A 72,089-nucleotide genomic window follows, 5' to 3' on the forward strand; every position below is an offset into this window, starting at 1 on the left:
CTCCATCGCTGTTGACAACTCGACAATCTACCCTACACCACAAGCTCGTTGCCTAGGGGTCATCCTTGATTCTGAACTGTCCTTTCTTCCCCACATTCAATCTGTCACCAAATCATGCATCTAATAAACATATCCAAAATACGACCCTATCTCACACAAGACACTACTAAATCTTTATCCATGCACTCAATATATCCCGCATTGATTATTGCAATAGTCTCCCAAGAACAGACTCTCGCCACTGAAATCCATTCTAAATGCTGCTGATCTTCCTAGCAAGGTGCTCATCGTCTGCTGATCCGCTATGCCTGTCCCTCTATTGGTTACCTGTGTTTTACCGAATTCAATATAAAACTTATCTCAAAATATCTCCCATCTCGACCACTCCGCTCTGCACAAGATTTGCGCCTCTCTTCTGCACAGATCACCAGCTCCCATTCACTATTACAGGACTTTCATTGGGCTGCTCCCACCCTATCGAATGCCCTTCCACGCACAATAAGACTCTCCACTAGCTTTCAAACTTTCAAGCGTTCCCTGAAAACTCAACTCTTCAGGCAAGCCTATCATATTTAAGTTCCATACACATAACCCTCTGAGGCACTTATGTATCATATAGCTTCCCTTCTGGACCTACAAGCTATGCTATTACTGGTGCCTGTTCTTGTGTTTCCCTCCTATGTCCCTATAGATTGTAAGTTTGTAGCAGGGACCTCTTACCTCCAAGTCTGTCTGTTGTTACCCAGTTTTTTTTATCTCTGTTTACAATTGTAAAGCGCAACAGAATCTGCTGCGCTATATAAGAAACTGTAAATAAATAAATAAATAATAGGTCACCTGGAACCATTAATCAGGCCCTGCGCACTTCTATTGGCTAAACTAGTACACCCTGGGGGAGATTCTCTAAGAATCTCCGCCCCCCTTCGCCTCTCTTCGCAATTATAATTATCGCATATGTTCTAACATATGCGATAATTATGGCAAAGGACAGCTCTTGCGTTAAGAGCTGTCCTTTGCGGTGAGAGTCGCCGGTTCCCAGCAGCTCCCCCCTCCCTCCCACACTCAGTGCTGCTGCTGCTGCTGCGCCGGGCTCTCATCCTCCCTGCACCCGGAAGAGGATCAGTGCAGGGAGGAGGTCACAGGTCCGGGCAGCACAGCTCTGTGCTGCTTGGACACAGGTGAGGGGGCGATGCGGGGCGGCGGGGGTCCGTGCGGGGCGGTGGGGGGTCATTGCGGGGCGGCGGTGGGATGCGGTAGAAGCCCATTGGCTTCTATGGGGCATCACCAGATTTTTCTGGTGATGCCCCCCGCCGCGGTAACCCGGCGGTAACCCGGCAGGGGATGCTTACAGCATCCCAAAATGCGGTAAAAACCTGATAACGGGGTTTTTACCGTATTTTTAGCTTAGAGAATCTCCCCCCTATGAGGTATTATGTCCAATAAGAAATAAACTGACAATGGGGGGGAGGAATTAAGTCTGGTGAAGAGAATAAAGTGGAAAGTGATAACGCACCAGTCAATCAACTCCTACCTGTAATTTTTTCAAACATAGCTGGGGAGTGTAGGGAGGGTAGCGAGACCACAAATTTTACTAATTTGGTTTACATATAGTTACATTTACAAACGACACAGAAAACTTGTGATAACTATTTTTGAGTAAACCTTTTCCATGTCTACCCTTTGACATTGTCAACCTATTGCATGTAGACCACAGGGTGTCAAACTATTGACTGTCAACCAATATTGGACAGTCAGTAGTAGGGAGAAGAGGAGCCGTGCAGGCAGATAAATGTGTGTGCGGTTGGGCTGACGTCATGACTTCTGCTGCATCATGACATCATATGCCAGACCCATCCAGCATCATGACATCACATATCAGACCCACCCTAAGTTAGGGTGTCACATGCTGCCCCCCCCCCCCCCCGGTGGGCCCCTTCCCTCCCAGTCCGACACTGTCCAATAGTGTCCAAAATAGGAGTTTTACTAGGATGCTTATATCTAGTGCAGCTTGGGGAGCAATGTTTTGACTCTGCGGATGCGCGTTTCTGTGCACGTGCTGGGTGCGAGCAGAACTCTGAGTTCGCCATCCCGTTCACACCTACCAGTGCGGGTGGGGGGCATAAGGGGGCCCCTGGGAATGCACAGCGGGGCGTTCCGATGGAAATTAGGCAGTGACGTGGCTGCCTTGGGGGTGTCACCGGAAGTCAGCTGCCCGCCCTCTTCCCGTATAGGGAACACACAAAGCTAAGACACCAGAGAGTGTCTTAGTTTTACGTGCACCTTCCAAATCATTCAATGGTCATTCAATGGTGAGCGGCGTTTAATCCACATGCAACGCTCCAAAATTCGCAGCATTACAGGTGAACCAGAATAAGGGCCTTTGTTTCCTCTTCTCCATACAGGAGCAGTGTTTAGAAGTTAGAACTTAGAGGAGGGAAGGACCCAGTTGTGGGTCCTTTGACTTCTTCTTGAAGCATGCATGGAGAGTTGGCTGTCTTATCTTTAGTTACTGCTCATGAACCATGTCCCAGCAGTAGGAAACTACAGTATGTAGAGAACACCTCTCTGTGCCTCATTGCCTTGCTTCCAGTCATGGTCATTATTAATGAATTGCTCTATGATTTGTGTAATCATTGTGATGCTGTTTTCCATCCGTGTCCTTAGACTGTGTTCTGTAATGGCGGAAACGCTTAATAACTTTTATGTGTAGCGCATAATTTATTTTTTGTCATTAATTAAAAATGAATCAATGCCACGCTTGACAGCCTTATGTGGAATATCAGTGTACATATTGATATGTCTTCAGGAAAAACCTGATATTTTTAGATTACAGTAAATAACAACATGTTTGATCTGTATCCTGCAAAACTCAATTTGCATATAACACAATTTAATTAATCATGGATTTTGGTAGGCATATATTTAGAATACGTCGCTGCCAGATTAGCTACTTTAAGATGTATAAAAATGGATGTGCTGTGATTGGTTCAAAATCAATGAGAGAGGTTGGAATGAAATTAAGTTTTTAAAAGGAAGAGGAATGTTCCATTAATGGCAAGCAGCAGATGTCTGTACCTCTCCATTAGCTGGTAATTGCCATGGTCTGGCCTGGAAGCTCCCCAAGGAGGATGTAATGCATTTATCCTGGCCACAGTTTAGCTGTCGCCCTCTCTCTCCCTCCCATCCCTCCCTCCCATCCCTCCCTTCCTCCCTCCCTCCCTCTCTCTCTTTTTTTTTCTATCCCTTTCCAGACATAGCTGTCAGTTTCCACTCTGCTAATATCTGCCTCTTCTCTGAATTTATATCACACTCTTCTGTGTATGATCTCATGAGAGGTCAACAGCTAATACCTTTCTAAAACCCACTTAAAAGATGCACACCGCTGAGGCTTTTCTGCCACACAAAGCCTCATGTGACTTCCAGATTCACATTAATCCTGATAAAAGCAGCAGACAACTTGCCAAAAATAGAATTATCAATGTATTGGTGCTTTATGGGATGAAACAGACAATTGCAAGGGGCTACTGCAATCCCAGCATCCATCCCACCGAAACAGATCTGAATTACAAAATATAATTAATTACCGTAAACCAAGGAGAGCAAATAAGGGATAAGGGGGTTTAAGTAATAGGTTGGTATACACTGCTTGACACAGATTTGCTAGTATGTGTAGTGTACAGCCCCATACACATTAGGACAATCTCGTTGGTGCAGATATTGGCGGCAGGGTGGGACCGGCATCGGCAAGTGCATACACACACGGAGCCGATAGCGGGGGAGGGGGGGCAGTGGGGGGGAATGACGGCCATGCTGCAGAAGCAACAACGTCCTCCCTCATCCGCACATGCTTGCGCGAGGGAGAGGGGCGTTAATGATGCGCAGCGTACACACTGGACAATATTGTTCACAATATTCAGAAAGTCCTAATTGGATACCACCCTAAAGGCCCATAGTGATAAAGTCAAACAATATGCAAGATAATATTGTTAAATATGTTATTGTGCATTTCATTCAGTGTGTATTCACTATATAAGGCATTCCCAACCTTGGTCCTCAAGGCACACTAAGGACCATCTAATGATTCCTTTCCCCTTCGGCCTCCCGTGAGAGGATGTGTTCTCATCTACATCCCCTTGCATGCTGGCGAGGGGATGCAGGCGGCACGGATGGCTGGGGGAAGTGAGCGTTCGATGGGGCGGCGCTGACTAGGTTCGCTAGGTTGCAAGTATATGCAGCCTAGCGAACAGGTCTGAATCAGACCCAAAATCGCAAGCACCGATTTCACCATGTGTCTATTTCCTTTTGACTTATGCTGGGTACACACCAGAATGATTTGGGCTCAATTCCCCCAATTTTGACGCGTCTAACAACCGATTGTATGTAAAAAGAGCAAAATTGTGCACATTTCCAATGCGATTCTGATCCGATGCGTGTCCCTGCCGGTCGTTTTGTCACTTTGGAGATTTTACCTGCTGCACTAAAGAATCAACACCTGCATTAGATTGGGTACTGATTGTGTGCAGATCATGTGCAGATCATGTGCAGATCGTGTACTCCAATCCAATCGTCCGATCATCGTACGATTTCAGGAAACCGTTCCATGTTTGTCGCACGATCATGGTTGTTCTCGTGTGTACCCTACATTAGCCTAACATACATAATTGTTTTTCTCATTTTCCCTGTGTTTTTGTATAATATTATTTTCTCAGCTTTTGGAATGTGTCTTAGCTCTCACTGTAGTCCCCTTTTATCATACAGTACCTACTCAATGGTAAGCACAGATGTCTATACATATCCAGAGCATGCATATATTTCTTTCTTTGTATAATAAAAGAACAACGTAGTGGCTGCATAGACAGGGAGTAGTTTAAACATGATAGGCTGTGTGTGGCACCTTGGGTCATGTGACACGGGGACCCTATTAGATCTGTGGGTTGGCCAGTTAGCTGGGAATATCAAATCTGGAAAGGGAGGAGTCAGCCTCTCTTTCCAGAAAATTCTGAGTGAGTAGACGTGTTCCCTTGAGCTGATTAGATTAGTGGGATTAGACTATTCTGTTTAGTTAATCGATTGGAATTCTGAGGGTTTTAGAACATGCCTAGGTCCAAGCAGCCCCCAGCATCTCGTCCCAGGCATGTTACCCGCCCCCCCTGCCCGTTTCAGTCAGGGATCTGGCTCGGGCCTACCCGCGGACGCCTCACCGGGCCCCGAGGTCGACGCTCCAGTCCCCTCTACAGGCTCCGGCGGTAGGCGCGGTGTTGCTGCTGGTCCTGTCAGGGCCGCAGCTTCAGTGCCCCCTGCTGTGACGCAGGAGGCTGGGTGCGGGCGGTCGGCGACGCGCGGCGGACGAGTCGCGTCAGGCCGCGGCAATCAGGCTGGGGAGGCGGTGCCCGTGCTGAGGGCGGGGAGGGGTGGACGGATTTCGGCTGCGGTGCGCGCGGCGTCCGAGCCCCTCCAGGTAATGTAATGGCGTCGCCGCCTGGGGGGTGGGGCAGCCCGCGTCCTGACAGTTATTTGCCGAGGGTGTGCGGGAGAAGGGATGAGGCTTGGACTGCAGGCCCTATGAGGATGTGTGGCGCCCGCAGAGCAGACAGTGCTCCAAGGGCTAATTACAGGCCATCCTGGGACCGTGCAGTGTCACCAGCCAGGCAGGGGCAGGGTCCGGATAGCGAGAGAGGCAGTGGGAGAGACAGGGGTTGGTCCGCTGGGCGCAGTGGCCATGGTGCCGAGGAGGCGCACGGGCACAGCAGCCGTAGGGGACTGGCGAACCCTGCCTTTGACCCGGCCTTCCTTTCTGCGGCCCTGTCTTCTGTTGCTGGGGCACTGGCTCCTTTAGTAGATGGGGTACCTAGTGATGTGGGAGCTGCGGGCTCCAGCCGGCGCAGGTCCTCTGGGAGGGAGACCATACCAGGCTGTGCTGCATTTGTGCAGGCTTTTAGAAGCCTCAGTTCCAATCCTGTGGGAAGGGATAGGGGACAGTCCAGAGGGTCTGGTGATAAAGTAACGCATAGCAGACATAGAAGTGGCCGCAAAGGGCGTAGGCGTTCCCCTGGGTCCCCTTCTTTTTTCCCTGCAGATGATGGTGAGGAAGGCGTCAGTACAACTGATGACACCAATGAAGAGCAGGTTTATGAGGATGATGACGATGACACGTGGGCGGCTCAGCCCGAGTTATCAGGTAAGGGTGGTTCTGATGACGAGGATACGGATGGGTCTGGCATTACATCTGGGGGATCACATTCAACACACTATTCTTCCTCTTCCTCTTCTTCTTCGCCTGCTGGTTCAGATGTTGGTAGTACTGCTAGAGCGCGTATGCGAGCAGCCAAATACGCCAAGAAAGAGGCTAGTCGTCAGGTCCGGCAGGACAAGCGCAAGAGAAAGGAACGTATTTCACGCAGAGAGAGGAAGCGTAGGAATTTGCCTCCTGTAGTGCACTGTGATTATACCGCAGTGCTTCGCGGTCTTAGGGACAGTTGCAGAAAGAAAATTGAGAAAGGGGACTTCGTTGACTTGTTCAGTTTAACTGACGAGTCAAAGAAGGCTTACAAAGCTGCTAAGTCCAAGGGCGGAAAAGGTGCTGAAGCCTATCGCTTGTACAATAACTGGCTAGCCGGCTTCTGCGTTTTCGCAGCCTGCTACCTAGAAGATCGTCCTGAGGAGCATATGAATGTTATAAGATACATTCATATGGTCCATGATATGCACATGCGTTATGGCGGGGTGGCTTGGAGGACGTACGATGAGCGTTTTAGGCGCAAGCAGGACTGCCTACATGTTATGGACTTTGGCTGCAAGGACGTAGAGGTATGGATGGAGATAGCCAGAGTCCATGCAGAGGTCGGCGTGGAGGTTCATCCTCAGCCAGCCGCGCAGGCGCAACCATATGGGCAGCAACGGCAAACGGGGGAGCCCCCCGCGGCAAAGCGTTTCACACCAGGGGGTAGGACATTCACCCCAGGTTCTGCTAAAGGGAAATGCTACGCCTTCAATAATTCATTTTGCCAGCTTGGGCAACGTTGCAAGTACAAACACGTGTGCATCAATTGCTCGGGCAATCATCCGGCCTCCACCTGCTTTCGGGGTGCCCAGGCTGCAGGTGCCCAGGCTGCAGGTGCCCAGGCTGCACCCAAGCCTTCAGCTGCAGGACCATCTCGTTACAGCGCCTACGCCGGTACTGGTCGGGGCGCATGTCCCCTTGGCTGCGACAGTACCCTGACAAGGATCTAGCAAAATTTTTGTTTAATGGTTTTTCAGATGGTTTCACGTTACCCATACAAGGCGAGGTTCGAGGTGGCTCATTTAGAAACATGCAATCTGCGCTATCACTATCCGCTATCCTCAGGGAGAAAGTTGACAAGGAGCTGCATCTGGGGTGCATGGCCGGGCCTTTTTTGGATCCCCCATTGGAAAACTTGATCATATCACCAGTGGGTGTGGTTCCAAAAAAGGTTCCCGGCAAATACAGGCTGATACAACACCTATCATATCCTGATGGTTTCTCCGTCAACGACGCCATTCCACAGGATTGCTGTTCGGTTTTCTATCAGTCTTTCGAGGATGCTCTTGAGATGGTTAGATCCTACGGGCAGGGGGCGCTTATGGCCAAGATCGACATTGAGTCGGCATTCCGGCTACTTCCGCTACACCCAACGGCATTCAGGTACATGGGCTTCCGCATAGGACGTGAGTACTTCATCGACAAATGTTTGCCGATGGGATGCTCAGTGTCTTGTGCTTATTTTGAGAAGTTCAGTACCTTCCTGCATTGGTGTGTGGAGAAGTCAGCGGGAGTGAGCGGGATCGCTCACTGCCTGGACGACTTCCTATGTGTGGGGCCGCCGCATTCTGACCAATGCATGCGCCTCTTGTCTGCTATCCGTTCTCTCTTCTGCGAATTTGGCGTTCCAATTGCCGAGGAGAAGACGGAGGGTCCGGTGACTTGTCTGTCATTTTTGGGGATCCAAATTGACACAGACCTTGGCCTTTGCCTCCTGCCTCGGGACAAAATAGACAAGCTCAAGAGCACGATCGAGCTGTGCAAGTCATCGCGCAAGGTGACACTGAGGCAAGCTCAATCCCTGCTAGACCAGCTCAATTTTGCGTGTCAGGTTATCCCGATGGGTAGGCTTTTCTGCCGCAAGATGGAGCGGGCCACTGCTGGGGTAGCCAGACAGCATCATTTAGTACGCCTGTCCGCCGAGATTAGGCGTGATCTCGCTGTTTGGTCCTCTTTCTTGGAGGAGTTTAATGGCGTTCGCATTTGGCTGTCCCCTGTTATGCACAATGCTATGCTTCAACTCTATACAGATGCTGCTGGCTCCTCCGGTTTTGGTTGTTTCTTAGGCGGAAGCTGTTGTGCTCAAGCCTGGTCGTTTTCCTGGACAGAGTGCGGTCTCGTCAGGGACATGTTACTTCTTGAGCTTTTTCCCATCATGGTTGCAATGGAGATTTGGTCCTCTCGGCTGGCCAATCGCAGTGTCCTGTTCTGGTGCGACAACTTTAGTGCGGTCCATGTGATCAATAACCAGAAGGCAAAGTCACTCCTGGTTTTGAGGGTCTTGGCGCAGCTGTCTTTGCAATGCTTACGTTTCAACATCCTGTTCAGGGCCAAGCATGTCCCTGGCGTTTGTAACGAGGTGGCTGACGCCCTGTCGTGCTTTCAATGGGAGCGTTTTAGGCAGCTGGCTCCAGGTGCTGATGCTGTTGGGGTCTCGTGCCCACTTTATGTTTGGCAGGTCATCGAGCCGGACTGGAAGGGCTAGTGGAGATGTCGGTGGTGCCTGCTACTCTTAGAACGTATCGCTGGGCTTGGTCTGAATGGGAAAATTTTGCTGGAGGGTCTGCGGGGCCAGGTAGGCGCGGGCAAATGCTCCTGCTTTCTTTAATTTGGAAATTGTACAACGCAGGCAAGTCCAGGGCAGCAGTGTCTCGTCACCTAGTGGGTATATCCTTCTTCGCGCAGCTGAAGGGCTTCACTGATTTTACTAAATGCTTTTTAGTTAGGAGAGCGATGAAGGGTTGGTCTCGTGTGGCTCCAGTTGCACCGGACAAGAGGCATCCCATTCACTTCACCATGCTCATTTTACTATCTGAGAAAGTGAGCACAGTTGCAGATTCAGCGTTTGAAACCTTACTGTTTCGTTTAGCCTTCTCTATGGCTTTTCATGGGGCTTTGCGAGTTATGGAGCTAGTTGCCCCTTCTAAAATTAGGGAGTCCACACTACTGTTGTCGGACATACGCATAGACAAACGGGCCCTTTGGTGTAGGATTAGGCGCTCGAAAACCGATCAGGCAGCAAGGGGGGCGTGGGTGCCAATGTACCCCGTGTTGCCGGTCTTAGTTTGTCCAGTGGCCTTAGCGAACCAATATGCTACGGTCCGACCGGAAGCTGCAGGGTCTTGGCTACTGCATTATGATGGGTCCCCTCTGACGAGGTATCAGTTCAGCTGGATGCTGCGTCGCTGTTTGGGCGAGCTGGGTTTTGCCCCGGGAGAATTCGGCACCCATTCCTTCCACATAGGGGCGGCTACTTCCGCAGCTAGGGCCGGCTGGCAGGTAAGCGACATCAAAAGTTTAGGTAGATGGCGCTCAGCGACCTATAGGAAATACATACGTCCACACCTCCTGCCCTGATGGTCTGTGCGTGTCTGGTTTCCGTTTTGAGTGGATGAACTCCTGTGTTACCCCTTCCTTTAGGCCTTCCTACTCGGGGATTAGCTATGCTCTGTTGTTGGGCCAGCGTCCGGAGTTTTCACGCTTTTTTGCCTGACTGACGGACTGAATTTGACTATATCAATTTGGCTAATTCGGCACCAATTAAGAGTCCCTCAGCAGGTCCAGACGTTTTTTCTCCGGCCTAGTACCTCCAACCTATCAATTACCTTTACCCTCCCTTGTTCGTTTTTTCCCTTCTGTGTCTGGGAGTGGCTTCAATTAGCATTGAAGCAGTTCTATCGCACCAAATTTGTGCACAACCAAATTTTTCTTTTGGCAGATCCTCCTAATAAATTACCTGTCCTTGAACAAATAATTCTAACTCCTATTTACACATTTCTCTCCATATAGGTGTGGGCTACGATAACCTTAAGGTGTGGGTAGTGGGCCATTCTTACGTGCACTGGGCATCTAGGCTAATGGCTTCAGATGAAGGACCTGATTTGGAGTGTTGTCATCTGGTGCGTTGGTTGGGAGTGAGGGGAATGTCCTGGCGCAAGCTAAGGGCTTTCCTTCTGGCTAAAGTGAAGATGTTTGGCTTACCCGAGGTGTTGGTGATTCATCTCGGTGGAAATGACCTTGGGAAAATGTCCCAGTTGAAGCTGCGGTCCATGATCTTGGACGATCTGGACGCAATCAGGAATGCATGGCCTAGATGCACACTGATTTGGTCATTTGTGGTGCCCCGCCTGAGTTGGAGAGGGGCGTTGGATTGTCGAGCTATTGATGAGGCCAGGAAGAAGTTAAATTCATCAGTGGCTCGTTGGGTGCTGGAGTCGGGTGGTGCCGTGGTTCGGCATGAGAGAATTAGATTGGGTTTATATGTGATTCTTAAGGTCAGTTATGTGGTAAAGGGCAGGATTTTCTTCTGTTTGTACACCATTTATGATTGGCAGCCACCAGCACTGGTTTTGCTCATAAATAATGAACCATTAATAATCCTGGACCACCAACCCAGGGCACCCCTGCATGTGTCCCGAGGCACCCCAGGGAGCCACGGCACACAGTTTGGGAACCACTGGGCTAGTTGATAGATTGTAAGATTTTTCACCAAGTTTTGTTTGCTGCGTATTTGGTTTGTTTTGGTGCGCTCGCCTCTCATTGGCTTAGGCCTTCGCTGGATTACCCGCTCGGGGACAGCGTCCCCACCCGGATGGGTGGGGTAGTCAATGTGTAGGAGGAGTGGATACCGCTTTTGAGTTAGCCCAACTTACGTATGCTAGTTTGGGGTGGAGTTTAGTTAAATAGCCGTTCTTTCTGGGCCACCATTAATTCAATTACAATTTATTAATTAATAAACAAACAACAAAATTAGCTTAAAGATTTATAAATAAATTCAGCTAACAGTTTCTGCCAACCCACGTCTCCGAGTCTTTATTTCATTTAGAGTATGTTAAGTATTGTGGTAATCAAGGTACACATGCAAAGGTCACACATCTGCCATTACAATGTTTAGTGTATATTTACAGTGAAACAGAATAAAAAAGAACAAAGATGAGCAGCGCTACAGTGGTTAAGGAACAAAAATAATAACATGATTGGCTGGAGCACAATTTATCATACACAACAAGTTTTATCACTGATAACTGGGTCCCTAAAATGGATCTTAATATGTTAGTTTGGAGCAGAGCAAGGAAATTGGAGACATGATAGAAACTTTTAAATATGTCAAGGGTTATAAAAATGGGTTGGGATCATTTAGTCTACAGCATGATGGTCGACAGTCATTAGGTCGACACCATTAGGTCAACATGGGAAAAGCTCGAAAGGTCATTAGTTGGACAGTGTCTAGGTCGACAGACTTTTTCTATGTCGACATAGACCCATGTCGACTTTTTCGTATGTCGACCGAATGGTGTTGACCTAATGACTGTCGACCATCATGCTGTAGACCAAATGTCCGCATCCCATAACAATGTACAGGAGGGAAACATTTTTCAAATGAAGAGAAGGCTGAAGTACTATAACGCAAAGTTATGAACTGAAAATGTGAGAAAAATTACTTCACAGAAAGGGTAGTGGACAAGTGGAATAGCCTCCTATCAGAGGTGGGTTTAAAAAATGACATATAGGAGCTGATTAGCTGGTAGTTTATCACTCTCCACTTTTTGAAGCTGGATGCATCTGGCCTTTTGTCTATTGTGTTTGCCATACTGTATTTCAGCTCCACTCACTGTCCCTGAGTTCAGCCACCAAGGCATGCTCAGTGAGGACCTAGCTTCGCCTCCATGCTTCTCACACTGAACCACACCTTAAGAGAAGAGCGCTGGAGCTCTGGATACCTGCCGGAGGTTAAGTATACATTAATTGCTACTTAACAAAGCTATATATCGCCTTGATCATATGAATAGACATCAATATCTTCATCATTGCTGTACTAGTATCTAATTCTGCCTCACAGATTGTTATTTGTTTGGTATTGACTCCTATTCTTATGGTCCTGGACTTTTCTGAGGTGTTGCCTATATACTATGAATATTATCAAATTTAGTAAATGGGTAATTGAGTTAGGAGTCCTTGAAGATGAAGACTGGGATGATATTGTTAGCTCACCCAGACGTGCCAATGCATATGCCAGGTTCCAACAGATTCAATTGTACATCCTACATAGAGTCTATTGGCCCCGAGTCGGTTACATCGTATTGGAGTCTTATCAACTGCCCCCAATGTTCAGCTACCGAGGCTGGTTTCTGGCATCTGTTGTGGCAGTGCCCTCGGGTGGCCTCCTTCTGGGAAGAGGTGACCACTAGTATTGCGCATACGTATATCTCTACATAAGTAAAAGTACAGGTTAGGAACTTAGGATATAAGGCGCTCAGCTGGAGAGAAAATTTGTAGGTAAAAAATAAACAAGAACTACAGAACTACTGCATGTGTGTATCACATCCATAAAAGTACAAAGGATTAGTACATAAAAAAGTCTACACTTTAACCCATTGCTCATAAGTTTTTACAGAGTTTTTAAGGAGAACGGGGTAGGAATAATAGATATTAAAAGTACCTATACTCCTGTCTCCTGTACTCAATTTTCTATTTCACCTTCAGCAGTCCGTCTTCAGCGGGCCCTGGGTTCGTGCCGTCCTGTATCTCTGCAGCTGTGGAACCAGCTTTCAGTGGACACTATGCGTTCTGCCCCTCGGGATTGTTCGCTGTATGAGGAGGTGAGATAGGATTGCAGTGGGTCCGGGTAGAGTTATATTGAATTAAAAGAGCTGCTCCATACGATAAAAAAACTTTGGTGACCACGTCCACCTGCTACCACCAACGCGTTTCAATATCCTTGGAGATCTTTGTCAAGGCTCTCTAGGTATCTCAAGGTATTTCTCTACATACCCTAGCAGAATTTGTGATTTTCTGGCCATTTGTCAGAGAATATGAATGATAACTCACAAACTTTTCTTTCACTCATGGTTAGTGGTTGGGTGAAGTCAGTTATTGACAAACAACTGTGTTTACTCTTTTTAAAACATAATGACAACAGAAACTACCCAAATGACCCGGATCAAAAGTTTACATACCCTGTCAAACTAATGACCTTTTGACCTAGAATCATGTCGACCTAGACCCATGTCGACCTTTTCCCATGACGAACTAATGGTGTCGACCTAATGACTGTCGACCATCATGCTGTAGACCAAACGACCGCACCCCCCCCTAGCTCACACATCCCAAAAACATCAGCGATCCACCTCCGTGTTTCACAGTAGGAATGGTGTACCTTTCATCATAGACCTTGTTGACTCCTCTCCAAATGTAACGTTTATGGTTGTGACCAAAAAGTTCAATTTTGGTCTCATCACTCCAAATGACTTTGTTCCAGAAGTTTTGAGGCTTGTCTCTGTGGTCTTTGGAGTATTGTAAGCCGGATGCTTTGTGGCATTTGCGTAGTAATGGCTTTCTTCTGGCGGCTGGATCATGCAGCCCATTTTTCTTCAAATGCCTCTTTATTGTGCATTTTGAAACAACCACACCGCTTTTTTTCAGAGAGTCCTGTATTTCAGCTGAAATTATTTGTGGATTTTTCTTTGCATCCCAAACTATTTTCCTGGCAGTTGTGGCTGAAATTTTGTTGGTCTACCTGACCGTGATTTTGTTTCCACAGAAAACCTAATTTTCCACTTCTTAATTAGAATACATGTATTCAAGCACAAAGAGGTCTGGCGACCTCTTTTCAGATAATTATCTAGGTAGCTGCTCTAATCGCAGTTGTATTCTGTCATTTTTTCTGTTCACTTCATGAGTTTGAACACTGCTAATTGGCATTCTCAATTGCTTGGATATCTTTTCATATCCCTTTCCTGTTTTATACAGTTCAATTACCTTTTCCCACAGATCCTTTGACAATTCTTTTGTTTCCCCCAGCCATGACTCAGAATCCAGGCATGTCACTGGATGAAAGATGCAAGGGTCTTTCAGGAGTCCAGAAACTCACTGACCTTTTATACATGCACACACACTGATTACAAGCAAACAGATCACAGGTGAGGATGGTTACCTTTAGTAGACAGTCAACTTTTGTGCATGTTATGAGGCCAAAATCTCCAGGGTATGTAAACTTTTGATCAGGGTCATTTGAGTAGTTTCTGTTCTTATTATGATTTAAAAAGAGTAAACACAGTTGTTTGACAATAAATGGCTTTACCCAACCACTATCCATGAGTGAAATAAAAGTTTGTGAGTTATCATTCATATTCTCTGACAAATGGCCAGAAAATCAAAAATTCTGCTAGGGTATGTAAACTTATGAGAACAACTGTATATACAGTTATATGTAAATAAACTACTTCCCTTAGCCCGTGCGTATTGCAAGTTCATGGATGCTCCACCCTCCCATTTCTTATGGGTTGCTCTATTTAATGCCACTAATGCCCACAAAGTTTTTTGTATAACAAACATAAATGCGCTAAAAAATATGACAAAGTCTGGGGCTCTGGCTAAACTCACACTTTGACCAAATGACCTAATATGTCCTTTTGTTAACTGGTTTCAGAACCTCTCCTTGTATGTCTCCGTGGTGCAGGAAAGGCCACCTACATGCTCACCTAATGATTATTAACTTTACTATATCCGACTTTATTGTATATGACATAAGCTCATTTATAATTTATGTGTTGAGTTGAAATACAAATTATTTTCAGTTGTCTATCTTCTGAAGATGACTTTCATTAAACTTATATTTAAATGTATCTTGAATTGAACTGTGATTTGTTCGACGTTAACCCCTAAATATAGAGTATGTGATTTTTGTCTACTTGAACACACCGCTGTTTATCTTAACAATTTTAATGGAAATGCAAATATTGTTTTTTATTTTGTGTATTATATTTTATTTTGTTTCTTTGTTTTTCTCTCTTCTTTTTGTGTTGAAGTTATAAAACTTAATACCTAATAAAAACAAAATAATATAAATTTTAGTACACGTCTTATAATTTATTTAGCATTTTAGTATTGTCGATGCAACATTTTATACATATATAAGTAGCATTACACCCTTTTGTTTTCAAAACTGTTCAGGAAATGGGAAAATGTAATACTCCAGTAAGTTATTGGTGAGGTGGGCTATCTTTTAGAGTATGTACCGAACATGGGCGCCATCTTGAAATTGGCCATCTTGAATCTAAGTCAGTTTTTTCAAATGGAAAGGGGGTCATGTAACATGTTAAACAGCATCAGCATTGACTGAAAACAGATTTGGAATAGCAGTTATGGTTCAACAGTTAACACATTTTTTTTTTGTTGCAGGTAACTGAAGATGGCTTCACCAAAAGAGGAGCGAATTTAGGTAATTTTGATGTCTGGAGAACGACATTTCTGTGTCATTGCTGCAGATTTTAACAACCGGCATTCCAATGTTATATAACACTGGCAGGTGCCTAATTTCCAAATTCCAAAAACTGGGACTGTGGCTGACAAGTCAGGGAGTGGTCGTCCAAAAAGTGCTACTGAAAAAACCAACCACAACAATGACATCAAAATGATTCCAATTCTCTCTTTTGTCAAAGCCATCTTCAGTTACCTGCAACAAAAAAGTGTAACTTTTTGCGTGGGAAATGCTTGCGTGGCCTATTTGTGGCAATGGACATGCAAGCGTGTGATGAACAGCGCGCCGAGACGTATCACTCTGACGTACTGCGGGCTGGATAAGCACGGCTCCATCTGTAAAAAGAAACGGGATTAAATCGCAAGGCAATTGCTCTGTGTGTACACACCTATAGAGAATCTGTATGATAAACACTTAATAAAAGTAATAACATTACATAGCTCAAAGATATTTCGGTACTTTTGTATTAGCACGGCGCCCACTATGCGTGCGATGCAATATCACTAGTAAATTTATTCACTGCACCCTGACCGCCGATCGCATCACACGCAAAATCGAATGCGATTTTTTTTGTGCTTTGCGATATAGCACAACACCCCCAGTGTACATATGTATGTGATGCAATTGGGATTTAGCACACCCCCACTATCCACGTCACCCCGAAGCGTGGCCAGCGGACGGTGAACGCGTCCTCCCTACCTTTTCATACCCCCACTTTTCAATACATGTAAAGTAATCCACGTCCCCTCGCGGTGCTCGCTGCGCTGGCCACGGTTCGGACTCGGTGGCTCGCTGTGCTCGCCACACTTTATAAAATGAACTCCCCGCCGACGTGGATAGTGGGGGTATGAAAAGGTTGGGAGGACGCGTTCCGCGTCCCCTCATGGGGCTCACTGCGCTCACCACGCTTCAGGGTGACATGGATAGTGGGGGTGTGCTAAATCCCATTGCATCACATACACATGTACACTGGGGGTGTTGTGCTTAATTCGCAATGCACCAAAAAATTGCATGTGATCGAATTCGACTTTGCGTGTGATGAGATGCGATCGGCGGTCAGGATGCAGTGAATAAATTAACTAGTGAGATCGCATCGCACGGTAAAAAAACGGGCCATGCGATGCGATTTCACTACGCTAGCGTACGTATGCTAATTGGGCGCCGTGCTAATACACAAGTACCGATATATAGTCATATACTTTATAAGGCACAATGCTAGAAGTATTTTTCTTGCTGTGTTACTTGGGGATGCGGTCATTTGGTCTACTGCATTATGGTAGAAAGTCATTAGGTCGAATCCATTAGATCGACATGCTAAAAGGTCGACATGACTCTAGGTCGACATGGGAAAAGGTCGACATGATTCTAGTTCGAAAGGTCATTAGTTCGACAGGTCATTAGTTCGACAAGGTCATTAGTTCGACATTGTCTATGTCGACATTCACAAGGTCGACATGGAGTTTTTCACTGTTTTTTGAGCCAACATGTGCCGACAGGCGGTATTTCATGCCCTACCATCCACTAGGGCGTGGTGGGAGAATAAAATAGTGTGCCGAGCGTAGCGAGGCACCGTGCCCGACGCATAGCGAGCGCAGCGAGCGATGCGAGGGGATGCAGTGCACTTTAAACTGTGTCCATGTCGACTGTGTTGACATTCAGGTAAAAAAACAGTGAAAAACCCCATGTCTACCTTGTGAATGTCGACATAGACAATGTCGAACTAATGACCTTGTCGAACTAATGACCTGTCGAACTAATGACCTTTCGACCTAGAATCATGTCGACCTTTTCCCATGTCGACCTAGAATCATGTCGACCTTTTAGCATGTCGACCTAATGGATTCGACCTAATGACTTTCTACCATAATGCAATAGACCAAATGATCCCAACCCGTTACTTGTATGTACAGTATCATGCTTCAAAGGTTGTTGCCAGTTGATTAGAAACATTGATCCTAGAAATCTGCAAAATAATTTGGGGACCAGCTGGGACTGTTCTGTTGTTGTCTGTGAGACTGGCTAATAGGGCTTTTTCTGGTAAACAGAGACAAGGGTCTCCTGATGAAAGTCAATCAATGAGCAAGGATTTGTCTGCTGCCCTATATTCCTCCTGTTGTGTTCGTCTTTCAGATATATACCTTTAATAATGGGCATACAATTATACCAGGCAACTGGAGGCGAAATAGAAGATGATCCTTCCCTGTGGCTCCACCTTGCCCAGGTACTGATGTCCATCAGCACATGTGCCATAGCACAACTGAGAGGGCAAAGGAAGAAGTAATGATCGCACTGTGATTGTCACGGATCTGCTTATTCAAGCTTACATGACTTGTGATTCTGCTGTTTCTCAGTCTCAGTCTGAATCAGTTCTGTCTGCATTCATGCTGCCAGTCAGTCTATGCATTGCTGGCTCCTTGATTGTGCAGCTGAGTAGAATCCAGTCTAAAACTGAAATCACCTGTAACCCTTTGCTGTCCTGTTCCCTGTTGCTCACCTGTTGAATTCACACTGAAGTCTCCTGGATTCCTGCCTGTTTGCAGAATGCCCTCTGTCCTTTCCTCCAATCAATGCAAGGCGGGGGGGTTAAATATCCTGCTCACAGACCCAGAAACTGCCTTCAGCAACTTGTCTTCCTGCTGCATGTGCTGGATGCCCTGTGCTGTTCAAGCTTGCTTCCTGGCTGGAATCCCTGCGTGAGTCTTCAGCGTTCAGCTCCCAGAGGCTCTGCTTGTCTGGCTGGTCCAGCGCTCCTAGTCTGGTCCACAAATTGTCCTGTTCCTGCTCATCTAGTTCCTGTGTTTATCCTCGGTTTTCTTCAGTTATTTGTTATATGCCAAGTCGGCCATTTCAGTTCTGTTATCTCCGTCACCTGTTCCTGTGTCAACGTCAAGTCGGTCATTTCAGTTATTCCCATCACCTGTTCCTGTGTCAACGCCAAGTCGGCCATTTCTGTTCAGTTGTTCCCGTGACCTGTTCCTGTGTTAAAGCCAAGTCGGCCTTTGGTTTCTATTATACAGTCGGAGTGTCAACACCAAGTCGGCAAGTTCAGTTCCTTTATTTCCTGTGTTCATTCTACGGAGGTCTACCCGGTCATCCCAGTTATACTCCAGCCTGTCGCAACCAGTCAGCCTTTCATTTGTCCCACTTGCCTTCCGACCAGAAACTCCTACATCAAGTCCTCAACTGCGCAACCTCTCACCGTCAGTGAACACTTCTAGGGAGGGGCCGCGACCTGCTGTCCAGACGCAGGGAAATCCAAACCTCCTTGCGGGGGTCCCTGGCGAAGATCGCTGGGCAGATCGCTGGGCAGTTAGACTCCACGCCCTCGTCAAGAAGTTCAGCCAAGTCTCACATCCAGGGGGTTTATGCGCAGGTCCTATATCCAACCCGCTACGCTTCCAGCTCCCCAAACACAGCCCGTCCCGGTACCGCAGCCCGTGACTGATCCACAATAACCATCCGGTGTGACAGTTTGCACCAGCCACCAGACCACCAAGGTCACGACTGCGTCCACAAACAGTGACAGTGATCACCTAACTGTACTTCTCCGTGGTCCCTGGTGGGCTCCTATTAGAGCTCCTGTCCCTGTTACTCACCAGTGGTATCTGGGAAAAGAAAGATTCCTTATTGCAGATACTTGTGGCGATAAGGATCTTTATTGCTGGCTGCAAATATTAATAAATAGAGTCTTAACCATTTTATTGTAAGAAATTCATGCAATTCCTTAAAACAACATCTTCTCTATTTTGTGTTATTATATAAGACACAACCGCAAAGCTGTAGCTCACAATGGGTGGTATGTAATACTGCCCGAGTTCGGAGGCCATATGGGATGACGGCTGAACTTGGGCATTTTTTTTTTTAAGAGGCAATCACTTACAAGGCAAAACAATGCCTTGTAAGTGATTGCCCCTTTAAACTAACATCTAAGTTTGGCCGGCATCCCGCAAAGCCGTCTAACTTGGGGTAATTACATCCCACATATATGCGCACTTTGATTAGCCCTCCTGCTGCTACCACACATTCCGAGACTATTCCACAGTAGAGGGCTACATGTAGGTCTCATAAGGAGTGGCTGCTCCAGTGGTGGGGCTGCAGCATAGTTCATAATTCAAATAAGGGAGCCAGACCAACTGCCAGTAAGTTTGGAATGGCAGTTGGTGACAGTTGGTGTGGCCAACTTATGGTCAACAGTGATTGGGTGGACACCTATAAATGGTAGACCTATCCTAGATCCACACTGACAGAAGGTAAACACAAGCAAAAGATCAACATTGGCATGGTTGACACACGTTTGTCACTTTTTTTGGTGTCTATTTTGACATACGTCGACACTATAAAAGGCTACCGCATGGCTTGCAGTGATCGCCATGCTCTGGGCACTATTATCTAAAGGAATGGATGGTAAAGTATGAACCAAGTCAGTCTAAACAAAAAGACATGAAAAATGCATGTCGACCTTTTCAGTGTCAACCATGTCAATGTCAACATGTTGCCTGTACCGACCTATCAATTTCGACCTAGGGTATGTCGACCATTTATAGGTGTCGACCTAGTCACTGGGATACTTATCAAAGCTCAGACATAACTACTATATCTCCCTTTACTTTATCTCTCTCCAACTGGGCCTAAACACGTAGTGATATACAGGCATTTTCTCAGCAATTTTACTTAATTTAACTAAATTTCTCAGAAAATGCTCCTACATCGCTGTGTCATAGCGATGTAGATGTGCGGCCTCTGCCGCCGATTAATAACCCGCATGCAGGCTATAAATTGGTCAGGGCCAGTGTTGTCACTGGAGAATGCTGCCCCTGACATATAGCTCTGCAGCGCTGTGTGCTGAGCGATCTAGCATTGCTCAGAACGCTCTCGTACCGAGGTCGCTACGTGTGTCGGGCCCATGTAGTGAGTAGACTGCCATGTCATCAGAACACTTAGGAAAGTAAAACAACTTATTTAAAAACATAAAGATGAAAAATTGGTACATGCTCTAATACGTTATAAAAAGTATAGAAATGAACCTAGACTGAATGAAATGATCTGGGAACAACTTTAAAGTAATGTAGTTATTTCAGCTGGCCATTCTTTTATCACTCCCTGCAATATGTATAACTGTGCCACAAACATCTACTGTATACTTTGCATGTGTTTTATTACTGCGGCAAAACTTAATCTCTGCATAGTGAATTTCTATAAAATAATGCTGAATAGGTTGTGCATAGCCCTGTATGACTTTGCTATATCATCAGACTGCTTGCTGTAAGATGGCACAATGTTGAGAGCCATAATCCTGCATCTTAGCACCAGCAGTGACGGCATGAGATGCAGGCTGGACAGCAGCAGCTTAGGGTGGGGTGTGGTAGCAGGATGGGGATGCAGCCCCCTCCTCCCTGAGCTCTGGGTAATGAATACAAGTGGTCAGAGAGGGAGGGGCAGCAGAGCACAATGACAGTCCATGCTGCTTTAAAAAGCAGGCTGCTGGAGGCACAGACTTTCCTCGCAGCATCCCAGGACTAACAGTACCCAGCATCTCCTTCTAGTACCAGCTCGCAGCATCTCCCTCACCATGAGTCACTCTGGGCTAAGAACCTCCTCAACCTCCTACCGGCGCACTTTTGGGCCTCCTCTCCTGTCGCCCATGTCCTACTCCTCATCCAGGTATCAGACCTCCAGGCACGTGGGCAGCCCCTCTCCTGGTCCCTCCAGTCGCTCCTCATCCTCTGCCTTCAGGGTAAGGTCCAGTACCCCAGTCCGCGTCTCGCTGGACAGAGTGGACTTCTCTGTGGCTGAGGCTCTAAACCAGGAGTTCCTGACCACTCGCAGCAATGAGAAGATGGAGATGCAGGAGCTCAATGACCGTTTTGCCAGCTTCATAGAGAAGGTGCGCTACTTGGAGCAACAGAATGCCGTGCTGGTGACCGAAATCAACCAAGCCAGGTCCAAGGAGCCCACCCGGGCAGCGGACCTCTGCCAGCAAGAGCTAAGGGAACTGAGACGACAGCTGGATGCCCTGGGAAAGGATAGGGACCACATACTGGTGGAGAGGGACAACATGGCAGAAGACCTCAATTATCTTAAGCAAAGGTAAGAGTCTGGGGTGGGGTCAGTGCCTCAGATCCATGGATGGATTCATCAATGAGCATTCTTCAAAAGACATATGCAACCACCAATATGTTTTTCTCTATAAGGGCCAGATGTACTAAGCTTGAAAAGTGATAAAATGGATAAACAGCCAGCCAATCAGACCCTACCTGCCTCACAGGCTGGGTTTGAAAAATGACAGGTTGGAGCTGATTGGCTGGTTGTTTATCACTCTCCATTTCATCACTAAGAATGATGCTGCCACTGATTAAATGGTTTGAGTGTTATTATAAAAGTACTTTCCTATAAGAGTTCAGCTGTGTCAGATATGCATTACAACAGTGTTAGCCCCCTCTCTCAGGCTTATACAGTATATAAAGCTACAATACCCAACTAGCTGCACCAACCTACTAACAGTATACTAGCTGGAGGGACACTTGTTGCCTGCCTCAGGAGTACAGTAGGATGTCTAACTGCTTGCTGTCTGTGAGTGAACCTTGCAATGCATTGTTCAGTATTATCCTGAGACTAATTTACTTTCCCACTGTCTACATATTATACTATCATTATAATAGATAAATAGGAAACTGAGTTTTGTAAAATACTACATTTAATTAATGTATTTGGATGGGTTAATAGAATGGTATATCGCGCATCCAGCAGCCAGTAGTCTAATATTCCAAAATAAGGTCCCTCTAAACCTTCACCAACACCACAAAAAAAATATGGAAATCAGACTTATCCGGCGCCGGATAAGTCTGATTTCCATATTTTTTTTGTGGTACATTTAATTAATGATCACAACATTAATAGAGTACACAATGGGTGAAATGTAATAGAGATTCTGAAAGTGAGATTTGGTAAGAAATCTCCAGTTTTTTTAAAGTTAATCCATTAAACCAGTTTGATTTTGCAGTGTTAATGATTTGGCAGTGTAAATGATTTGGCAGTGTAAATGATTGCCGCTTTAAAAAAAACCTGGAGATTTCTCACCAAATCTCTGACTTCCTGATTTTCTCACCCTATTATAATTCACCCATTAGTCTTCAAAAACTGTTCAGTAACAAACCCATGCTTGGGGTCCAGGCCACGAATGATCATTTTAATCTGAATTACTGCCTTCGTATGATAACCCTTATAACATAGAAACTAGCATTCAGCAATCATGTGGCAGCTTAATCCTACTAATCCGTCCTAGCCAGTGTCACATAATGCATGAAGAGAATGAGCGCCCCCAATAGGTAAGCCATCAACAATACAGAAGTGTCCTTCACCCAGGGTGTGGTTGTCCAAACAAGTGGAAATTGTGTCCCTTTGTATAGTAAGTCACCTATCATCACCCAGGAGTAATCACTGTCCTATAGAAGGAACAGATATTGAAAAAAGAATTGGGATTAATTAATAACATCTGTATGGAAAGTGTGTAGTAAATGTGTCACAGGCATTATATACATATATATACATTATAATAAAGCTTTACCATTTGTTTTGTGGTGTATATATAGACTGTGGGCTACATAGGGATACATGCCAGTCACTTACCATAAGATACAGACAGCCATCACCCTGTTCTCTCAGTTTTCTCTGAACAACTCATAATGTTCACAAAGGAAATAGACAGTTACATGTGTACTTCAGTTATAGGACCTAAAGTTAGGATGTCTTTGGGTTAAATTTACTAGGATGGGAGTTCTAGTGAGTTCTACTGGGATGTAGCTATGGGCAACCAATCAGATTATATCTATTATCGTCGAAGGTATAAATAAAAAAGTAGAATCGGATTATTTGCTATGGACAACATCCCATCTTCAATAGATCTTCCAGTTTAGCAGATTTACCACTTTGTCTGTTCCCTTATTATTGGGATACCTTTATTTGAAAATTAAGATTCCTCCCCAAACAGAATTACTTCATGCAATAGTCAGAGAGGTGCAACAGCACCATGTCTAAGTGGGTGTGTGTGTGGGTGTGACATCACATGGCCAGGAACACCCAATGCTGCCAAGTCTAGCATGGAATTACAGGGGACATCCATCATTACAGTACAAGACAGAAGAACCAAGAACAAAGGCAGGTTACACGTAGCAGGGATGTGCGGCTGAGAAGTCTCTGGCAAGTACCAGATTTGCACACAATATATGAGCCCAGAGGAACATGCTGGCATTATACACATGTGCAGCAGTATACACTGCAGGAGATTCGCTGAGTTTTGATAAGAGATGTGCAGAAAAGGTAGGGAGGTGAGCCATAGACGTTTTACTCCAGAGTTTTGACTATAAAAATGATTAAAATAATAAAAAAGAATTTTTAATACATGTATTTTAGACATACTTTATAAACTCAAAACTCTGCCTCACCCCACCGCACCCCACTGACACGTAGCGTGACATTTAATGAGATGCAAAAATGTGATTTTTGTGATTTTTTTTTCAGCAAAAACGGCCGAAATCGCACTTTTTCACGAATTCGCGCATTTAATGAGAAAAACCGCAAAAACGCTGATTTTGCCGTAAAATCGCACATTCTGAAAGTGCGATTTTTAGTCGCGCTGGAACTCGCATCCAGATGTTTTCCCATTGAAAAGTATACAATTTGCATATTTAATGAGATGCGGAATCGGGAAAATGTGTCTAAAATTCGCCACATATGTAGACAAGGTGCTGACAGGCGAATTGGCCAGAACCCCGCACAGATCATTGAGATCTGTGCATGGTCCTGTCTTAAAAAATTTGTAAAAGTTTTTATTTATTTATTTATTTTTAACACAAATTCGCACATTTTCATGCCTAAATATCGCACATTTTCATGACTAAAATTCGCAAATTATCGCACTTGTGCGATAATGGGCGAATTTAAAAATGACTAAAAATCGCATTCTATTAAATGTCACCCGTAGTAACAGTGACAACGTGATAATTTGCTGCTAATAAGTCTGATTCCAGATCACAGTATAAACCTCCATTTTGTACAGTACAGATTAACACTACACATTTACATTACACTAACGATCACCTATTGTATTCAGTCTGTTTTTAAAGAACAGATTCCCCCATGTGAGGATATTACTGTAGTGAAAGCTATATGAGTATACTCTTATCCCCTTTCACACCGCACCTGAGACCCAGTAATTGCCAGGTTGCTGGGTCCATGAAGGGTTAAACCCAGGTCGCGCTCTGTATAATGGGTGACCAGGGTTTTCTGAGACAGATTGAGATACCAGGCCAGACCCAGCATGGCAATAACAGGGCTTAGGTCGACACCTGAAATAGGTTGAAATGGCTAAGGTCGACAGGGTTGGAAGGCCGACACAAGCATTACGTAGACAATGAGAAGGTCGACATGAGTTTTCCACGTTTTTTTTAGCTGGCGTGCTGACAGGTGGTACTTCATGCTCTATCATCCACCGCAACGTGATAGGAGTATAAAATAGTGTGCCGAGCGCAGCGGGCCAAGAGAGCCATGCAAGGGGACGCAGTACACTTTGATGGTGTCCATGTCGACAAAAAAAAGTGAAAACTCATGTCGATCTTTTGACTGTCGAAATTGAAATTGTCTACCTAATGCTTGGGCTTGGGATACATTTATCCAATTTGGGCTGATTTCCCCAGATTCTAATGGATCAGGCAGAGAAATCAGCCCAAATCTTATGTGTTTGACATCCCCTCCGACACGATGCGTGATCGCGTGCACATTTCATTTATTGGATAAGACCCATCACTGACACATCGCGGGTGCTTTTTAGCACCCACAATGTTTTGGGTCTGATCCTAGGCATGTGCCAGGGGGGTCCTTGTGGCGGCTGGGAACTAAGTAGCGCAATTTGCCGATGGGTGGCAGGACAGGAAGCATCTGCTGAATATGAAAACATATTTTGAAAAGATGGACGCTGATTGGCTGAGAGAATTCTCTCAGCCATTATTCGGCTGGCCAGTCTTTTCAAAAATATGTTTTCACATTCAGCAGCCGCTTCCCACCACGCCGCCCCTCTGCAAATAGCGCTACTTAGTTCCCATCCGCCGCACGGACCCCGCTGACTGCCCAGGGCAGCAGGGACAGTCACTAGGTCGACCACTTATGGTCAACAGTGACTAGGTCAACACCTAAGAATGGTTGACATACCCTAGGTCGACATTGACAGAAAGTCAACACAAGCTTTAGGTTGACATGGACATGGTCAACTTGAATAAGGTGGACATGAGTTTTTCAAGGTTTTTGGTGTCTATATCGACTTACGCCAAAATGGACACCATATAAATGTATTTGCTGTGCTCGCCATGCTTCGGGCACACTACTATGTTCTGCTTGGATAGAAAAGTATGAAAAACAACCTTTAAAAAAAAACATTGTGAAAAACTCATGTCGACCATGTCTATGTTGACCTTACGATTGTGTCGACCGTCTGTCAATATCTACCTAGGGTATGTTGACCATTCTTAGGTGCCGACCTAGTCACTGTTGAACATTAGTGGTCAACCTAGACATTGTCGACCCATACCCTTCTGGAAGCAGGCTGTAACACATAGAATTGTGTCCCATTAAAAGCTTGGAGAGAGAGGAAGTGGAGATAGATAAAGGGGCCGATTCATACCCGCTCATAGCCAGCCGAATTCTGCCCCTTCCTCGATGTTTGGGGTTTGTGCATGTGCGTTTATGGGTGTCCACATAAAAATGCTGGGCATTCCCCTGGGAACGCATGTGTGGCACTGCCTGCTCGGGCCGGGCGGCTGAAGTCACATGACATCAGCGTCCACCCCCTATATGGCAATCAGCGGCGGAAATAAAAGTCAGTTTAGACTGACTTGTATTTCCTAAAGGGAGGAAAATAATTTGATGGTCAGCAACCTGCGAATGATTTCTCCCCTTTGGCTGCATGAGAGGGGATGTATTAAAGTGCACATCCCCTCGCATGCTAGATTGGACAGGGGAAGGGGCGGGCAGCACTTGTCTGTTCGCTAGGCTAGGAGCAACCTAGTGAACAGGTCTGTACTGCCACTGCAACGCCAAGATTCTTTGTGTGGTTATAGGCTCCTGTCAAGGTACACCCACCTCTATCTAGGCAGGGAAACAAATGTGCACAGACTGTCACTATGTCATCTTTAAATACTGACACTAATAGTTGCCAGGATGTCACATTATCAATGGCTGTACCACACACACCATTGATGATGGGTAAACCACACACAGCCATACATGGTAATCATCATCATCACCATCAATTGCTGCCAGGCTGTGTACCATACTAGCAGGATATATCATACATTTCTGGGGGTACAGTGTGTATTACAATTAGATGATTTCCTTCCTTTAAAACCAAGGGGGTAACGTTGGTGTATCTAAAAATATTTTGGGGTCAAATGTAAAAATGATCCCTGACCCTTGGTTTAAATTGATATATCCCAACATGAAACTTGCTGTATGCCTGCCGTTTGCACTTCTCTCCAGTGGAACAGTCTTCATGTAAAATAGACCTGATGGCCATGTGACCGGCTGGAAAGTTTAGGGCGTCTTTTCATAGTTCTTTAGTTGCGGATGTACCAAACACATCATTCAGCAAGTGAATCTCATTATATCAAATTCCAGAACCAGTCACGGAACCTTGCATTCTGGTGGAATCGATGCAATAAAGAATACAGTATCTATCCATATGTATCAATACCTATTTCCCTATAGATTGTAAGCATGAGAGCAGGGCCCTCCCACATTTTGAGTGTCTGTAAATACTCAGTTTGTTGTATCACTTCTCCTTTTGTAAAGCGCAACGGAATATGCTGTATAATACCCCTTTCACATCGCACTTTTAAAACGGTAAATTGCCGTTTTTTTCCCTTTTTAAAACGTTTAAGCCTGCACTATGAATGCACCACAGCCGATTTACCGTTTAAAGTTAACTGGCATTTCGAACCGTGTAAAAAGCAGAGTCCTACACGGTTCCTTGCCGTTTTTTGTGCAATGTGAATGTGTACAATGCTATGCATTCACAGTGCAGGCTTAAACGTTTTAAAAAAGGAAAAAAAAAAACGGCAATTTACCGTTTTAAAAGTGCGATGTGAAAGGGGTATAAACCGGTATTTAAAACGGTAATCTGCGACAATGTTAAGGCTCTGACCCGTTTTAATTACCGTTTTAAATACCGGTTTTTAAAAGGTGTCGGCGATGTGAAAGTGGTATTAGAAACTGTTAAATAATAAATAAATGATACCTTGATTTGTCTACACAGGCTGGAAGAAGAGATTCACAAGAGAGAAGATGCTGAGAACAATCTGGTGCTGTTCAGGAAGGTAAGTGACACATTTGCAACATTTGGCTCCTTGATTTATTATTATTATTATTATTATTATTATTATTATTATTATTATTATTATTTTTACAAAATTATATTCAACTTGTAGCCTTCATGCTGGGTGCCTCAGTATTTTTGGTACCCATTTATTTTGTTGGTTGACCTGACCTGACATTTTTGTCAATAATGTGTCTCTGTACTATGAAGATTATATGTCCTTTATTTTGTTATTAAATGTCACTTTACTATTTATATGGGTCCATTGCTATTATATTTTACTGGTATATGACAAATGGGGTTTGCAATATTTTGTTGACAGATAGAATGCTGACATTCATCATGTGCACATGTAAATATTGGCATGGTCATACTGACAACATGTTTAGCATGTTAACATTGACCAGGTCGACACTGATGAAGTGTGAACATACTAACAATTGTCCTAATAAAGTCCTGATTGTAGGACAAACTTGTTCTCAAAATGGGCATACCCACGCTGCACTGCAGGTGGGGCAGATGTAACATGTGCACAGAAAGTTGGATGCAGCTTGCAGCTAATGTCAGAAAACTGCTGTTGTGGTAAGCACGTACTATCCCTAATCCTAACCCATGTCGACATTGTGACAACCGACATGCTGGCTGCATTCTGATCAAATGCTGAAATACTGTTTTAATATTCCCAGTTCCATTGTTGAAGTTCTTTTTGTTTTCATTTATATTTAGGCCTATGCAGTGTTTTTAGCCCCTGCATGATTTATGCTTTCTTCCTAACTATCATATGTGTAAAGCAATGGTGTCATGCTGAGATACATACGGATGACCATTGGTCAGAATACCACGGCCGCCATCCCGAATGCTAACTCAAACCTCCCCCCTAACCCAAAGTCCCTCCACTAGTATATAAACCTACCCCCCATTCCCCAGCCTGACCATTCCCCAGCCTGACCCAAACATGTGCTGTTATACTTATGCTTGGCAACCCTGCAGTTGGGATTCAGGCCCTGGCCCCATAGGATAAGAATCCTTTACTTTCACCCAAAAGCATTCATAACCATGCATTCATAACCATGCTGAAGGAAACTGGATTGGGCTTTACAGTCATGTTTCAAGTCAATCAACTGCTCCTGCAGTCTAAGGTGGAATTCTGTCGCCTCCACTAGAAATGGATTGGTCACCCAATTTGGTACTTTAAGTTCACATAGGTCTTGAAATCTTCTATGCATGTCCTCTTTCAACTGCGTGAGGTACGAACAAAAAATGCTTACGTCTATGTCCTCAAGTGTGCCTTCATCTGAAAACTTTTGAAGACTAGGAAATTGGTACAACTCCTGCCGACTTAAATTATTTTTAAGAAGGTCCAGTTTAGCAATAAATGCCGAGATGATACATTTGGTGTGATGAAATTCAATTTGTCACCTTGAAGCTTTGTGTTAGTTTCATTAAGTTTATCGAACACATCAGCAAGGTAGGCCACGTGAAGACGTTGTTCATCAAGCTCGTTGCTCAGACTTGAGTCTATAGGCTGAAGAAACTCCACGACTATTTAAAAAAAGGTTAAAAAAAACTGCAGCAAGCACTTTCCTCTTGACAGCCATCTCACCTCGGTCCAGCTCCATGTTAACTTTGACTTCTGATCTGCCTGAGAGGAGCTGTGTGATGATGCTGCTGCTCCCCCTACAGGCAGCCAGCAGCCACACAGCCAGCTTCTTCTCGGCAGCCATGTAAGGAGGAAGAAACCCTGCCTAAGCTTTCCGATGGATCCGCTGCCCTCCTAAAGTCCCGTAAAACATCCACCGCCCCCTTTCATTTCACTGCCCCCCTGGAAATCAAGAACACCCACCAGGTGGCACTACCGCCCAGGTTAAGAACCACTGGCCTATATGACAGCGTTGGTATAGTGAATGCTGGCATCCTGACTGCCAGGATTCTCATCGCATCCCATCGTGGTTTATTATGCAGTGGTGTATTTATAATGGCTGCAGTGTGTGTGGTGCACATGAGCCCATAGGTCCAGTGGAGTCCACACACTCCCTTCTGGAGTCCCATGACAACAACAGCAGCGCATGCACAGGAAAGTCTGAGCCCACTAGCACTCAGTCTCTACAGCCCTGCGCTTGTGCCAGCAGAGAGGAGGCGGGGTGGGCAGAGCAAGCTGTACACAGGCCTCCTCCTCTTTTAAAGTGCTCCTGCTAATATCCATGAATTTTCACTATTTGTAGAGACAGTGGTTCATTGCTATAAATGGTAATGCCTAGGTCACATCTAGTACAGAGATAGCCTTTTCTATTCCACTTTTCTAGTCTTTGGTCATAACTTATTAAGTGTGTGTGCCACTGAACCCTCTATTTACTGTACTTGGAATCAGGGGCGGATCCAGGATAAAATGACAGGGGGGGCACCATGATAAAAGAGGGTTTAGGTGGGGGAGGGCCAGTGTTAGTGGTGCCAGTGTACATGCTAAGAGAGCGGCAGAGAGAGGGTGGCAATGGGATTAAAAATAGGCCCTGGCATTTAAAGTACGCAGGCCCACCATGGCAACAAAAGTGAAGGAGGTAGTTGTGCGCGCGCCGAAGGCGCGCTCTAGAAAAGTGGGTGTGGCCACTCAACAGGGGGCATGTCCTTGAGTGTAGTGTACAACACCATATACAACTTCTACACATTATGCAACAAAATACTAGACCCCATTATACTTGCCCCTTACACATGATGCCAAATGGAATGAGCCAAAATTCACATAATGCCACACTGATTGAGCCAAAATTCACATAATGCCACATGGATTGAGCCAAAATTCACATAATGCCACACGGATTGAGCCAAAATTCACATAATACCAGACGGATTGAGCCAAAATTCACATAATAACACACGGATTGAGCCAAAATTCACATAATAACACACGGATTGAGCCAAAATTCACATCATGCCACATGGATTGAGACAAAATTCACATAATGCCACACAGATTAAGACAAAATTCACAATATGCTTCATAAACAGGGACATTGTCCACCAAAGGCGCGCATTAAACATTTACACCAGGCATGTCCAACGTTGGCCCTCCAGATGTTGTGAAACTACACATCCCAGCATGCTTTGCAATAGTTTTAGCATTCGCTAATAGCAAAACTGTGACAAAGCATGCTGGGATGTGTAGTTTCACAACATCTGGAGGGCCAACGTTGGACATGCCTGATTTACACCATAATGTCCATTGCACGTTAAGTTACACGGCATGATGTCCATTATGTATTATGCCAAACACCATAATGCCTATTAAAAATTATGCTACATACAGTAAGTGCTGCTTATCTACATGCTCATTGCCAAGGGTTCCATGCTCATTGCCAGAGGTTCCAAGCTTGTTGCCATGTGGGATTACATGCTCATTGCCAAGTGATAGCCACTGACAGTGGCACAGCCTGGCTGTATTCCGAGCACTGCAGTTCCCAGCAATTTGAAATAATACCCATTTCACACCAGAAAATGCATTCCCAGGTTGGCCCTTTACAACAGCCTAGTCCCTGCATTTTCTGGTGTGAGGGGGAGAGAAAACCACCCCTCCCCCCTTTAACCAGTTATCTCATTTAACCGGCTATATCTTCGGAACCAACAGACCCATTTACATGAGACAAGTATTATATTGAAGAACTTTTGAGTGGTCTTTGAATGATTTTGGTCCAGTGAAACTGGAACGTTTAGTTCCAGAGTAATCTGCCCTCAAAGAACATGAACAGTCATGAAATTGCATTTCAAAAAGAAAAAAATTCGATTTACACGCAATATCTCTGGAGCCTATTGACTGATATGGACCATCCTGGTATCTTATTGAAGGCCCAGCGATTTGGAATTGAATGACATCAACCACAAGCTCCTGTGATGCCAGGGGGGGAACTGGCAGCTGTCGGAACTGGGTGGGGGTCAGAATTGACGGGTCCCATATTATCCTATGGGGAAAAAATGTTACAGCTTTGCCAGGCGATATCTCCGGTTCCCGGGGGGCTAGAGACACGGGGCTGGGCTCGTTGGAAAGCTCTGGTCCTCATCTACAAACTGAATGACAGGGGGGGCACGTGCCCGGGTGCCCCCCCCCTGAATCCGCCACTGCTTGGAATAACAGACACAAGGCCAGATGCACTAAGCTTCAAAAGTGATAAAATGGAGAGTGATAAACAGCCAGCCAATCAGCTTCTACTTGCCATGTCACAGACTGTGTTTGAAAAATGTGGCATTGAAAAGTTTTTGAGAAAAACAGGAGAGCTGAATTCTAAGTAAGTGAGGTGTCAAAGGAAGCACGGACACAGATACTCCCTGATTACACTCCACGTGTGAACATTAGAAGAGTCTCAGTGCTGTTTTTTTCTCAGAACCTTTTCCATGCCAAATTGTTAATTCTTGGAGATTGATGGTCTCCTGGAAAATACAGCTGCTTTTATTAAATTAAAAACTACCACAGCGCCGGGCCACTTGTAAAATCTGTTGTGTTGTGTTTGAAAAATGTCAGGCAGGATTTGATTGGCTGGCTGTTTCTCACTCTCCATTTGATCACTTTTGAAGCTTAATGCATCTGGCCCACAGTGATGGAAAAATGAATTTGCACTGAGCGTAATACATAATTATGCATGTGAATCAATGCCATGTAGGCAACATTTGCACACATAAACAATACAACTACATATGATTTAGCACAGAATAAGGCATCAAATCTTTCATCCATACTATGTACATGCAACAGGTGCTTGGCCTATGATACCTATAACACGTAGCAGTGAGTGGGAGAGTTTCTCCATTACAAAAATTATATGCATCCCACCATCCTTAACGACCTCTAAAGACATTTACATTTATTTTTAGTAGTAATTAGCCATCAGGCACAGACTTATAACTAGAGACAGGATTATATGCATTTTTGCATATGCATTTGCATATTTTGCCCATTCTCACTGGTTATTGAATATTTTACCTAAAATCTAGTGATGGTGCATATTTTAGGCCCCACCCTCTTCCCACCCGTGAGTCACAGCACTGCTTTGCCCTGCTGCTGCTGGCCAGGTAGTGGTAGAGTCTGCAGGCTGGGGCAATATGTGCGCAGTGTAGGGAACCTTGGATGTACGCTATGTCTGACACTGCTCTAGGCTGCCAATCCATGTTGATAAAAGTCAGTCAGGGCGGATGCCATTACGAAGCTCCTGAACCTCTGCCTGCCCCTGGCCTGGGACTTTACACCAAGAGACAGACTTCTGCAGCAGAGGAGGCGGGCAGAAGGGTTGTGACATCACGCGGCGCGGAGGAAATGCCGTGTCACAGTGAGTATGCGGCACAGGGAGGAAGCCTTCCACTGCGCTGCCCTCACACGCTATGCTGACATTTGATCCATCGGCGCTGGAGATGAGGGTCCGTGCAGTTGATGCAAGAAGAGCTTTGGACGCTGCAGTCTGCTGTAGCAGCCAGCATCCTGAGGTTTATTTGCAACTAATTGTATGCTGATTTTTAAATAAATAAGTTAAAAATGACTTTTGTATTATTTAATGTAGCATATTTTAACACTTTTCATGCATATTTTAAGTATTTTTCATGCATATTTGCATGCATATTTCAAGCTTTTTTTGTTGCATATAATCCTGTCTCTACTTATAACTAACAAATGTAACTTATTGGTGTGTAACCTGGAAAGCACTGTTCTACACAATATAGAATTATTATAAACATATTCATAGACTATACATATCTAGCATCCTGATTTTCTTTTCCCTACCTGGTAGGATGTAGATGATGCCACCCTGTCCCGCCTGGAGCTGGAGAGGAAGATCGAGTCTCTAATGGATGAAATAGAATTCCTGAAGAAACTTCATGAGGAGGTAAATCTGTGCCACTTGTGTTAGGGTCAGATGTATCAAGCTTCAAAAAGTGATAAAGTGGAGAGTGATTAACAACCAGCCAATCAGCTCCTACCTATCATTTTTCAAACCCAGCCTGTAACATGGCAGATAGGAGCTGATTGGCTGGTGATTTATAACTCTCCATGGGGGTTATTTTGGTTCACTCTTTCTGACAAATTTCTTCTTAGATGGACAAAACCATGTGCACTGCAGGTGGGGCAGATGTTACTTGTGCAGAGAGAGTTAGATTTGGGTGTGGTTTTACTTAAAAGTGAGATCTATATTGCAGTGTAGAAATAAAGCAGTCAGTATTTACCCTGCACAGAAACAAAATAACTCACCCAAATCTTATTCTCTCTGCACATTTTACATCTGCCCCCCTGCAGTGCACATGGTTTTGTCCATCTAAGAAGCAATTTGTCAGAAAGAGTGAACCAAAATAACCCCCCATGTTATGAATTTTTGAAGCTTGATACATCTGGCCCCATATCTTGTCTCCCTATCACTCCCTATTTTTCTCTAATAAAGCCCTTGGTAAGCATCTGCCTGTTCTTTTGGGCTAATTTCGAGAACCAATTGACAGATTTTTTTATTAGATTATATAAAGCATTTGTCAAGGAAGGTTTAGGTGTATGTAATATTACTCTGCGATAAAAGGGAGCAGTGCTGTGATTACTTTATTAAGAGTAACAATTTCAGTAACAGAAGTATGGTAGTGTTCTACTCTGCACACCATGGCTCTCGTAGAAGGCTTCAGGAAAATATAACAGCTCACATATGTCCCTGCCCTCATTTCTCTTTAATGCTCCTCCTTCTCCTGCTTCCAGGAGTCATCAGTAGTATACCCAAATCTTTCCCATGAGTCTCTATTTCCACTCCCCATGAGTGTCTCTGCATCCCCCCTCCCCATATGTAACTCTGCACCCTGCCTCACTAAGCGTGCCTCTGACCCCCTCCCCATGAGTGCCTTCCCATATGCACCTATCATCTCCATATAGATTTTAAGCTTGCGAGCAGGGCCTTCCTACCTCTATTACTGTTTGTTATTACCCAGTTATGTTCTGTGTGCCCAATTGTAAAGCGCAACGGAATTTGCTGCGCTATATAAGAAACTGTTAAAATATAAATAATACGTACCTCTGCCCCTTTCCTCACCAGGCATGCCTTTGACCCAAACCTTCCCATATGCCCCTATCATCTCCCCTCCGTATATGTATCTTTTGCCTGCTGCCTCACCAAGCATGCCTTTGAGCCCCATCCCCTTGAAGGGTGTGGTATGGGGCTCCGACAGTCCGGATCGCGACAGTCATTAGCCCGACGTCGGGATCCCGACTGCCCATACTCAGACAGCATGGCGAGCGCAAAAAAGCCCCTTGCGGTCACGTGGACCCCCACGAGGGAAAATTGCGGGTGGCCGTCGGGCACCCGGCTGTCGGCGTTTTGACAGTTGGGATCCCGACATCGGGTAAATGACTGTCGGGATCCCGACTGTTGGGAACACATCCGGCACCCCCCTTGAATAACTCCCTGTGTGCACATGTCATCTCCCCTTCTCATATAGGGCGGGATGTACTAAAGGGAAAATGCGGTAAAACGGGGGTTTTACCGCATTTTCCCATGTACCAATACCCGTTCGCCCCGTCTCCGCCTGGCAGGGTATCACCACCTGGGTGGTGATACCCTATAGAGGTCTATGGACTTCTATCGCTGTCCGCCGCCCGCACCCCCCCCCCCCCTCCCATCCTCCTTTGATCTCCTCCAGCAGGTGTCACAGCCGGGAGGACATCCGGCTGCAGGGGGAGGAGGAGATGTAGGGGGACACTGGAAGCCACCGGGATGTGACGGAGACCCCCACACACCACATCACAGGTATCGCGGGGGTCTCCATCACCGCAACCCGATGCTAGCCGCATATGTTAGTACATTAGTATATTAATACATCCCGCCCATATACACGGGGATCGCATGTCTTTTTTAAGGAGCGCTTTGATTAAAATTTTAATATTGTATTAGCATTATGCCGAGGCAGAAAGTGAATACAGGTTGTAGTACATGTAAATTCAAAATTGCTACCGTATTAGTATGCATGGATTCGTAAATGCCGTTTATGGTTTTGACACCAGTCAGCTGGGACTCTGGAAGATATTTATGAAGCTACAGTATTACATTTATTGACCTGCATTTACCATAAAGGGTGTGTGCTGTGCAGACTCTGTGTTATCAGGTTTCTCCAATGACAAACTACCTGGATTTTAATGTTAACTAAAGATTTATCCATTTTTTTACCTCATGCATTGAATGTTTTCATATAGGAACTGCAGGATGTGCAGGTATCTGTACAGATTCAACCAATTCACCTGGAAATGGAGGCAACAAAGCAGCCTGATCTGACGGCTGCACTGCGAGACATCCGTAGCCAGTATGAGAACATCGCTGCCAAGAATCTACAGGAGTCTGAGGAGTGGTACAAATCCAAGGTACATAAGTCAACACAAACATGATAATCGCTGACTAAGGCAACTGTGTAATAGTGGAAGTAATAATCATCTATATATATGTCTAGTGTCTGTTTGTGTGTCTCAGAAACACTGCCAACTGCTGGCAGCGAGTAAAACTACATTGCTTTCTCTCTCACACATGCACAAACACAGAGAAAATGACAAGGTACTGTAGCAGACTAACTTTGGAAGCATTTGCTTCGAGCAGGCTTACTAGTAGATAATAATTGCCTCTATTATTCCTATATCTTATACATCATGGCAGATGTAATTGAAGTCACAACACTAGAAAGGCAGAAAAATGGACTTTCATAATATCATTATGTTTAACTATTCAAATATACAAATGAATTAAAATAGCATTAAGATTGTAAAAATTTGCACTCAGCAAAGTATAATTTCAGTATAATTTAATGGTCGCACAGTGCGTATGGCTGCTGTCTTAATGCACTGAAGTCATAGATTAAATCCAACCAGGGCCCTATCTGTGTATAGTTTGCATGTTCTCCTGTTTGCTTGGACAGCTTATGATGAACACAGACTACTTTATGTGTGTGTGCGGAGAGGGGTAGGAGTTCTAGGTTGTAAGCTCTAACGCGACACGACTTCACGGACTAAGAATCAATGATAATTATTTGTATTATTTAAGCACATCAGAATTAATCTCATTATATTTGATTCTTTACGGTCATTTCTCCCGACAAGGAGCTATGACTAAAGGCTCTGCAAATATAAAAATACAGTAGTAACTATGCCGTTGCATTGACAGTCTTTCAATAAATACTATTGCACAGATTACTGAAAATACTTGTGTTACGAGCTGACAGTACATCGTTTTCTATTAACTTTAAATTTTCTCTGGAAAAGTTTGCCGACCTATCAGATGCTGCAAACCGTAATAACGAGGCGCTGCGTCAAGCCAAATCGGAAATGAATGAATCACGGCGACAGATCCAGAGCTTGACCTGTGAGGTTGATGGACTAAAAGGAACTGTGAGTAGTTTATTGTTATCTCCTCCCCAGCTCGTTGCTGGTGATTCATTGTTAGTTAGTCCTCATGGCCAGTGTACAGTTCCATGTCATGGGTAGTGTACAGTGGATTCAGGGCCTGGTGAATAGTGGAGAAAGATTACCCAAACTTGGTGGATGGTGTAAAATACTGACCCCAGTTTAAATGCGGCGATATAAGATTTTATGTCACTAAAGCTGCATTAGCTGCAGTTATGTCTTACAGATGAATGCAGGAACCAAGGTGTCTTCTGGGTTTCCCGCTACTTTACCTCATCAACTCAGTGTTGTAGTTATTGTTTGTAGCACTATATATACTGCATGCTGATATCACTAGAAGTGTTTAAGGACCAGTCCACAGCTTGTCTGTCCTGCAGGATAGTACTTCTGCCCAATAATTATCTCTGCATTAGACTGTAATTGTATTAAAATCTATCTATCTTTGATAGCATTGGCCACTTCTACTTAGTTTCCTGCTAAATGCTAAATTACAATATTTAATGGGGAATCCCTACTTTCAGGTTATTTTATGGTCTTGTCTTAATGTATAATTCTAGCAGTAACATGTATGGCTTATTCTCGTCTACAGAATGAGGCCCTATTACGTCAGATGAAGGATATGGAGGAACGGTTTGGAATGGAGGCTTCTAATTACCATGACACAATTGGACGTCTGGAGCTTGAAGTACAGCATATGAAAGAAGAAATGGCCCGTCACTTAAGAGAGTACCAGGACCTGCTCAATGTCAAGATGGCTTTAGACATTGAGATTGCAACTTATCGAAAACTTCTGGAAGGAGAAGAAAGCAGGTGAGAAGTAAAGATTCACTAAATTATAGGAACATTCATAGAGGTGGGTCACATGTACTTATGTTTATTCTCAATTACATTTATTTTTTCTTCAGGATTTCTGTCCCCATTCATTCACTGACATCTCTCAGTTTTAAAAGCCAAGGTGAGTGAATCTGTTTTTTAGCTGGTATTTACAATTGTCTTATGTGTGATTTGTGGTTTGGATTTATGCATGAAGCAATTTAACCAAACATTACCATTGCAGGTCAGAATTTGTATACCTTTGTAGATTTCTCACCAGATGCACCCGGCTTCAAAAAATGATAAATGAAGAGTTATAACAAACCAGCCAATCAGCTCCTGTCATGTTACAGGTTGTGTTTGAAAAATGGCAGTTAGCAGAGGATTGGCTGGTGTTTTATCAATCTCTAATTTATCACTTTGTGAAGCTTGGTGGTGCATCTGGCCCATTTTTTGGGAAATTCAATTAGGTGCGAGTGTGGTCCCATGAGGCAAATTTGCATTCCTTTTTCAGTAAATTCACCTGGTTTTTCCACACCCCCTGAGTGAAATGGTAAGGGAATCTTTATTTTAAAGTAGAAACCTAAGGACTTTCTCCAAACTCCTTGGTCACGTCCTAATTACAGTATTAGGCATTTTTCAGTTTTAATTAGCTTAATTTGGCCAATAAGTATATGTTATTTTTAGGTGAACAAAACAAATGACCTAAAAGTACCCCAAAATCAACTATTACTTCATGCACCCCATATTTAATTAAAATATTTGTTTTTTTTATTAAAAATAATGTCTCTCCATCATTTTTGTAGATTCAATGTAAATAAATAAAAGTAGCCTCAAGGTACACTCACTCTACGATTTGCGGCACAACCGATACCATTAACGATAAACCAATGATTTACGGGTAAACACTCAACTGTATCGTTCACTGGTCCAAACCCCCCCCCTGCTATAAGAATGGACTGCATGTTCATACAATTGTTATCAAACAGCAGGAGTGCCCATTGTTAATGATATAATGGGTACACACTAAGCGATATAGACAATGATATCATTAACAATAACATGATCATGCATGTCCTTCATTGGTATCGAATAGTGTGTGTATTCAGATTACTCCCAAATAACTTTTTTCTTCCTTTTTTAGCATTTTATAATTAAATTCCTTCATAATTACCAAATGTGTACTTTTTACATTTAACTTTTTTTTTAAATGCACAAATCATCCTTTTGATACATTTTAATGTGCACAAACAGCATCCTGTGTGGTCCTACTAATTAAGGAATAACTTTTTAGGGTCTAGGAAGGTCTCCCCACTTTATGATACTATTTTTCCCCTGTTTGCTTTTTGGACAAAATTCCCAAGAGTAGTGCAAAGTGTAAATTCTAATTCAATTGTGTGAATTTTGCTTATCATACACTAGACCAACTTTCATCTAACTAGTTGGTTGTAGGGTGTCCAATCCTTGGATCGGCGGAATACCGTGATTTAGCCCTAAAATTGCCGGGACCCCCGCTCTCCAGTTTCAGCCTCACTGTCAGACCCTCATGGATGAACAGCCGCTCCTGGATGCTCTGCCGCTCCCACCTGCATGAGTAAATGTGTGGGGCGGGCATTTGAGGGGGGGGCAGGGGTGTTTTTTTATTTTTAATTAGTGAGACCAATCCTGAAATCCCAGGATTAAACATTTTTCAATCCCGAATCCCGGGATTGAAAAAAAGCCCTGGCATTGGCATCCCTAGTTTGTTGGTTGGTCTGAAAATCTGGTACTGTATGAGAGCAAATGACAGTCAGCAATTTGCTGACAAACACAGGAAAAAGGACAAAAATATTCACATTATTTAAGTCCATCAGATTCAACTACCGAACCTGTAGGATAGTAGCTGTCTGTTTTCAGATTTCGGGTGCAAATTAATGAATTACAAATTACATTTGCTCACATCCATTACTGTTTTGATTCCATCCAACCAATTAGTTGGTTGGTTTAGTGCAGGGATGAGGAATCTTTGGCCCTCCAGCTGTTGTTGAACTACGCATCCCAGCATGCCCTGCTATAGTTTTAGCATGGCCAAATAGCAAAGCTGTACCAGGGCATGCTGGGACGTGTAGTTCAACAACAGCTGGAGGGCCGAAAGCTCCTCATCCTTGGTTTAGTGTATGGCCAGCATTTCTAGGTGACGTGTTTAAATTTATTTGAGGCAAAATATATAATATATGCACATGCATTACTCCTAGAGATAACCGGAGGTACACCCAAATCTGCCTGGATTTCCCTAGGAAATGTGGCTTCAGTGTCAAATTCTAATAATACAGTTCACAATACAGCATACTTGCCTACCCTCCCGGGAAGGTGGGTAAGTCTCCCGCATTGCCCCACAGCCCCAGCACCCCCCTTACCCGCTGCATTAAATTTCCAATTTTTGCGGGTGCACGGGTGGGGCTAAAATGACGCAAATTGCGTCATTTTGTGTCATTTTAGCCCCTCCCCCAAACGCAGACCCGCAAATTGCTGCGGATGGTTGTCATGGGGGCGGAGCTTGGTCCTGTCAGCCTCGTCCCGCCTCCTGACAAGTAGCCTTGTCCTGCCCCCTTTCACTCCTCTCTGGACTTCTCCCGGAGAGGAGTGTAAAAAAGTAGGCAAGTATGCAATACAGTTATTATTTAAAGATTTCAATATTTTTCCAAGCTTTCCAATATGATATATTACATACTCTTATCATTGTTATTTTTCTATTTTCTTTCAGTAGCTCCTGAGCTAGATCCCAGCTCTGAGGCTCACACCAGGAAAACTGTTGTAATTAAAACCATTGAGACCCGAGATGGAGAGGTGAGTATCACTGCAGAATTGGCCAGTGTCATTATATAGCTTGCAATAATGACATTGGTGTGAATTAAACCCATATTTATCCACAATTAATTATATTAATTGTTTAGAGTCTTTCTGTGTGACATTTGTCTTTAAAATGTAATTTATGCGAAAAGCATGCACAAGCAGCTTACACTTATTAAAATGATACGCAACATGACTATATTATGTGTGCAGTTGCATCTGCATATGAAATTCTGTGTACCAGTATTTTATTGCACGACATGCAGCACATGGAGGATAGATTTTATTATATTTTAAAGTGAATTTTAGTTATCACTGGATACTCATAATTAATTAGTGCTTTTATAGCATACAGTGGGTGAGATTTAATAGGATGAGAGATTCAGAAAGTGAGAGATTTGGGAAGAAATCTCCAGTTTATTTGAAGCGGCAATCATTTACACTGCAAAACCAGTTTGATTTTGCTGTGTAAATGATTGCCGCTTTAAAAAAAACTGGAGATTTCTTCCCAAATCTCTCACTTTCTGAATCTCTCATCCTATTACATTTCACCCATTGGGGGGAATTTACTAAAGGAAATTTGAAAAAAATAGGTGTATTTGTATCCAGAAATACACTTATTTTTGACATTTACTATCCAGAAAATACGGCAATTCGTATTCGTATTGATAGCACATCAATACGAATAGCAATATTTTCGGGATAGTAAATGTAAAAAATAAGTGTATTTCTGGATACAAAAACCTATTATTTTATAAATTTCCTTTAGTAAATTTCCCCCATTATGTCTAGGATCCACCACCATTACCTATTTACTGTTCTAGGAGCAGCTTATGAAACTCCACTGCTTCTAGCACTGGGACATCAAAATCATTCATAGAGTGGTTTACTAGATATGGGAAGTATACAACTAATGACACATACTGTATGACCAGTGGCGGCTCCAGAGATGGAGCTGCAGCACAGTTCAGATTTCAAATAGTACAGACACACCTACTGCCAGTAAGTCAGTTTGAAATGGCAGTTATTGTGCCTCATCTATTTGAAATTTGAACGGTGATGCAGCTCCCGCCTCTGGAGCCACCCTGCATATGGTTGTACTGGCTAGCTCCCGTCCAAGTAGGTGCCACAATTAATAGAGCGATTTATCTGAAACAACTTTACTCTTCCAGACTGGAAAGTTTTGTTAGCTGCATGAGGCAATGCTAATACAGAAGAGGTTGGCCAAAGGTGGATAAACTACTTTCATTTTGTTGAGTGCCAAGTGAATTTGTCAAAATAGGTGTAAAAATTGTCAAGAAAACATTTTTATTCATCATAATGACCTGTAATGTTTAACTTATATAGGAAATGTAATCTTTTTTTTTTTTTATATATATAACAAATGAGAGCGATGCCGTCATTTTTAGGGGATATTTTGAACATCTCACACAGAGATGTTGGCACGCAAAGGCTATGCTGTGCATCCTTGGTTAATAATGGTTTATGCTTGTGGTTATAATGTTTATATAACAAAATGTCAACCTTTACATACAGCAGGTTGTGACTGAGTCCAGGAAGGAAAAATCTTCAGAAGGGGATAAGTAAGAAGAGAACACTGAGAACAGAGACAAAATGCCTTCGTAAAACACCTCATAAACCAGAAGCTCCGGGAGCATGGAGCAGCCTCTGCTATTCTGACTGATTTCTTTGTGTTTTTTTGTGTGTTCCTCTAGATAGCAATCTGGGGTTATGTTACCAATACCTATTTCCCTCATGGGTAAACATCTAAGTGCCTGTGTCCCAGGTGGTGGTGATATTGTTACGTTTTTTGTAGTCTAATGATTTCTCACCATGTTTATATGTGTCACTTTCTCTCCCAACATTCACAATTAACCCAACCTGGATGTGGAATACCTGCCTAATTTTATAGAAATAGGTGTAGGATCACATTTTGGTGGTCGATACACTGAAAATAAAGGTAACGTTACACTATGTAAACATAAAGAGCAGCAGGACTTCCCCTGTAATCTCCCGTATCTGCTCACACTTTCACACACACACACTTCAGTTTCAAGCGTTCTGGTTGGATTTGGTCTCCATGTGATGTCCAAAGGAAACGTTTAACAGAAGGTGGCTGTAAAGCGATGTCGGTGCTATATATTACCTTCTACTGTTAATTGTATGGGACACTACCCCTTACTCCGTCTAGCAATGTACATGTGCCATGTCTGCTTAACAAGCTAATAAAAATTATTTGCAGCAATGAAATGAAACTAATCAGACCACGTTAGTCTTTTTGTGGGTCGGTTGTGCACATTTCAAATTGTTATATTCCAGCATTTTTAAAGAAGATAAGTTGACAAAATCATGAATTATAATATATCCTCAGGACTTGGCTGAGCTTTACATGCAAGTCTGCATTAAGGATGGATAAAGCACTTGCTAGCAACTACCCAGGTGCCAGTGTCAAGGCCATGTACTTATGAGTGATCCTGAGTCATATACAGTAAGTCACATGTCACTTGTGGCTGAAAGGGCATAAATGGGAGGCAATCAGTGGCGGCTCTTACCATTATGGAGGAGGGGGGCTGCCGCAATGCAGGTCCCCCCCTCCGCTGCCGATGCCATCCCCGGCCACTGCAGCCGTCCCCGGTACGGGGCCAGCACATGCGCAGTAACTACATACTGCGCATGCGCTGGCCCAAGCCTCTGGGGGCTGCCTTTGCACATGCGCAGTATGGTCCACAGTACTGCGCATGCGCAGAACCCGTTTTGGGGGCTGCCGCGCATTTGCGCAGAGAGAGTTATCCCGGAGGGAGGGAACACCTCACGATTGGATGCCTTGAGTGACTGGCAGGTCAGACTTCCAATAGGAAGTCACTGCCAGTCACAGTGAAGCTAGAGCAGTCTCACAGACTGCATCTGGCTTCACTTTAGGCAGAGACAGTGGCGGATTTTACCTGGGGGGGGGGGGGGGCTGCAGCCCTACAGCCCATAGGTAAAAACTGCCACTGGTGGCAATGGGTCAGTCTTATGTAGGCTAAGTGTTGTGAGTGTATAGGCGGAATAGTTTGATATTCACAGTTAAGCATATAGAGAGATCTGTCTGATCTCATATAGGTCTTTGGCATCAAGTATTTGTCTGTGAAAATAATGATAGCTACAAAAGGAAAGGTGCAGTGTGACCCGAATACAGGCAAAGATTCCGATTTACTTATGCAGTACAGACGCATCTGGGGCCAACTCGTGTGCAACTTACAGATGGAGCGGGTCTCATCCTTTCTACCTATGGCGAATGTACCGCCAGCTGGCCATGGTGGGCCACGGCGCCCGCCATCGCAATACACTTTCGCCACTCACTCACCACACTTTCTATTCTCAACTCCACGCCGACGTGGATAGTGGGGGTATGAAAAGGTCGGAGGACGCGTACCGCTGTGCTCGCCACGCTTCGGGTTCACGTTTATAGTGGGGGGGTGGCGTGGGGTGCATTTAACATTGTAAGAACCCATTACGGTGCTTAAAAGCACCCTTTAGGGTGCTTATACAATCTTTCATCGTATAGGGGCCAAAAATCGCATCGCATGCCACTGGGTGCATGGCATGCGATGCGACTAAAACATTGCGCGATGGAAATCGGGGGCGCCGTTACAATACACAAGTACCGAGAGATATAAGATACCTATACACCTACTTTGTTAATGCAAATATGTAATCAGGCAAATACAGGGCCGGCGCCACCACTAGGCAAATCTAGGCATTTGCCTAGGGCGCCGGCCACTGGAGGGCGGTATTTCGCCCCCCCCCCCCCCCCCTTGTACCTGTCCTGCGGCGTATATGTGCATAAAAGCCAGCGGCGGCGGCAGCGTCCCTGCAGTCAATAAGAAATAACAAGCGCTATCCGCCGGGCTTTGCGGAAGCGCTTCTGTTTTGGAAACACTGGCCGCACGCTGATTGGCTGAGATTCAGCCAATCAGCGTGCGCCGTGCGGCCAGTGTTTCCAAAACAGAAGCGCTTCCGCAGAGCCCGGCAGATAGTGCTCGTTATTTCTTATTGACTGCAGGGACCCCCGCTGCCGCCAGCTTTACAGCGCCGCAGGACAGGTACCCGGGCGGCAGACACCGGGGCTCCCCCACCCCGACTTGCCTGGGGCGCTCTGGTGCCTTGCACCGGCCCTGGGCAAATATCAAGCAATGCATAAGAGGTTGAGGGGTGGATTTATCATGCTGCGCTGAGGGGTCTGGGGCACTGTGATATGGTCACACAGCAATGTTGTCAAAGGGTCAGGAGGAAGTGAAGGTGAAGAGAAAGAAAACGCGTGGACTGTACAGTAAGGATGTTATTGGGTAGGAAATGTGATCAAACAGACGTTCACTGTGGAACGTTTGTCAGTGTTTAACTAAATGTTAAAGCCTTCTTTTCATTTAACCTTGGAATATACTGTATGTCACAATGGTCTATCCAAAGACTGAAGGTGCCCATACAGAATAAAAAAATTCAAAAGATAGGCTGGCCTCTGATTGTCTGAAAGTGCTCTCTCAGCCAATCAGCAGCGAGGCTGCAATTGACTGAGAGAGAGATCTCTCTCAGTCAATCAGCTCCAGCTACAAATCCATGTAAAACTCCCCATCGAATGATATTTCCAGTGTGCAGTCTGTGCATAACCCAGACCCTTCCACAAGTGTGGAATAGAAACAGGCTGATAGAGGCCAGAGTGGACGTTCCACACCCTCCCTGAAAACAGTATACAGAATTATACCTGTGGTTCCCACTGCGCCCAGAGCAGCTATAAAGAATCAAACCAAATGAGAAACCCCTCATAAACATAGAATATACACAATATGATAGAGAGACTGCTGTTTGCGCTTCACAAAAATAGTAAATATGAGTAAAGTACCTGGATTGACTATACAGATCAGCCTCCAAAAGACAATATCAACAGAGGAATTTCTTCTTTTCATATATAAAAAGAAAATACAGAAAACAAAAACAACATAGTGTAGCAGTTCTTAAGCCAAGTTTTGAGAATGTTCATATCAGGATTCTTCATCTTAATTAGGAGCGGTGATTCTTTACTGTTTATGGGGTCTCGGCTGGAAGAGACACATCGCGGGCGGACTGATTTGGAAAAGCACATCAGGGGCCAAATGTAATAGGGTGAGCGTTTCAGAGAGTGAGAGATTTTGGGAGAGTTTTCCCATGTTTTTTAAAGAAGCAATCAATTACATGGCAAAATCCACCTGGTTTTGCAGTGTAATTGAATGCTGCTTTTAAAAAAAAGGGGAAAACTCTCCCAAAATCTCTCACTTTCTGAAACTCTCAGCCTATTTTGAAATACATCATTGCTGCCCTAAACAATGCATTAGGCTAACTGTAAAATACAGATATGTTCCCCGTGGTGTGTCTGTACTGTTGGACCTTTATTATGCTAGCCTGTAGTACAGACCTACTACATAGTGAAAGTGCAGGCACATTTTCTTGTGTGCCTGTACCATTTGGAACACTGAAGGTATGAGGGGGGGGGGGGGGGGGGGGGGGTTGCTATGAAAATTATTTATTAATGCAAATATGTAATCAGGCAAATACAGGGCCGGCGCCACCACTAGGCAAATCTAGGCATTTGCCTAGGGCGCCGGCCACTGGAGGGCGGTATTTCGCCCCCCCCCCCCCCCCCCTTGTACCTGTCCTGCGGCGTATATGTGCATAAAAGCCAGCGGCGGCGGCAGCGTCCCTGCAGTCAATAAGAAATAACAAGCGCTATCCGCCGGGCTTTGCGGAAGCGCTTCTGTTTTGGAAACACTGGCCGCACGCTGATTGGCTGAGATTCAGCCAATCAGCGTGCGCCGTGCGGCCAGTGTTTCCAAAACAGAAGCGCTTCCGCAGAGCCCGGCAGATAGTGCTCGTTATTTCTTATTGACTGCAGGGACCCCCGCTGCCGCCAGCTTTACAGCGCCGCAGGACAGGTACCCGGGCGGCAGACACCGGGGCTCCCCCACCCCGACTTGCCTGGGGCGCTCTGGTGCCTTGCACCGGCCCTGGGCAAATATCAAGCAATGCATAAGAGGTTGAGGGGTGGATTTATCATGCTGCGCTGAGGGGTCTGGGGCACTGTGATATGGTCACACAGCAATGTTGTCAAAGGGTCAGGAGGAAGTGAAGGTGAAGAGAAAGAAAACGCGTGGACTGTACAGTAAGGATGTTATTGGGTAGGAAATGTGATCAAACAGACGTTCACTGTGGAACGTTTGTCAGTGTTTAACTAAATGTTAAAGCCTTCTTTTCATTTAACCTTGGAATATACTGTATGTCACAATGGTCTATCCAAAGACTGAAGGTGCCCATACAGAATAAAAAAATTCAAAAGATAGGCTGGCCTCTGATTGTCTGAAAGTGCTCTCTCAGCCAATCAGCAGCGAGGCTGCAATTGACTGAGAGAGAGATCTCTCTCAGTCAATCAGCTCCAGCTACAAATCCATGTAAAACTCCCCATCGAATGATATTTCCAGTGTGCAGTCTGTGCATAACCCAGACCCTTCCACAAGTGTGGAATAGAAACAGGCTGATAGAGGCCAGAGTGGACGTTCCACACCCTCCCTGAAAACAGTATACAGAATTATACCTGTGGTTCCCACTGCGCCCAGAGCAGCTATAAAGAATCAAACCAAATGAGAAACCCCTCATAAACATAGAATATACACAATATGATAGAGAGACTGCTGTTTGCGCTTCACAAAAATAGTAAATATGAGTAAAGTACCTGGATTGACTATACAGATCAGCCTCCAAAAGACAATATCAACAGAGGAATTTCTTCTTTTCATATATAAAAAGAAAATACAGAAAACAAAAACAACATAGTGTAGCAGTTCTTAAGCCAAGTTTTGAGAATGTTCATATCAGGATTCTTCATCTTAATTAGGAGCGGTGATTCTTTACTGTTTATGGGGTCTCGGCTGGAAGAGACACATCGCGGGCGGACTGATTTGGAAAAGCACATCAGGGGCCAAATGTAATAGGGTGAGCGTTTCAGAGAGTGAGAGATTTTGGGAGAGTTTTCCCATGTTTTTTAAAGAAGCAATCAATTACATGGCAAAATCCACCTGGTTTTGCAGTGTAATTGAATGCTGCTTTTAAAAAAAAGGGGAAAACTCTCCCAAAATCTCTCACTTTCTGAAACTCTCAGCCTATTTTGAAATACATCATTGCTGCCCTAAACAATGCATTAGGCTAACTGTAAAATACAGATATGTTCCCCGTGGTGTGTCTGTACTGTTGGACCTTTATTATGCTAGCCTGTAGTACAGACCTACTACATAGTGAAAGTGCAGGCACATTTTCTTGTGTGCCTGTACCATTTGGAACACTGAAGGTATGAGGGGGGGGGGGGGGGGGGGGTTGCTATGAAAATTATGTAATTGCATCCAAATAAGTCAATATACAAGTACCTGAGGCATATCTGAATAGTCTTTAAGTTGAACATATGACAATATAACCTATAATAACTTCTTCTGTTATGCTGTGTACACACAGGGGCGATAGGAACTGAAATCGCTGGGAATATGGTCGCTGAGTGACCATATTGCCAGTGATTGGAGTGTGCACCAGCGATAAATCGCCGGGTGCACGCTCCCGTTTTCAGCCCCTGAATGGTCGCTGGTCGGAGGAGCATACTCCTCCGACCAGCGACATCCCCTGCCTCTTCACCCAGCAGTGTTTAAATTTTCATCTGCGACCATCTCTGGTCGCAGATGAAAACGGGGCAATATGATTGCTGAGCAATATATTGCTAGCAATATATTGCCAGCGATCATATTGCCCGTGTGTACGCACCTTAAGATTTTGGTCTGCTACTTGAATTCCTTGACCCCCGTGTCGGTTTCAAGTGTAATATATTTTGACCAACGCTGTTTAACCCTTGCATGTCACTGGCTTCTTATTCAAAATGATGGAATCTGGGACCCATGCCCATTTTATTGCCCTATTTCTGACAAAATCCTTGTTGGTCGATAGCAGGTGGGTCATATGTAATTGACCCCTCTGTTTGGGCTTCAAGATTCATACTGTTTGACCAACGCTGTTTAACCCTTGCAGGACACCAGCTACTTATTCAAAATAATGAAATCTGGGACCTATGCCCCTTTGCCAGCCTATTTCATGACTAAAATCGCATTGGCACAGGTAAAATACAATTGAGATTTGTGTCATTGTTAATGATCCTATATTAACATTTTCTGAATAAGAAGCTGGATCACGAATAAGTAGTGAATTAGAAGCTGGAGCTCGAATAAAAAGCTGGCCGAATAAGAAGCCAACTTCTGCCTCATTATAGGGCAGGGGTTCCCAAACTGTGTGCCGTGGCACCCTGGGGTGCCTTGGAGGACTTGCAGGGGTGCCCTGGGTTGGTGGTCCAGGATCAATTCAAGTTATTTATGTCCAACATAATAGTCAAATTGTGCACAAACAGAAGTGAATCCTGTCCATTACCACATAACTGACCCTAAGGATGAGATGTAAACACAATATATTTAACTTAATATTTGTTTTTAACTTTCTCAATGAGAAACCTGTAGCCTAGGGGTGCCGCAAACTAATTCTGATGCTTCCGGGTGCCATGATTCCAAAAAGTTTGGGAACCTCTGTTATAGGGAGTACTACGTACAGGAGCCTGAAGCAGAAAGTGCAGCTAGGAACACACAGAGCTACAGGAAACAGCAGCCAGCGTCTCACAGACTGACCCATGTGCTCCCTACTACATGCCTAGCAGCTTCTTGCCGTGTGCACTACCACTACTCCATTGATACGCGGTGTCAGCTACAAACAGCCTCAGCCAAACAGAACTAGAAATTATTGCATGACTCGTCTCAGAGCAGCAGGCCAGCAGCACTCGGTGAGTCGGTGACACTTTGTTTATATGATATGAGAGCGGTCACATGGTGTGTCTGATGATCACGTGATCGGACGACTCATGATGACGTCATGAGGTAAATTAGCGAAGGGGAGTTGACCGGTTCCGTACGTGATGACCAATCAGAAGGCGGCGCTTTTTATGAACTGAAGAGTTTATGGTGAGAGTCGCTGAGACGCCTCCGCCAACAACATCACTGCCAGTCCTGGGCCGGGATCCGTCCGGCGTCCCATATAGCAGCAGCCGGTGCTCTGTGTGTAGGGTCGGAGACAGTTGGTTCAGGTACGTGTGGAGTATATTCATTGTTGTGTAATGCAGCGCTGTGTATGTGATCCAACGTCTCCTAGACATCTGTGGTTGCAGCGCTCCAGTAACTGTTAAATAGTGCACATCGCCTGTGAGTGTGATCTTAGCGCCGTATGTAATATATATTTCCTGGGTACTAGCATTCCATGCTTTCTACAATGGTCGTCAGAACTATCGTGTGTCAGCCAATATTCCTGTGTAATGTCAGTGTATGTATACGTGTGCACAATTAGAGTGAGAGATCCTGCTGCACTATACAGTATAGTGTTTTTACCCATAGTGTGTGAGCCCATGTGTTATATTTTCATATTGCATAGTTCATGGTATTTCTAGCTAGGTAAGAGCTATCCATGCATAGGCAGCAATATGTCACTGGTACCAACCTTCGGCAGTTAGGTGATGTATGGATAAGACATGCAAGGCAGCATGGTTGGTGTAATGGTTAGCATTACTGCCTCACAGCAATGAGGTCATGGATGCAATTCCCACTATGGCCCTAACTGTGTGGCGTTTTGTACATTCTCCCCGTGTTTGCGTGGGTTTCCTCCGGGTACTCCAGTTTCCTCCCACATTCTAAAAATATACTGATAAGTTAATTGGCTCCCAACAAAAATTAACCCTAGAATGTCTTTGTGTACATGTGGTAGGTAATATAGATTGTAAGCTACACTGGGGCATGAACTGAGGTACTTGTTTATATCACGGCGCCCATCACATCGCTTACCACTAATTAAGGTATGTGATGGGACCCGATTTCAGGGTTTTCAAGGGCTGACTGTATAATTTTAATATCGCATCGCATGCCATTATAATGGCATGCGATGCGACTCGATCATAGCCGATTTTACATTGTACAGCCACCCTGATGGCTGATACCTATGTTAAATGCACCCCCAGACACAATTTTTAATTGTACAGCCACCCTGATGGGTCATTACTATGGTCAATGCCCCCCCCCCCCATTGTTAACGCCACCCCACTATCAACGCCAACCCGAAGCGTGGTGAGCGGCGGCGGTATGTGTCCTCCGACCTTTTCATACCCCCACTATCCTCGTCGGCGTGGAGTAGATTTTATATAGTGTGGCGAGCCACCGAGCCCGAAGCGTGGCGAGCGCAGCGAGCCCCGCGGAATACATGTGAAGTAATCCGCGGGGCTCGCTGCGCTCGCAACACTATATAAAATCAACTCCACGCCGACGTGAATAGTGGGGGTATGAAAAGGTCGGAGGACGCGTACCGCCGCCCCTCGCGGGCTCGCTGTGCTCGCCACGCTTCGGGTTGGCGTTGATAGTGGGGGTGGCGTTAAAAATGGGCGTGCATTTAATATGGTAATCACCCATCAGGGTGGCTGTACAATTGAAAATGAGGTCGCATCTTCGTTGGAAATAGGGGGTGCCGTGATAATACACAAGTACTAAAACTGATGTGAATGTTCAAATGTTCTCTGTAAATTGCTGCAGAAAATGTAATATATTTATGGAATAAATAATTGTTTGTTTTCTTATTTTAAGTAGTGTTATAGAGCTTTTTGTTTCTTCTGTAGACGGAGGATTTGGAGACTGCTGCAGAATATACAAGTGAAGTGGCCAGGTGTCTCTCCTGGGAATGCAGTCCGACAGCCAAGCCTCCATCGGGGTGTCGCATAAACCCTTGGATTGTCATAAGAACAGTTGGGTGAAAGGGAAAGAAAATTGTCTGACTCAGCAGGGCAAGCAGAAAATGACGGTGCAAAAGATTGTACTGAAGGACTCACAGAAAAGCAAACTTCCGATTCTCTCAAAAACCCGGGAGCCCCCAGACTTCCAAAAGATGCATCAGGCCTGGCAAAACCATTTCCAGAAGGTATGTTAGAGGGCCTCAATCATTTATTTGGGTTCCAGATGGCTGACGGGTAATGTCTAGTCAGACAGTCAATAGATTGACACCAGAAGTTAGACATGCATTAGTTAGACATTGACAAAAGTTAGACATGCCAAGACACACAATATCCAGATGACTTTTTTTTTTTTTAAACAAAGTTATTTGTATTTTACCATCCCAGTGGGCATAAGGGGAGAGCACTCAGACCTTGTGCCTGAAGCATGGCGACTGGATGTGGTACACTTCTATGGTGTCCATGTATACCTATTGATTTTCCATGTCAACAATTAACTTGTGTCATTATTTTTGTCACTGTCAGACTAATGCATGTCTAACTTTTGGTGTCGCCTATTGACAGTTTGACTAGACATTGTCTGTGAGCTATAACACACCCATTTATTTGTCTTGCCTATTATACCAATGGAATTTAGTGTTCATTCTAGCACCCGCCATCTTTAAAAACCCATGCAGTTCCTCTTCCCTGCCTGGGGTGTCGCTGTCTGCTGTGGTGTTTCTAGCACAGGTCTGGTTTGCATATCAGTGCTGATATACAGACCACACTGTGCTAGAAGCACTACAGCATGCAGCGACGCCCCAGGCAGGGAACAGGAACTGCATTGGTTTTCAAAGATAGCGGGTGCTAGAATGAATTCTAGAATTCAGAAGAAGACCCTCCAGCACATTTACAGCTTCCCAGTGGTTACAGTCTCCTAATTATTGACTCAGACTTTCGAATGTTTACTACTCCTCTCTGTAGATATTAAAGCCCGTTATATCCATTTCGATAATTAAAATAGATATATGTGTAAAGTTCAATACAATCAGCTATGACCTGTTCTTTGCATACATGTGATATATGGTGAGGTTACAAATGATTTGGTGGGACATTACAGGTTCTATGAATGTCCTTCTTCATGATTGTGTTTCAGTGTGAGAGCAGTGTCCTCACACTGGGCATAATTCAGACCTTATCACATGGAACATATGTTCTCAAAATGGGCAAAACCATGTGCACTGCAGGTGGGGCAGATGTAACCAGTGCAGGGAGAGAGTACATTTGTGTGAGGTGTGTTCAAACTGATATCTGTATTGCATTGTAAAAATAAAGCAGTCAGTATTTACTGTGCACCGAAATAAAATAAAGGTGCCCACACACTAGAACGATTTTTGGGCTGATTTCCGATAAATCGGCCAATATATCGTCCGATGTTTTCCGAAAATCGGCCGATTTCGGTCCGATGCGCGCTCCCGTGGATCTTTAGCTGAATCTTCTGATCTTACGTGCTGCACAAAAGATCAGAAGATTTAACAAAAGATCCATAGGAACGCACACGTGATCTTAAGAAAAATCTTTGTTAAAGATGTGCGCTTGCCTGAAATCTTTTGTCCAGATCGGACAAAAGATTTGAAGGCTAATTTATGCGCACATCTTATGATCGCAGATCTTTCTAGTGTGTGGGCACCTTTACAAGCGCAGATCTTTCTAGTGTGTGGGCACCTTAACTCGCCCAAATATAAATGTGCCCACACACTAGAAAGATTTGTGATTTTAACATGTGTGCATAAACTAGGCTTGAAATCTTTTGTCTGTCCTGGACAAAAGATTTCAGGCAAGCGCACATCTTTACCAAAGATTTCTCTTCAGATCCCGTGTGCGTTCCTATGGATCTTTTGTTAAATCTTCTGATCTTTCATGCAGCATGGATCAGAAGATTCAGCAAAGGATTTGCGGGAGCGCGCATCCGACCGTTATCGGACGATTTTTGATTATCAGTAAACGTCGGCCGATATATTAGTGGATTTATCGGAAATCGGCAAAAAAAAAACTTTTACTAAATCTTCGAAGCTTAAGGTGCCCACACACTAGAACGATTTTTGGGCCGATTGGCCGATTTTCGATAAATATATATTTATCGGCCGATATTTACCGATAATCGGTCGAAAATCGGCCGGTGCTCGCTCCCGTGGATCTTTTGCTATCTTCTGATCTTACGTGCTGCACAAAAGATCAGAAGATTTAACAAAAGATCCATAGGAACACACATGGGATTTTAAGAAAAATCTTTGGTAAAGATGTGCGCTTGCCTGAAATCTTTTGTCCAGGACGGACAAAAGATTTGAAGGCTAATTTATGTGCACATCTTAAGATCGCAGATCTTTCTAGTGTGTGGGCATCTTAACTCTGAACATGTTACATCTGCCCCACCTGCAGTGCCTTGCGACCAGGTGTAAATTAGGCCCACTGTGCGCATACTAGGTGAGTCACTTATAGCCTTGTGGTGTGCCTCCAAGCTGACTGGCTAGTCATACCTCCTCCCACACTACTTTCACTAGAGCTGTACATTGTATTCCTATATACTGTAGAATTAGTTCCCTTAGCTTCTTATTTTTCTCAAGGCTAGTTTATAGTAAATTTATGATTGTGTCAAAGAAATGAAATCCTCCAAACCTGTTCTTGGTATACAGTCTTTTAACGAATCTATTTTCACAGGGTAAAGCGGTGAGTAAAAAGTCTTGCACCCGTCCACAACCCTTTAACTTCTCACAGAAGGGAGAACGATCTAAGGTACCAGCGTCCACGGATGCAGGACTTTCAGTGGATCCTCCAGCGAGTCAAAGAGTTCGGGCACCATTAGCTGAAGTTGTTTTTGGTGTCAAAAATCTGAATTGCAAGGATGCTGCTGTACAGGGTATAAACATTTGTATATATTCTTATTCCTTTATTCCATTTTTTTAGGGACGTGTGGTGAGGTAAATGGCTGTGGAGTCCCTGGCAAGTACCAGAGCCAGATTTTCACACAATTTGAGCCCTGGGGTACATGCCGGCATTATACACATGTGCAGCAGTATATACTGCTGGAGTCAATGAGTTTTGATAAGAGATGTGCAGAAAAGGTAGCAAGAGTTTTGACTATAAAAAATAAGAAAAATAAAAATGTGAATTAAATTTTTATATATATATATATTTACATTCTTTATAAATTCAAAACTCCAGCATATACGATAGTATGACAGGAAAGGCTGTGCCTCACCTCACTGCACGCCACCTATTTTTTGGGGATGAGGGGTAGTGGATCAACGGGCTGTGTTACATGTGCTGTATGGCTTTTTGTTCTCCCGTGTTCTAAATTCACAGTATGAAGTGAATACCCCAACCTTCTGGTTTAAAATAAAGGTGCCCATACACTGGTGTGATTTGGCCTGTTTACACCTGATTCTGATGGATCTGGGTGGAAAGAGGTCAAATCGCAGGTGTTACATCCGATCCGGAGCATGGACGTGCTGCACATCGCAGGTACTTCTAGCATGTAAAAATGATGTAAGCACTCCTAGGGAAGTTAAAGGGAAATTGGTCTGACTTGTGCCTCAGACAAGTCGGACCAGTGTATGGGCACCTTAAAGATTGACGTTGATGATCACACCAACTAATGATTGACCTATTGACACTCAAATCAAGAACCTGCATATCACCAATAAGTTTTCCTTTGATCTATGACTAATTTGGGTTTTACAATTTCTGATCATAATACAGTCCAAAATGTTTGGGACCAGGAGCATTTCGGATGGGTCATTATTCCGGATTTTAGAATCCTTCTCCCCTTCCCCACGGCGTTCAAGTTTTAGGGCATTCCAGGTCCCAATGATATACATTTTTTGGGTGCGCAATGCATCATTGGGTCTGGGAATGCCTCTGAAGACTGACGCCGGGGACCAGGTCAGTATGAAAAACAAAAAATCTAGGTGAAGTATTAAAAAACCAGCAAAATATATACCTAATATGTTTTCTGAATACCCAGATAAGGGTACCCTACCTGTATATAGTTGTACTAAGAATATTATATTGTGCAATTTTCTATTGGCCTCCGTCACAACTTTTTATATATTCATTATCTCCAGGCCAAAACAGTCGTATCCTAAATATCATAGCATTGTTCAAACAGAAATTGTCTTTTTAAAAATGCTTTGCTTTAAGATGTGCTTATTAGCAATAGATTAAGGTGGTACAATAATTGGCATATTCCTGGCTTTTCAGGTACCTCTGAAGTGGAATTTAAAGCCGACCCAACAGCTTTGTTGAGCATCCTCTCTAATGTGGGGGTACCCACTGCTGCTACTGGTAAACTTAGCTTGGCACAGAGGGTGCCCATGAGAGTATCATCGACTGCTCAACAGTTCAACAGCAGCAGAAACATGGTGAGAGGAGAGGGAGGGGATTGGGATATTCTTAAACATGCTCTTGCTTTACTTGTAATTCGTATACCAACCCCTTTCTTTTAAATGCAGAAATACTTTGTGTACCAGTCATCACCAATTCTCTTAGTAAATGTTGGCACACCCTGCACCTAATCTGGGAGGTCTTGTGTATGTGTGTGTGAATTTTTTTGGTACTCTTTACCTAGAACGGCGCCCACGATTTTGATCTTAGGCATCGCAAGGCAGAAAATCGCATGCGATGCGATTACCGCGATTTTACATAGGAAACAATGTTAAATGGCCCACAGACCCCAAATAGCCACCCTGAAGTGTGAAATGGCCCCCCCAATTGTTAACACCACCCCACGATCAACGTCAACCCGAAGCGAGGGGCGGTGGTACGCGTCCTCCGACCTTTTTCATACCCCCACTATCCACGTCAACGTGGAGTTGAGAATAGAAAGTGTGGCGAGCCACCGAGCCCGAAGCGCGGCGAGCGGACGCGGATACCTTCACAGGTATCCGCGTCCCCTCGCGGGCTTCACAGGTATCCACGGGGCTCGCTGCGCTCGCCACGCTTTCTATTCTCAACTCCACGCCGACATGGATAGTGGGGGTATGAAAAGGTCGGAGGACGCGTACCGCCGCCCCTCGCGGGCTCGCTGCGCTCGCCACGCTTCTGGTTGACGTTGATCGTGGGGTGGCGTTAACAATTGGGGGGGCCATTTCACACTTCAGGGTGGCTATTTGGGGTCTGTGGGCCATTTAACATTGTTCCCTATGTAAAATCGGGTCAATTGGGCCATTTAACATTGTAAATAAGCGGTAATCGCGTCGGTCGCATCGCATGCGATTTTTTTTTTGTCCGCATGCGATGCGACCGACGCGATTTACATTTTAACATGCATTTCTATGTAAAATCGCGGGTATCGCATGCCATTATAATGGCATGCGATGGGCGCCGTTCTAGGTAAAGAGTACCATTTTTTTTTTTTTTTTTTTTTATGAAAACGTTAGATGTGATGTATCATTACAGCTTCTGTAGTCATACATCATGTATAACAGTTTACCCTTCTAAATTAAAATATGCCCTCATCGCAGGATACTAGAATGAACACTATGGGCCTAATCAAAGTACAAATTTGTTCTCAAAGATAGTTGGGTGGGTTATATTGTTACTGTACAGGGTCAATTCTGGCTGCATCTTACACTGCAAATTAGATTTCAGTTTGAAAATGCGTACTTACCGTATTTCTCGGACCATAAGACGCACCTAGTTTTTAGAGGAGGAAAACAGGAAAAAAAAAATTCTGAACCCAAATAGTGTAATATAATGTTTGACATGGATTTTTCTGGGACAGTGTGTGACAGAGGCAGCCACCCAAGCACAGCCATAATCACAGTACAGAGCAGCTTTTTAAGGCAGATGAGAAGCTTTTTACCTCACAACATACAGTATAAGGAACTAAAAAAAAAAAAAAAAAAAAAATAATCCCATTCATTATAAATTGAAGCAGCAGAAATATTGTTCATCATGGCTCTTCACTTACTACCACTAATATACTGATACTGTATGCTAGTATATCGGTACCTTATTATGGTAAATATTTAACAGCAAACCTTGGCTTTTGCTGAAATTGCACACATCAGAGCCAGCCTATAAACCTAAACACACACACATACACGTTCCCTGCGTCCAGCCTGTCAGATAATGCTGCCCAAAGCACTCTAAGGAAGGAGAAGGTGAGGGGGGCAGCGGGGGGAGTCGCATCACACACACTCACACGTACTGTAGACACAGGTTCCCAGCGTCCAGCCTTTTAGATAACGCTGCCCGGAGCACTCTGAGGAAGGAGGAGGTGAGGGGGGGAGTGGGGGGGAGTCACATGATGCGGACACTCTGCTGCCGCGCTCTCAGATGCCGTGCTCTGAGATGACGGCGAAGCAGCAGCAGCCAGGACCGCTAGCCGTCGGCACTGCCCGCACTGAGAGATACCAGTAACTGCTGGCTCTCCCACCCAGTGCGGTGGGAGCGCTGTGCTCTCCCTCCCAGCGCAGTGGGAGAGCTTCATAAGGTTTTTCCTGGTCTTGCTCTATGCAGCAAATGTATTATTCGCACCATAAGATGCATTTACTTTTCCCCCAGATTTTTGGGGAGAAAAAGTGCGTCTTATGGTCCGAAAAATATTATCTAAAGTATTTTATAACCCTTAAATAGAATGGCGAATGTTGAAATAATTGCACACCAACACAGACTGTAAAATGAATGACAATCCTTTACTTCAAAGGTAGCTAAATCACTTGTATTGCAAATGCAGACTAACAAAGCAACTAAGTTGATTGGCTAATAATAATTCTAAATCAAAATGGAAACCTAACAGGGACCATAATTAAACAGACACCGTATCCGTATACTACCCAGCACATTCTCCACGTATTTCTCTTCCTGCCTTTTTATTCCCTTTAATTGCTCATGAGTATTGAGTCTTATTGGCCAGCTTTGCCTTTAGTAGTAATGTTGTCATTCTTTCACTCATCCTCCTGTTCCCAGGTTGCCTCTATAGCCTTTGGATCTACGCATGCGTACCCCTGTTATCTTATTTGCTCTTGTCAACAAGATGTTCAGACTGGCTGTCTGCTCTGGTCACTGTACCTTCAAGATCACATTCCTAATGTTATAAAACTAAATACAACTTGTATAGAACACTCAGCTTTTATAGTGATATTTCAATCCTTCCTTCATTTGTAATTGGTCATGGTGAAACAAAATGGATGCCGCAACACCTACTGATCAGGGCAAATGGTAGGCCTTACAGGCACCCTTAGCAAGGGGCCTGTAAAACAAGAAATGTCTTCTGCAGTATTTGGACATTAAGGAAACAAATAGAATATATACATATATATTTTTTTTTTTTATTGATCAGTTGCTGCATAAATATGTATGTTGTCATATTTCTGTTTTTATAAAGTTTCAACACGCCTCACCCATATCTCACTCTCTCTATATATGTTACATCTGCCCCACCTGCAGTGCACATGGTTTTGTCTATTTTGAGAACAAATTTGTCCTGCAATCAAGTCTGAATCAGGCCCCAGATATAGACTAGTAAATCTTACACTTAGCACAGTACTCTTAACACCTCTCTACTAGAGAATTACAAACTCTCTACTAGAGAATTACAAAACTAACGGGGGTATTCAATGTAGGGTCACGACTGTTGGGCTGGCCCGACAGCCGTGACCCGGTCCCGTTCTTGGTCTGCTCGACTGAGATTTTGCAGGTGGAATTCAATGTCCCGCCTGCCAAGCGGCGAAAGGGGGCGTGGCCGCAAGAAGTGTCCAGGAATTGGCACGCTGCGGCCGGGAGCTCTTCAATTCCCGGATGTTCTCAGCAGAATGTGCCACTGCTTGTGAAGACGGGCTCGTTCTGCCGAGATCCCTGTTCAATGCTGTCGAGGAAGACTGCATTGAATAGGGCCCCGCTGCCATTTTCCCCTTCGGGAATGGCGGCGGGACATTGAATATCCCCTTTAATGTTTTAAATTGAAGGTTATACGATCTTACACTACAACTTGACGTATTTCTATTTGATTTTTCTTTGAAGTTTGTCAGAAGCTCAATGTACTCTATGCGAAGCGGCCAAACAACATACTCCAATTTAGACAGGATGTCCTATTTCTCCAAGAATTGTACAAAAGGTATGTTGAACATACGAGTTAAGTATGCAGCACAAGTTTGCTAGTGTCTTCGATTTTTCAAACCACCAGTTCTTGGCCAGTTTAAGGGGTATATTCAATCACTGGCGAGCATCTCCTGTCGGGGGAGACTGCAGCCAGGCCCTATTCAATGCTGTCTTCCTCGACAGCATTGAGCAGGGGATCTTGCAGAACGAGCCCGACTGACTTCACAAGCAGTCGGGCTCGTTCTGCGGGGAATTGCTGAGCTCACGGCTGCAGCTCGACTATTCTCGGCCACTTCTCGCGGCCATGCCCCCTTTTTGCCCCGCGGCAGGCGGGACATTGATTCCCACCTGCTTGTTCTCAGTCGAGCTGTCAAGCCAGCTCGACAGCCGTAACCCCCAGATTGAATACTCTAACTCTGAAATGTCAAACTGCAAAAAATATTAACTGCAAGACCAGATGTGCCTTACTTTTAAATATTATGGGGGATGTTCTCTAAACTAAAAAATGTGGTAAAAACCTTTTACCACCTGTGTTCGGGCAGCAGCGCCGAGGAAGGGGGGAGCCGCTGGGACCCGCTGTCTCCGGATAGGACAGATCTTAATGCAAGAGCTGTCCTTTGCTATTATTAGCGCATATGTTACAGCATATCCAATAATTATGTATGCGAAGGGGGGAGGCGCTGGCCTGCAAATGTAAGAACAGCCTGCCATATAACGGTGTTGAATTCAGGTTGGGATCTAACACTAATGTGTTGCTAAAACCTAGTAATTTTGGCATTCTTTTGCAGTCCCAATATTTTTGCAATTCAAACAGTCTGGTTTAAATTATGTGTGTGTAATATATAAAAAAAATGTTCTTAAAAAATGGTCTACATTGAATGTTGAACGATGTTAATGTTACTATTTTAAAGTGTCTCCCCATTGGATCTGCTACTAGGGCTGTTGAGTCTGACTAGACGTTGGACTTGATTGAGGACATTACATAGAAACGTAGAATTTTATGGTAGATAAGAACCGCTTGGCCCATCTAGTCTGCCCCCTATTTATCCTTAGGTACTCTCAATCTGTTTGATCCCTAGTTCTTTTGTAAGAATATGCCATTCCCAACCATGTTTAAATTGTTCTACTGATCATGCCTCAAACACCTTGTCCACTACCCATTCTGTGAAGTAGTTTTTCCTTAAATTTCACTGAACCGAACTCCCTTCAGTCACAGTGCATGTCCTTAAAATCTAATACTTCTCTTCCTTTTGAAGAATGTCATCCTTCTGGGCCTCCCTTACTATATGTAAAAGAATATGCTTTCCAGCCGGTGATGTGGGTACAACGTTTTGTGGGCACATTGCTGGGTGGGATCTGGCTTGTGGTGTAGTATTTCCCTGTGTTTGGTGATCCCCCTGCAGCCTGCTGTCACGTGTTGTAGTTTTGAAAAATCCACACAAAACTACAACCCATGCTGAATTAGGCCCAGCGTTTGTGGTTTCAGTAAAATTCTGTGTAACATGTAGAGTTCTTGGCTTAGATATTGAATACCATAGCTTCCATATTCTCTTAAGGATGGTGCATGGGAAATTTTTATTTTTTACATTCATATTTGAAGCCTGCACAGATTATATTCCTTACCGGAGGAAACCCACGCAAGCACAGGGACAATATACAATCTCTGCACAGTTAAGGACCCCATACACTATGCGATTTGGGCACTGTTTCACCGGATTCGGATGCAACGGCACAAATCGCACATGTAAACATCCCCTCCGACCCGATGCGCGGTCCCGTGCGGTACTATAATATGCCAGCTGTATGCTATACATTGGGAGGGGCTACTCCCTATACTGTGACTTAAACACTATTTGTACAATACCTCTGCAATTGAAAAAATACATAGAAACATAATTGCAATTAAATGTTGTCCTACATTTAGTTTCTGTGGGTTCATGTAGGCATATTAAATATCTTTAAAAATGGGAGAGTTAGGAGTAGAAAAGTCTAGATCCGCAACTGCCTAGGAGACTCATTTGTTGTCTTAAACATTTTCTTCTCCAGTTAATGATGAGAAACCTCTGTGCAGACCAAATTACATTTTTAAAAGCCACATCCCTGTTGTCTGTTCCAAAAGACCAGAGGTTAGTAGTAATTTGCTTTTTTCCGCAGTTCAAAACTGTACCATGGTAACACTTATAGATATGAAATCAAAATGATTTTGTTTTGATTTATATAATGTATTTTTTTTTTTTTTTTTGCTTTTATTTGAATTTTTAACTTCATGTAGGAGAATCCATTACTACAACAGATGAACCCTCCTCCTCCTCCTCATGTGCTAGCCCCTAGTACAACCTCTCCACCAGTAGCTAAGCTGGAGGTCAATACAGAAAAGTCAAATACACTCCCTCTGGTTTCTGAGTGTGTCGCAGGTGCTGCACCATCAACAGTAAAGTATGTGGGTTAATGAGACTGTTTTGCTCTGCTTTAATTTTAAAAGATAAACCGTTACGTAACTGTTTTGCCTGTTTAAGTGATACCAAATGGGTGTGTCCGGTCTTGCACAAAGTAATATTTTTCTATAGGAATTATTAGCTACTATGAAGTCTAAATCCTGTTTCCTGTATAGGTGTGACAAGTCTCCCTTAAAAGAGAACTCTTCAACCGAGAATAATCTTGTGAGGAAGACTGATCACCAGCAGCGTTCAGGTAGAGCCTCTCTGCAGCTTGGTCTCTAGCATGTTGTAGGACTCTCATGGTGTCTTTCCCTCTGTAACTTGGGGCGGTCTCTAGCATGGTATAGGAATCTGATGGTGCCTTTAGCTCTGCGTATTGGTGAGGTCTCCAGAATGTTTTCTGTCCCTCATGGTATCTTATCCTTATTTCAGATGCGGGCTGTGAAGAATTTGTGGCAGATTTGCAGTCACTGACCAGTATCCTTACCAACACTGGAGTGGCCATCGGTAATTGTGGGAAACTAAGCTTGGCGCGGAGAGTACCTGTAAAGGGTGGCATGGTAAGTTTGAATTTCATCTCAATGAGGCGGGAGGAAAGCTTTATTAATATGCTGTCACATTGGGCCTTATTCAGATCTGATCGCAGTACAAATTTGTTCTCAAAATAGGCAAATCCATGTGCAGGTGGGGCAGATGTAACATGTGCAGAGAGAGAGAGTTAAATTTGGGTGGGGTGTGTTGAAACTGAAATCTATATTGCAGTGTAAAAATAATGCAGCCGGTATTTACCCTGCACAGAAGCAAAATAACTCACACAAATTAAATTCTCTCTATGCATGTTACATCTGCCCCACCTGCAGTGCAGCATGGTTTTACCCATTTTGAGAACAAATTTGTACTGCGATCAGATCTGAATACGGGCCTTTGTTCATTGATTTTACTACTATTTTTATTTTCATTTTCTCAGACCTGCTCTGCTACAAAACTGGCTACCACACCAACTCGCATGTCTAACATAGCGCTACCTCGTAAAGGTAGGTCCAGGTATCTACCTACAGAACTATTGCTAGACCTTCTGTTTGCCAATGCTGAAGTCTTCAAACCAGCTACTCCAAGGACAGGCATTACATGCTAATCCATGTCGGAACACTATTTGACCCCTTCATTTATACTTTTAATTGTGTTTTTTGTTAGGCGACTCCATAATTACATTTTTCAGTTTTTTTTTTTTTTTCTTAACCCTTTCCGTGCCAACATCTGTGAGATGCAGAAAATATCTGCTAAAAATTCCAACATCTGAGAGATGTTCAAAATATGAGTGTCAACATCTCTGAGATGGATAAAATATCTGCTAAAAATGCCAGTGTCTCATTTGTTATATAAATTTAAATGAAAAAGTTTCCTATATAAAGGTAAACATTATATTATGATGAATAAAAATGTTTGCTTTTATTAAAATGTGAAAAAAGTGAGCCGAAAGCAAACGTAGTGGGGTTTATGTCTTCTAAACAACACAAGGAACACTTTATTTTTTTTATTTTTTTGTGTTTACCAATAATCCACTTTTTCCAAAGTTGTAAAGAAGGACTCTGGGGGTAATTCAATTCAGTGTGATGTTGAATACTGTCGGGCATGAGGTCTTGGAGCTGTTCATTTGCTCACATTCTGTCCAGCACTTAAGTCAGGACATTGTCATGGATTTAGTCGCGGTAAGCAATATATGTCCCCCGTGTGTATGCACCTTTACCCCACACCTGGCTAGTTTCGTTGGATTTCTGTTCACACATGAGGGGTGTGATCAGTAATCTTCTAGTTGTGTATTTACAGTGCTGGTAATTGAATAGTTCCAGAGAACTCGTACATGCTGTATTCATCATTGCAATGAATTTAATTCTCCCACGTGTAGCTTTTGACACAAAATGTAAATTTCAATTCAAATGTGTGTTTTTTTTACATGCTCTTGGTGTAAACCCTGACTCCAATTTTCAGTGCTGATGTTTACAAAAATGTTGTGATTTGTCACACTATGCGTGCGTAAGCATACGTTTCATGTGCCAAAGTCAATCACTGTTGTTGCAGTGAGGAATCGCTCTCACTTCATTTGCAGAAAGAAACTGTTTTGTGGAACATAACTGGGAGTAGTGGCAGAGGCAAACGTGATGCAACAGAATTTCAAGGCGTGTCTCCGCTTATATTTACAATTTCTCTTTCATCCATAAGGGATACTCTGGATTCACTTAATATGATGGCGTATAGATGGGGTCCAAAGGAGCCCGTGCACATAAAACTTCAAATGGTGTGCTGGCTCCTCACATCTATACCCCCTCCCACAGCTTTGTTTAGAAAAAATGTGCCCTCAGGAGAGGATGCACACTCTGGCGCTCCAGAGAATTTTCTTCATTGTTTAAAAGTTTAACATTTTGAAATAGGCACCTACTGTTTATATTGCTTTGGGACCTCCTTGATTTAGGCAGATCCACAGAACGTGTTCAGCATCTCCCCCCTCAGGACTATGGTTAAGCTGTTATCATCAAATGTAAAAGGTCTAAATTCTCCCCAGAAACGGAAACAGGCACTAAATTACTTCCACAAAAAAAGAGCGCAGGTGGTCGCTCTCCAGGAGACCCACTTCCAAGCGCAAAATCCCCCCCTATTCACCGATCATAGATACCCAGTATGTTATAGAGCCAACGGCCCAAACAAAAAAGCTGGTGTGGCTATCCTGATATCTAGAGATTGCCCGTTTGTTTTACTTTCCCAATGCGCCGACCCTGAGGGGAGATACCTGATCCTCACCGGTCACCTAGACGGAGTAGAGGTGACTATTGCATCCTGCTATGCCCCAAACACTAGGCAGTTGAAATTCCTTAGGAAATTTCTGACCGCACTGCAATCCCAGGTTAAAGGGGCCCTAATGATCTTAGGAGACTTTAATACGGTTCCTGACCCCTTCTTAGATAAGTCAAAACTCCCACGCACATTTAGACCCAACAGGAACAGAGACAACTTACCTAACCTCAGTAAAACCCTAGCAGAATTCGAACTTTATGATCTATGGAGGGTTAAACACCCCTCAATGAGGGACTATACCTTCTTTTCACACGTACATCAGTCTTATTCGCGTATAGATCTGGCTCTAGTGAGTAGATGGACCATTCCCTCGGTATCTAAGATAGACATCCTGCCGTCCACCTGGTCGGACCACTCCCCTTTGTTGATCAACTGGGAGGTATCTAAGCATAGAATCCCACCAGGCCCCTGGAGGCTGAGGCCATCCTTGCTAAACCAGCAGGAGGCCCTCCAGGCCCTACAGTCTTCGCTTGACACATATCTGGACACAAATAGTACTGATGACACATCGACCTTTGTTCACTGGTGTGCGTTAAAGGCGGTTATGCGCGGCACCTCGATCCAGATGGCCTCTAGACTTAAGAAAAAATATAAAAAAGATCTTCTAGAGGCGGAGCTTGAATTAGCAGGTTTAGAGAGTGCACATAAAGCGGACCCGTCCAACAGAGATAAGTACAAGCAATTATTAGCTGCCAGGGACAGGGTTAACTTACACACCTTAGCGGAAGTCCAGCGTAATATTAATAAACTGAACCAAAAGTTCTATACACTGGGCAATAGGGCAAACAAACTCCTAGCGCATAAACTAAGGGGACGCAGGGCTTCTACTCGCATCCAAGCCATATACACCTCTAATGGGACCAAGGTATCGGATCCCTCTGATATCGCTGAGACCTTTGCTAACTATTATGCCAATCTGTATAACCTAAAGCAGGATCCAGAAACACATCAGCCCTCCCTTTCGGAGATCAACCGGTTCCTCCAAGCTCAATCCCTGCCCTCCCTGGACTCCGATGAGTGTACCCGTCTGGATGCTCCTTGGAGTGTTGAGGAGGTTGAACTAGCCATAGACGCGCTGCCCTCGGACAAGGCCCCAGGGCCAGACGGATTCCCCACTAACTTTTACAAAACTTTTAAAACTAAACTAGCCCCTACCCTAGTCCCAGTGTTTAACGAGGCCTCCTCTGCCACCGCCTTCCCTAAAGAGATGCTAGAGGCTCGCATCGTAACAATTCCCAAACCAGGTAAAACACCCACTAACGTACAGAATTATCGCCCGAAAGCACTTCTCAATGTAGATGTCAAAATTTACGCAAAACTAATTAACAGAATCGCTCCCCTGCTACCCAAACTGGTCAACTCAGACCAAGTTGGATTTATAGTTGGCAGACAGGCACCTGACAATACGCGCAGAATTATTAATGTCATGGAGTACTGTCAGAGGCAGAAACGGCCCCTCCTAGTTCTATCGCTCGATGCCGAAAAGGCTTTTGATAGACTAAACTGGGATTACCTACGTGCCACCCTTCGGAAGTTTGGAATCGGGGGGAGAATGTTTCATTCCATCCTAGCCCTATACTCCCTCCCATCAGCAAGAGTATTAGCAAATGGCAGCTCCTCTTCGTCCTTTGATATAACTAACGGCACACGCCAGGGATGCCCACTCTCCCCGCTAATATTTGCCTTGGCGATTGAACCCCTGGCAGAAGCTATCCGCTCCCAGGCACTTATACAGGGACCTGTTATTGGGGGTATATCTTTGTCTGGAGGAGCCAACCTCTTCTTTATTCCATTTGCACAAAACACTAGAGGCCTACTCTAAGGTATCTTATTATAAGTTAAATACCACAAAAACAGAGGCCTTCCCAATGGACATATCGGAGGTAGTGCTTACACGCTTAAAAAATGACTATAGATATGCATGGAAGACCAAGTCCATCAAGTATCTGGGCATTAACCTAGCTAGAGAATGCGACATTCTGGAGATTAACTATCTCCCCCTCCTACAAGCTTTTGAAGCTCTGACCAAGGAGTGGATGATGCAAGAAACCTCCTGGGTGGGCCGCATTGCTGCAGTAAAGATGGTACTACTTCCCAAATTGCTCTATATTTTCCGTACCATCCCTCGTCCCTTCCCCACCTCCATATCTAATAAGTTCAACAAAACCTTATCCACCTACATATGGAAAGGTGCTAAACCTAAGATAGCAAAAACCACTCTCGCCCTTCCTAAGGATGTGGGGGGAGTTGGATGCCCAGATCTCGTCAGATACCACACCGCGTGTCTCCTAAGCCAGGCTAAGGAGTGGCTCCTCGAAACCCCAACTAAGCCCTGGGTGGTGATAGAGAAGGCCCTTGTGCACCCCCTCCTTCTCCCGGATTTGCTTAGACTCCCAGCTTTATCCCCCCTTCCTCCAATGATATTTCCAAAAGCAGCACGCACTACCATATCAGTTTGGCATAAACTGGCTGCCCAGGAGGGGGATATCGAACTTCCCTCCCCTCAACTCACACTGAAATCTATAGCTGCCCTAATTCCTGACCTATCAATCCAGTCTTGGGCCGGGTTGGGCTTAAACTCAGTCCAAGATCTCATAGCGGATGGAATCTTAATGTCATTCTCCCAACTGCAGCAGTCATACCTTGTCCCCAAGCAGGACTTTTACAAATTCCTACAGATTAGACACTGGCTTAATGTTAATCTACCTAAACCCTCTAATAGGAAGGGAATTCCAGGCCTTCTGAAGTCATTTTTTGAGTCTACTAATTCAAGAGGAGGTATCTCCAAATGGTATAATTATATGTCGGTCCCGAGCATAAATAAGAGGTTCCCCTCGCAGATTCAGTGGGAGAGAGACCTCCCAGACACATTTACGGAGGAGGTATGGAGGCGGATATTCCAGTCCTGCTTTAAAATTTCTAAATGTGTCAACCACGCAGAAATGTATTACAAGCTAATGCATAGGGCATACCTCACACCGGCCCGTTTACATAAATTCTGGCCCACCGTGTCCCCGTCATGCTGGAGGAATTGTGGTGGGAGGGGGAATATCCTACACATATTTTGGGAGTGCCCGGCACTGGAGTTATTGTGGAGAGATATCTTCCTGTTTACCGCATGTGTGCTCAAGCAGGACATCCCTAGGAACCCACTAACTGCTTTGTTCCATATCCCCCCGGAGACACTTCACCCGGGAGACGCATACTTATTGGGCCACATAATGGTAGCAACCAAAGCCGCAATTGCCCAACTTTGGAAGTCGGCGGAAACGCCTTCCCCTCAAACGATCATTAACAAGATTCATAGACACTTCCTTTTTGAAACAGCGGGAGAGCTGCACCCTCCCAGGGCGACTCCTGTACACCTCAGGTGGCGCAGATGGGCGGAGTATAGAGAGACTATGGGCCTTCCGAGAGGATATAGCCCAATCATTGACACCTCAGCTCTCCACTCCCCAGCCCAGAATAATTAATGGATTCCCCCCTTCAAATAAGTTCCCTATGGGATGTCCTTCTCGGTGCCTCTTTAATTAACTACCTACTACAACCTAATTGCCATAATGCTGCCTTAAAAATAAAATAAGCCCTAAGCAGTTTCCATTTGTATGTGACATCTGTGAATAGAATATATTAATGTGTATTTGTACCTTCCCTAAACATCCCTCCCCCCCCCTTTCCCTTCCCCCCCCCCCCCCCCCCCCACCATCCTTAAAAAAAAAAAAAAGTCGATTGTATTATGTGCAGCTTTGTTTATGAATAATCCCTGTCTTCTATTTGAAAATCTCAATAAAATTTAATATGAAAAAAAAAAAAAAAAAAGTTTAACATTTTGGGGGTACTTATGTATTATCTGGGCTCCCGATTTTTTTTTTTTTTTTTTTTTATTGCATGCCACTTCTTAAGGCATGCAATGAGATTTTTCATTGTAAAGACCTGATTTTTAATTGTATAGTCAACCATGGGTGATTTCATACCCCCACTATCCAACTACGCATGGAGTTGATCACTATATAGTGTGGCGAGCAGACGTGGATAACTTTACATGTATTCTGCGTCCCCTCTCGGGGCTCTCTGTGCTCGCCACGCTTCGGGCTCGGTGGCTCGCTGCGCTCGCCACACTATATAAAATCAACTCCATGCGTAATTGGATAGTGGGGGTATGAAATCACCCATGGGTGACTATACAATTAAATATTGGGTCTTTACAATGAAAAATCGCATTGCATTGAATTGTATGCCACTATATTGCATGCAATACAATGAAAAAATCGGGCGCCCAGATAATACATAAGTGCCATTTTGGGTTCGTTTATCAACTGCCATTGCACGGTACATACACACCCCTAACATGTCTGAGTGATGAGCAGAAGCCGGGGACCACGCTAGAGGGGTACCCCCGGTTGTTTAGTGCAGCACATGGGGGCATACGGACCCTCTCTGGGGGGATCCAATAACCCCTTGTGCACACTGGCAGTGTTTTAGTAAAGAATGACCTTTAGTTGCATGGCTTTACAAGTTAATATATTTGTCAGTATAAATATTCTTAGTAGCTCCAGCGCCATTGCAGGGGGCAGAGCTTACGCAGAGGAGGACCAGCTGTGATTTCCTGCAAGGGGAAAAGCATGCAGCTCTTTCTGGCTCCTTCAAGACACTCCAGTCACGGAACAGGCGTATTAACTGGGGAAGAGCCGCTGAAGAGTTCTTATTAGCGCTTTGTATCTCCATATACATATAAGTATATATGATAAAATCTATCACATTTCCACTCTATCACAACATTGGATTGTTTGCTCTGTGAGACCTGCACTAAACCTAAATTAAAATGTCATATTCTGGTATGCCCATTGCGGGGTACGGATAACATAGTTTTGCCCATTGAGATGCAAATTGAGTACGGCTTTACATCACCTTTAGTTGCCTATGCTTTGAATAAGCATATGCATGGTGATAATTGGTTTCTCAACTAGGCCATTGTTCCTTTTGGGCTTAAAATTGTCCGTTCCCCTCAACAACTGCGTAATAGAGTATTTTTGTCTTTTAGTTACAATGCACTTAAAAAAAAAAATAATAATAATAAAAAGCTGCTATGGAAGCTATAGTTGTTGGCATGTCAATTTTGCTAGTACTACCTAGGAGAGACTCATTCATTGTCTTAATCATTTTCTTCTCCAGTTAATGACGAGAAACCTCTGTGCAGACCAAAGGACATTTTTAAAAGCCCCATCCCTGTTGTCTGTTCAAAGGGACCAGCAGCCTTTAAAAAGGAGGAAAAACAGGTTAGTAGTAGTTTGCTTTTTTCTCAGTTCAAACTTGAACGCTTATAGATATGAAATCAAAATGATTTTAGTTTTGATTATATACATTTATTTTTCCGGTGGGTTTTTTTTTTTTTTTTTTACTTTGACGTTATTTGAATTTTTATCTCCATGTAGGAGAATCCATTACTACAACAGATGAACCCTCCTCCTCATGTGCTAGCCCCTATTACAACCTCTCCACCAATTGCTAAGCTGGAGGTCAATGCAGGGAAGTCCACTACGCCGCCTCTGATTTCTGACGGCATAGCAGGCGCTGCACCATCAGCAGTAAAGTATGTGGGCTAATGAGACTGTTTTGCTCTGTTTCTGTTAATTAAAAAAGAGAAACGGTTACATAACTGTTTTGCCTGTTTAAGTGATACCTAATGGGAGTGTGGGGTCTTGCACAAAGTAACATGTTTAATTAAGAATAACAAAAATAAGTCTGCCTTATTGCTGTTATCGTGTATATCATAATCATTGAATATTATATTTGCACTCCACTAATACCGAATTCCTAATACATTTTGTTACATATCATTTCTGTCCTAATAATCCTTTTCCAATATTATCTGACTGCCGTTGTTTCATTCTTCTCTAGAGTTCAGGGGCTGCGTTACATCTGTACCCTATTGTTCTATTGGAATTATTAGCTACTATGAAGTCTAAATCCTGTTTCCTGTATAGGTGTGACAAGTCTTCCTTAAAAGAGATCTCTTCAACCGAGAATAATATTGAGAGGAAGACTGATCACCAGCAGCGTTCAGGTAGATCCTCTCTGCAGCTTGGGGTGGTCTCTAGCATGTTGTAGGACTCAATGTGTCTTTCCCTCTGTAACTTGGGGCAGTCTCTAGTATGATATAGGAATCTGATGGTGTCTTTCCCTCTCTGCATATTGGTGAGGACTCAGAATGTTTTCTGTCCCTCATGGTATCTTTTTCCTTATTTCAGATGCGGGCTGTGAAGAATTTGTGGCAGATTTGCAGTCACTGACCAGTATCCTTACCAACACTGGAGTGGCCATCGGTAATTGTGGGAAACTAAGCTTGGCGCGGAGAGTACCTGTAAAGGGTGGCATGGTAAGTTTGAATTTCATCTGAATGAGGCGGGGGGAAAAGCTTTATTAATATGCTGTCCCATTGTTCATTGATTTTTCTACTATTTTTATATTCTCAGACCTGCTCAGGCTCTGCTACAAAGCTGGCTACCACACCAAAACAATCCTATGGTCGCATGTCTAACATAGCGCTACCTCTTAAAGGTAGGTCCAGATATCTACCTACAGAATTATTGTTAGACTTTCTCTTTGCTAATACTGAAGTGTTCAAACCAGGGCAGGCGTTACATGATGATCCATGGCATTACATTATAATGACCCCTTCAGTTAGTTAGTTATTGATTTCTTTTTTGATAGGCGACTCCATAATTAAGATTTATCTTGTGTGATTGGTTTTTTTTCTTCTTAACCCTTTGAGTGCCAACATCTGTGAGATGTGGAAAATAACTGCTAAAAAAGCCAACATCTCTGAGATGGGTTAAGTATCCACTAAAAATGCCAGCGTCGCTCACATTTGTTATATAAATTCAATTAAACAATGTTTCCTATATAAAGGTAAATATGACATTAAGATGACTAAAAATGT

The 72,089-nt window shown here is 44.2% G+C and overlaps 2 protein-coding genes across 5 annotated transcripts in view; both read left to right on the forward strand.

The window, feature by feature from the left end:
* Positions 1-20,985: 20,985 nt before the first annotated feature.
* PRPH (peripherin) lies at positions 20,986-43,189 on the forward strand. 4 transcript variants are annotated; one of them, XM_083169101.1, is made up of 9 exons: positions 20,986-21,626; positions 27,841-27,901; positions 33,666-33,761; positions 36,095-36,259; positions 37,148-37,273; positions 37,878-38,098; positions 38,194-38,243; positions 40,845-40,927; positions 42,470-43,189. In XM_083169101.1, the coding sequence occupies exons 1-9, from the start codon at positions 21,109-21,111 to the stop codon at positions 42,515-42,517; spliced, it is 1,368 nt and encodes a 455-aa protein (XP_083025227.1). In that variant the 5' UTR covers positions 20,986-21,108; the 3' UTR covers positions 42,518-43,189. The 4 variants fall into 4 exon arrangements, with proteins under 4 accessions (XP_083025227.1, XP_083025228.1, XP_083025224.1 ...); XM_083169102.1 differs by having other exon boundaries at positions 40,848-40,927; XM_083169098.1 differs by having other exon boundaries at positions 20,988-21,626; positions 42,467-43,189.
* A 6,714-nt stretch (positions 43,190-49,903) lies between these two features.
* TROAP (trophinin associated protein) overlaps positions 49,904-72,089 on the forward strand; it is a 35,013-nt gene continuing 12,827 nt past the window's right edge. The window contains exons 1-15 of the mRNA XM_083169103.1: positions 49,904-50,099; positions 51,669-51,967; positions 54,477-54,675; positions 56,019-56,179; positions 59,784-59,877; positions 61,908-61,987; positions 62,134-62,297; positions 62,473-62,552; positions 62,732-62,859; positions 63,267-63,333; positions 70,322-70,425; positions 70,582-70,739; positions 71,134-71,213; positions 71,398-71,525; positions 71,623-71,707. Coding sequence (XP_083025229.1) covers positions 51,731-51,967; positions 54,477-54,675; positions 56,019-56,179; positions 59,784-59,877; positions 61,908-61,987; positions 62,134-62,297; positions 62,473-62,552; positions 62,732-62,859; positions 63,267-63,333; positions 70,322-70,425; positions 70,582-70,739; positions 71,134-71,213; positions 71,398-71,525; positions 71,623-71,707 — 1,765 coding nt within the window. The 5' untranslated portion in view covers positions 49,904-50,099; positions 51,669-51,730. The remainder of the gene's footprint in view (positions 50,100-51,668; positions 51,968-54,476; positions 54,676-56,018; positions 56,180-59,783; positions 59,878-61,907; positions 61,988-62,133; positions 62,298-62,472; positions 62,553-62,731; positions 62,860-63,266; positions 63,334-70,321; positions 70,426-70,581; positions 70,740-71,133; positions 71,214-71,397; positions 71,526-71,622; positions 71,708-72,089) is intronic.

Source organism: Crinia signifera, chromosome 2 (assembly GCF_055691185.1).
Source record: "Crinia signifera chromosome 2, ASM5569118v1, whole genome shotgun sequence".
Lineage (NCBI taxonomy): Eukaryota > Metazoa > Chordata > Amphibia > Anura > Myobatrachidae > Crinia > Crinia signifera.

Excerpts from the sequence above, each read along its gene's own strand:
- PRPH (XM_083169098.1), top strand. The coding sequence starts at position 21,109 with ATGAGTCACTCTGGGCTAAGAACCTCCTCAACCTCCTACCGGCGCACT. Across the intron at positions 33,762-36,094 it reads TGAAGAAACTTCATGAGGAG|GAACTGCAGGATGTGCAGGT; the intron begins GTAAATCTGTGC and ends GTTTTCATATAG. Across the intron at positions 38,099-38,193 it reads CTGGAAGGAGAAGAAAGCAG|GATTTCTGTCCCCATTCATT; the intron begins GTGAGAAGTAAA and ends TTTTTTCTTCAG.